Genomic DNA, 72,089 nt, shown 5'->3' with positions numbered 1-72,089 from the left:
TATGAAAATATGCAATGCAAAAATATCCAATACAACCACCACAACCTCAAATTTCATCAGACATTTAAAAACCACAAGGAAAGGTAAGTAAATAATTTCATATCATTTCATTACCAGAAAGATTAATATGTAAAATTACTGTTCAAATGTTTGAGGGTTGCCAGTAAATTTAAATGATTCACGATAAATCTCATGTTTTGTAGCGGAAAGTTTGAAATGACCCGACAATTACCCTCTAAATATCTGTACCTTTTCTAAACTTTCTCAACAGTCAACAATATACCATAACCATTTGTTGGCATTATAAAAACATAACTGGCATATTTGCAGTCACAACACTTTATTAAAAACGTGACAAGTAGTATAAAATATACAGAATGACTCGTGACGAAATCCAAGTGCTCTCATAGTGATTATGACTTCTGAAGACTTTAACTAAAGCTCCTGAATGCAATACTTTTATGACTATTTTATATAAATGTATCTCTGAAGGGAACTTACTGTCTTCAGAAAAGTTTCAATGCCATTTTCTTTTCATCTTACCTCTTTATAATGCTTAATAAAGTAGTGTTTATAAGCGCAGGGCTGCTTTGTGGTTGCAATATAAGTACAAATAAGGAGCATAGCAAGCAATTTCTCATACAAAAGCCAACAATATCTGTAGTATTGCATTGCCAAGTTCTCAGTGTAGCTGGAGTAGTATTGAAAGAGACAAACTAGATTTTTTTTTCTTAAACTACATATTGTCATATCAACAGTCATCCAGTAAGTTAAGTCTCATGAGCCTTATGTACACATAACTCAGTAACAGTTCTTGGTTCATTTCGAGTCTTAATTGATGAAATGAATAAGATTAATTTGTTCTGAAGTTATTGCTGAATATTTTGCTCTCTCGATTTTAAAGAAGCAATGTACTGTAGGGATGTTAATTGGGCACAGAAACTAAATTTGAATTTTTACCTCAAATATTTTCTAAATTCAAATATTAGAAAAAAAAAAGGTGGCTCGTCTCGGTGGCAGCGCGATTACCTGCTTCTGCATCCTTTACATGCAGGGACATGGGACAGTGATGGGTCTCTTGAGGAGAAGCAAGAGTAGAGTGTAATTTCGGCATTTAACGAGAGCGGTTACAAGCAACAGGTTATCGTTATTGCTCCACTCGTTTCAATCGGCAGCATGGACTTTTCATTTCTGGCCACAACGAAAGAAGGCGGTCGATCCAAGACCCGTGTGGTACTTTTTTCTTAAATTATGATGCCATATTTTAAAGTTTGTGACATTGTACATGACATGAATGTTGCAACATTTTCTTATCCTCCTTGATCAGCCCTGTGTACTAATGATCTATAGCTAAATTCAGAATCCATCATGGTGGACAACATTAATCACAGGTGACCGTTTTAATCACTGGTTAAATTTGTTCAAATTTGTGGATTTGTTCAACCGTATTTAAAATTAAATGGTGCAACAAACTCATATTAAAATTAAACAAACCCTGGACTATCTCTAATCTCTGTTTAATTTAATCCCAACCCAACCCACCCTTGCTTTCTGTTGAACTGTATTTGTTGCTCTGTTTCTTTTTAGTGCAAGAATGCGATCGATCTGAAGTCATTGTCAGTGCTTGGCACACATCCAAAATTCAAATGCACATTTTTAGCATTCGAATGTGTTTTTTTCTTAAATTCGACGAATTTTAGAATTTTGAATTTTCATTTGGCAGACCTACTGTACTGTATGTTTTGTGCTGCTGAATTAATAGCATTGATGTAGTGCCATTGAATGGTTTAACAGGAAACACTGTCAGAGAATTTTAGTACTGTGTCCCTTCCACATATTTGAAAGAATGTGCATTCAAAAACCTTTAATGGAATTGAATGTCAAGAAAATAATTTGATTGCGGTATTGTTTTTATTAGTTTTTTTAATGGAACTGGACCAGTATAAGAACCAGTTCTCAGTTCCCAAAACCCCAAAAAGTGTTCTGAAGAAACAATATTCAAAAATAGAAAGTCTCTATTTACAGTATGTTTAAATTAGTGATAGAACGATATATCAGCCAGGCCAATTAATCAGCCAATATTTTGCCATTTTGCGATTATCATATTTGCGAATACTATGTTTGCTTGGCTTATTAACAGAATTGTAACTTTCACTTGTGCCAGTTCCAAAAATCTACCAATAGTTTTGACAATGGATAGTCAACACTTTCTGTTTTCAAGGTTTTATGTTTTTGCAAATTTGAATAAATATTGCATAAAATAATTATTTGTCTTGCTTTAGAAGCTTTGTGTACATCTGAATTGCTGTTGTTGGCATTTATATCTGCAGGGTTCTGAGTGCTGAAACTACCACTTGTAGATTTGAGTCCCACCTGCATTCTCTGTCTACTGCTCTGTGAGGAGTGTTCACACACCCAAACTCTTAACTCAACTAATAAAGCTCAGTCAATGCATGGGCCATGTGCTTGGATACAGATGTTTAATTCAAAACTTGTTGTGTATCCAGATGTGGAAACGTATCTTCTCCTGTTTTTTTACTATGGTCATTATGTCTTCAGTGGAATGAATCAAAGGTTTTAGAAGAGCTTGAGACCTTAGTGTTTCTTTCAGTGTAGTGGAGGCCCCGGTAGTGATTTGCTAGCTTAAAGTCTGTGTCTCAAGGGCATTTACATGATCAATTAATGGAATATTTAAAGGCTTAGTTTATGGAAATGTGCCTGAGTGAAATGGCCATCCATACCACTCAGCAGGGGCTGTAATTACATTTTCAGAGGGTTTCAGTGAGAGGAGGCGAGATCTCAGTGAGTCACCTGACCTACCCCAGGAAGTTACACTGGAGCTCACAGCTGTATAATACAGTAGACACCGGCTCTTTAAGTTGTAGAGGCATGGAGCATATAAAGTCTGTTTATAAATAAGGGTTGCACCTATCAGAGGCATCCTGTGGCCATTCCTAGATTGATTTGTGTGCAAATCATTTAGATCGTTATACACAGATGAGTATTGTTGAAGGTGATGGTTTTGCCAAGTAGGAAATGTTCTTGGATCAACGTAAGACTTTTGATTTAGGTTTAGGGTTAGGTTTAAGCTGAGGAATGGGGTTTGAGCTTCAACAACATTCTCCAGACTATTATATCCATCTGGTTTTTTGGCATAGTAAGTGGTCTGGGTTGGGGTTAGGGATAGGATTAGGACCATGTTTCTTTGACAATTGTTGCTCCATTACCAACAAAAGATGTTAATCCAGGAATATGTCCTACTTGGCAAAGTCATGGTAACCCGTTGCTGAAAGATCTTGACAAAGCCAGATATTAAAATACTTCAATGTATCCATGTTTTTTTGTTGTTGTTGTTTTTTGGCAAATACTTTTTTGTAATTAATTTTAATTAAAAATAATTTTATATGGCACAACAGTTCCCATCCACTTTTTCAGTCATCTTGATTCTGCAGGTATTTTTCTTCTTAATTTTTTTTCCATAGGGATTTCATACAATCCTTCATATGAGTTCTTATTCATGAACCAAATAAACCAGCTCCAAGGTGAGTGTTTATCTGCCTTCGGGCACGAGACTGCTGGGATAGGCTCCAGCACTACCTGTGAACCTACATAGGACAAGCGGCTATAAAAATAGATGATAGATGATTTAAAGTTGTTGATAATAAGTATACAATCAGTATATTTGAAGTTTATTGCAAAATATTAATATATATATATACAAATGTATATGTGGTTTGAGAGTATAGGGAGACCGACTTGCTTTGGTCATTTGCAGAGGGTCAAGGAAGCTCCTTTGCCTTTATTCTCTGATTGGTTTATATTTTCCCTTCAGGCATGGCTAGTGCAGCCTCTTTACTAGAAATTCTGCTATTAAACACAATAAAAAAAAATACTTCCAATAACAAAGATTAACAGAAACACATACCATCGATTAACAACCTCTGAGCTTTTAAAGGTTTTTATGGTATTGTTAATAATCAATTCCCCTACATTTTTACTTCCTGAACCAGACTTTGTCCAGGCATTGTCAAATTGTCAAATTAGCTATCTTTTTAGAATGCAATATAATGCAACACATTATTCCAAACATACAGTATTTGGGATTGGGTCATTGCATTGATGGTGAAAATAGAATGATGTCAAGAAATGAGAAGAAAATGGAATGGAACTGGGATGCAAGCCAGATTCGAACCTGCATCTCCTACATTTGCACCAAAGTACAACGTGTCTGGAGCTCACTAAGCCACAGCTCAGACAAGTGAGTACAATTCTAATGTGACCTAAAGTGATTAAATATAAGGAGAATATACATACACCTCATTTAAGCCCTGTGCTGTCTGGGATTCTGACAGCGAGTCTCAGCGGAAGTCTACAGATTTAATTTGCCTTGTCTAGTGAGGAAAATCCTGAAAATTAGTTTTTTTTTTACCCCCTCTCCAAATGGTCTGCACTGAGACAAAGACATTGTATTGCTCATGCACAGTTAACCTTTTCATTAAACTACATTGCACAATTATCACAAGAGGTGCCGGCATCCTCCATTGTTGTTTAATTAGCCAGTTAATGTTGTTAGTCTGTGCTGCAAACCATTCATTTGTCTTGCTTAAGGAGCCTCTCTTGCCATAACGGGAGGAAATTGAGTTTGTTATTTATTGTGAACAGAGACAAAGTGACAGTTATTAAATTTTAATAAGCTACAGTTTACACTGCTGAGTTGTTGATGATACGAAAGCTTTATTCCGGGACACCGTTAACCATCAACTAGCAATGAAACTGCAGTTTGCCACATGATGCATATGTTTATTAGGAAGAGCTTCTTCCTTCCTTTTTCAGCGTAATGGAATTTCCTGCAGAAGTTTGTGCGTCAGGTTATCGGATGAGTAGGTGAGAAGGCACATGGCTATATGTGAAGTTGCAGTCGCATATTGATCCTAGTAATATGCCTTAGCACTTAACCTTTACACTAGCTGGATGGGATATGAAGTCCCTTATTGAATGTGTACTTTGATGTTCTCCTCTTGTGACGGGCCTAATCGATAGCCTCTCCTTCATTAGTTAGCAGAGCTCTCAGTTTCCCCCCTTTCAAAGCTGAAATTTATCTACGTATTCCAAAAAGAGAAACCAGATGCTTGTTAGACCAGGTACTGTATGTCAGTTCTGTTAGCAATGTACAATACTAAATCAATGCTGGTCTTGTTGGGTGCCATAATTAAGTTTTTTGTTTGAATAATAATAGGGTGTTTTGATGGGCACTTTTTGCTCTGTTGACTTTTAGAAAATAAACTCTCTTATCGCATACTTTACGGATACTCACTATTTTATTTTATTTTTCCGTGAAGTTTGAAACATCTTAACATTTTCACCACAGTTACACATCCTTCTTCAATTATAATTTATTCTGAGTTGGATATTACATTTTAAAAGGAATAGTTCACCTGAAAATGAAAATTCTGTATGACTTTCTTTCTTAAGTGGAACACAAAAGAGGAAAAAAAAAAAATGAATATCCCACTCCATCTTTTCAATAAATTGGTAGCTGATAGTGACTCACTTTAAAGCTTTAAAAAGGACCTGAAAGTATCATTAAAGTAGTCCATTCATCTCATGGATCATATTCCAAGTCTTCTGAATACATATGATAGGTTTTGGTGAGAGACAACCAAAAAAATTCATTATTCAGGGAAAATGTAATACTTTTATTAAACATGTTGGTCCTTTTTAAGCTTATAAAGTGAATGTTTATCAATGGTTGTTGTATTGAAAAGACAGACCGGGATATTTATAAAAAAAGATATATATATATATATATATATATATATATATATATATATATATATAAAATTTGGTGCTCTGCATAAGAAAGAAATGAATACGGTTTGGAACCATATGAGGCTGAGTAAATTCTAACAGAATAATTTTTTTTTGTAAAGGATCCCTTTAGCTTTTTTGGAATAAAATGCCTTTGTCTTGCTAAGGCTAAATGCATAGCTAGCATTTTATGTATCCTAATTACACACAATGAAATATTTAAAATATTATTCTGTTCAGAAGTAATATTTAAGTAGATGTTTCATTTTCTTCACACATCACATGCTTTATATTTTCTTATAAAAATGTTAAAAAGTTTTCAAGACAGTTTTAATGTGACATTCATGTAAAAAAAAAAAAAAAACGTATTATATTAATAAATAAATATAACAATAATAGTAATTATAAAAAGAATAAAATCAGCCTCTTTGACATAAAAGTGCCCATAGTTTAGGAAACATCTAATAATGCTTGATATTTTCTATTTTAACGTTCCAAAACATCATGACAACTTTCTGATGAAGAGTTTTCCAATGCCAAAGGGTTAATGTTCTGTACAATGCTGTTTTATTTTCCATTTCCCTTATGTAGGCAAGATGTTTTTTATTTTTATGGATACCCACGATTAATCACCCTCAAACCCACATCTGTTCCTTTGCACACCTCAACCTGAAATTCTGCGTTCTGAGTCGGCTCCCGCCACCCGAATTACATCCATCTTCCCCATGCAATCGGCTGACACATTATCTCATTAAAATGTACAAAGAAAACTCCTTCTTTTTATCTGCAATAATCTAATTAGCATGAGGCAGATGGTTTAATAAGCGATATCTGCGCCGCTTAGCCTCCCAAACGCCCAGGTGGAGATCCAGGGAGCCTCCTCTGCTAGACTCCTCTCTCCCTGCTTGTGAATCACTCTCTTGGGCTCATATTATTACTTCCTCTGCCTGAGGGTAGCGGCACTATACTTGCTTTCCAGATATGAGAAGCTAAGGCAATCAAACAAGATGGAGCCCTAATTATTTTGCTTATTACCTAAGCCTAACTAGTTAACAGATGTTCAGAGGCTTGCATGGTGAATTAATATATCCCTTTCCCTTAATTTTAGCTTGTTTGTGGTTATCAGAGATAATGGCACTCGGTGAAAAAATTGCCCGCGGGTGCAGATCAATATCATATTATGCAATCAGCTTGTTCTCCTCGCTGTTTGAGTCTATCAGACATGACTGGGAAGAGCAGTAGGGCAAAGCCAGAGAGGGGAAGGCCATCATTAAGAATAGGAAAAAGTCCAGTGACCAGATTACATTAAAACCCTGTTTTTCCCCCACTTCTGACAGTTCTGCCAGCTGATAATGAGGCGGCGAACCCACTGCCCAGACATGAATGCTCAGATGAAGTCCGGCAGACAGCACGGGCATGGCCACTACATCCTGAATCTAGGCAAATAGGAGCTGCGCAGGCAACCTTCTCATTGGAAGATCCGCTCAATTACCTCCCCAACTTTTAGTTGAGGTCTTCTCACTGACCGACTGAGAGCAACCCTAATGAGAGTGGGTTTAGAATAAAAAGATGTGCCCATCTACGAAGGAGAAAGGCAGTCCGGGCTCCAGATTGATGGCTGGAAATGGTGGTGAGGTCAAGGCAAACCCGTGAAGCGTCACCCCGGTGAAGGATATGGCAGAACGGAAAGAAAGGTGGTTCGCTTCTCAAAGCCTCAGATGTGCTTTTAAGCAACATAAATGGAGCTTTACTCCAAGCTTCTACACTTTGGAAAGACCTTAACGGCACCCATTAACACTAACCACAGGGAGGTCTTATGGAAGGCAGCCGTAGAGTTACTCATAAGTTAGGTGCCTAGAGAATTGAAAGAACCATATTTTCTTAAAGGGATAGTTCACCCAAAAATGAAAGTGCTGTCATTTACTCACCATCATGTTCTTGATCACTTGCTTGATTACTTTTGTCCTCTTATGATCTGCACAACATGCCGATTAAATGTCCTGTGAACTAATCAGCCTCTGAAACACTTTCAAAGAAAACTGATTATTTCAAAAGAACACAGCAGTAAACACATGAAATGAGTTCTCCTTGCTTAAGGTATGAAATTAGAAATCATCCTTACACTTTCTAATCTAAAGCACTGAGAGCACCACAGAAGTTAATTACACTCAGCTGTGAATTGAAACAATATCTAATTGCATGGTGGATTAATTACCAGCATCTGTGGTGTGCATGCCTAAACAAGAGCCCTCATAAATAACCGCAGGTACATCTACACAGATGGGAATTATTAAGCCAAGCAATCTGTTTAGTGGCGATGCAACAAATGATAAACAGAAAACATGGAAATACCTCCGATCTTGTGTTACCTATTGTTATTGACTAATTTATGTGTGCTATCGTTTTTTATCTTTTTATCAATCTGTTTTGGCGATTCACGATTCTTTGTGCATTCTTTGTGCATACCGCCACCTACTTGGCCAGGAGGAGAATTTACAGTAAAAAAAGAACTGAAAGATATATCTGATTCTCATATCGCTTCTGAAGATATAGATACATTTGAGAAATACATATATTGAAATATTTGATACCAATCCACTTGCATTGTATGGACCTACAGAGTTTAAATATTCTTCTAAAAATCTTTGTTTGTGTTCAGCAGAAAAAAGAAAGTCATACACATCTGGGATGGAATGAGGGTGAGTAAATGATGGGAGAATTTTCATGTTTGGATGAACTATCCTGTTAAAAGGATAGTTCACCCAAAAAGGAAATTTCTGTCAACACTGTATTTATTCACCATCATGCTGTTCCAAGCCCATTATACTTCCTTTCTTTCCATGGAGCGCAATAGAAGTTGCTAGGCAGAATTTTAGTCTTAGTCACCATTCACTCTCCTTGGATCTCCATGCAATCAAAACAAATGGTGACTGAGATTAACATTCTATTTAGCTCTCCAATTAGTGCTCCAGAGAAGATAAAAATGAATACTGTTTTGGAACAACATGAGGGCAAATTTGTATTTTTGGGTTTAATGTATCATTAATAAGATGGCACTTTTTGGTTATTTACATGTACTAGTATGTGTTATGGCCTAGTATTGACAGTGATGTGGTCACATGTTAATGTTTGAATTAGTTTAGTCTAAATTAATTATAGTTAGATTAATTTACAAGCAATAGGCATCAATGGGTGGTCCCTCCCTAAATAAAGTTATGAAAAACAAACTTATACATGTTTTCTAGTATTTAAGCATTGGCATTTCTGTATGGTCTCGATTTCATTACTGATCTTCTTCTTGCTACCTTCCCGTGTGCTGATCAACTCGCATGTTTACATACAACTCTCTTCAGTTTAAAGGAATTTGCATAGTCAAATCCCTCCTCATATTATAAATGTAATTAAATCTCTTAACACGGAGGCAACCTCCAAATGTTTTCACTGCTGAAGCACATTTTCCCCGCAGTTTTACAATCAATTAAAATGAAGGCGATTCATAGTCATCTCCGAAGTGCTCTGATCAGCATCAGCTGTGAGCTTATGATGCGCACAAGAGTCTTGTGTGACAAGACAGTCGCAATTAACGCGCGTCCCGCGTTCACAGGTGTTCAGCGCCCTGGGGCCGCCTCGGTAGAGTCATATCTAACTTTGTGCGGACCTCAGTCAAAACTAAGACTTTGCGCACTGGGTTTGCATTAAGAATATTAATGCCCATATTAATTTTGTATTGACCTTTCTTGGCCGGCTTCATCCGGCAGTCCAAACAGAGAGAGAGGCAGTTTTAATTCCCCGGTTTGAAGACACAGCACAGGCAGAGAGCCGTTGGCTAATGAAAAAAGGCAGTCAAACAGTGCTGCTCACACAACATATTAAAATAGCAAGATCAATAGTCCACTCTGTGATTATAGCCAAACATTCCCATATTCCCAAACAGCAGGCAGGGGAAAGTATACCCCTATCTATTGGATGCCAGCAAATGAAATCAATAATATGACTTTAAGCACAGGTGCTGAAAATAATAGGTTTTAAATATTTGTGATGTCTCCGGTAAGTGTTTTCTTTTTCTATTTTAGGATACTCCTTACTGCAGATACTGTACGTGCACATCTCACAAATCAATGTATTTATGGATTTAACATGACTCTCAACAACATTGAAAACTCTTGTGTACGTGTGATGGGTTATGATGTTGCAATGAAGTGTGTTCCTCAACTTTATGGTCAAATAGTTTGGCCCAGATGTAATCTGCAGGTTTTTTTGTTTTGCATTTTCTATGCTAATTTGATGGAACAATTGTCAGATTCTGGATTTAAACATGGTAAAATATTTTAAATGAGACTAAAAGTACTCTTATTTGCTGAAAGCACACTCAGATTAGCCAAAGTCAAATCAAATTATGAAAATGTTAATAAATGAACACGCAAGGGGTGGGGGATATGGTAGAACTTGGACTATAGTGTTTCTACAGAATTACTGTAGGAATAGTTTCTGTATGGGCCTGCTAATGGATAACTTTACTGTGGAACTGGACAGATACAGGAACCCCATTAGCATTTAGGCATTTAAGCCACACTTATAGCCACGCATATTAAAATGATTGCAAAAAAAGTCAAGTTCTGAGAAAAGCACTGGTGTATCATTTGTTTGCAGTATTTTGCATACAGTGCAATGACATTCAGACACTTAAAAAGTGTCCAAATGCTTTTTGGGGTCTCTATGCATCTACAAGGTGGCATTCACAGGCATTGTGCAGTTTGCAGTCTGAAACCAGCACAAATTGTTGACATTTATAATTGCTGCCACTTCAGAAAGTTCATTAATTCATGAATTTGCAAGATTTATGTCAAAGTGTTTGGTGGCAAAGTAAACTTAGCTGTGACAAAGGCTACAAAGGGAGATGCATTACGACTTGTGTTGTGTTTTCTAAAGTCGACTCTCTGTACAAAGATCACTCCGGAGAAATTACATTTCTGCTTTGATTTAATTAAAGCTAAATATTGGCCAATCGTCAACGGCTGGCCTTGCGGATGCTTGACACTATAATTATCTACTGAGGAACTTTGTCTTAAAGGCAGCGCTCGAGCGTGAAACCAATTCCAGCGTTCACTCATCAGGGGCCGCTGCACTCGATTCTGTTTGCTTACTGCTTCTTTTAGTCATTTTAGAAATGCGCCACTGGATCAAGCAGGACTGCTTTGTGACTCACATTGGCTGGGGAATAAGAACCACGCTGCTGTTAATGAAGAAAATAATTCAGTCTGTTTGGTGGTCTAGTAAGTAGTTGAAGACAAATGTGCTGTGTTTCAGCATGAGGGTTTAAACGGCCTAATCTGTACACCATAATTCAACATAAAAGAATTTCGCAACCTATGTGTTTCTTGAGTAAAAAAGTTTGGGGCAGGACTTGGCTTTTTCCATTGGGACTTTGTTGGATTGTAAAAAGTGGGGTGTTCCAGAATGGAGTTACTGTAGGTGGTTAGAGGGTATGCATTGAAAAATAAGAGGGCTTGGTGACGTCAGCCAACAAGCAAAAAGGTTTGGGACACCCTATTAAATGTAATTAATTGTGCAATTTAGTTTGTTGACACTAGTGGCACAAAAATGACACCCATCACCTTTAAAGGGATAGTTCACCCTAATATGGAAATTCTGATATGTCTTTCCAAACCTGTGTAACTTTTTATTTTCTTCTGTGGATTTAAAATATTTTTTGCCATATTTTAAAAGTAAACAGTGACTCCAGGCTGTTAGGCTCCATTAACGACAAACAAAAAAGAAGATACAAAAATAAACCATAAACCACAGTAAAAGTAGTTGATTTGACTTGTGCACTGTTTTCCAAGTCTTCTGAAGCCATAGGAAAGTAAACAGGGTACATTTTGATTTTAGTCGACTTTCACTGCAAAACTGGCATTAAGGATAGGTTGATTTCAGCTCAGATGGCTAGATGGATGCAAATTATAGCACATGTGCCCTCCCAAACCAGAAGAATTGTATTGTATTGTGGTGATGGAACTTGTAGACACTGCAATATGTTGCTTTTGATGGCACAGCAGAGTGTTACGACAAGCCGAGAGTATCCACCCATACATGTTCTATACTTTTTGTCATTGACTCATCTACTCCCTCTCTCTTTCCCCCTCTTTCCTGCTTTCTTTTCTTGAATAATTCAACAATGTCACAGCTGTGACCTGTCTCTTGTCAGCATTGTGCAGTACCTGCAACTCTGAGGTCTGTCTTTCTCTCTCTTCTTTGCTTTCTCTTTCTCTCCTGGCTGTAATTTGTGTCAGTGACAGCAGGTTGACGACTGAGTGGCAGCGTATATTTGTGTGTGTGTGCCTGTGTGTGTGTGTGAGGCCTCCTAACACACGTCCCATCCCTCTCTCACTGCCGTGTCATTGTGAGTAGTCTGGAGGAGACAGGCCACGGGTTTTTTAACCCGGCACTCTGCCGTTCACAGCTGCGACTTGTCACATTAGTCAACTCGAATTTTATGAAAATCAATTCCAAAGTTTAATTCGCTCGACTCCCGTGCCTGTTCTCCATCCGCACCTTGGCCACCCGTGTCCCTCCCAGCACCTTATGAAACAGACTCCCAAGGGGCACAAGTCATCAATCTTAAATCGTGTCCTCAAAACTAATGGCGGGGCTCTGTGCCGGGCCTGCTAAATTAAATTATTAGTAGATTTACAAAAAACTGCTGCGATTATTTTAAGGACAGGCAGTGAGAGGCTTAATGACAGGAAGTGGAGGGGGGAGGGATGTGGCCAGAGTGAAGTAGAAAGGGAAATTAATTGCAATGGTCTTCGCTTCCTCCCACAAATCATCAACTTCAGCCAAGACATGTTCACCTGTGCAAGCTGCCAGTTTTGGGCTTGAAACATACTCAATGGGGAAGTACGTGAATGCAAATGCTTTTAGCTACAAAAGCTCGATTTTATGTGCTTTTGATTTGAAAAATATGTCAGAGTGCATTCAAAATTTGTACTCATGAAACATACAGCACAACTAGTATAGTCCAGCTCGTAAACAAATGATCTCTCATGGATAAACTCAATCATGCTCTTCACTGACACGGTTGTCGACTTGGTTTACAATTACACTAACCTTTTTATATAATATTTCTGTTTTTTGTTTAGTATGTATTTGGGACCTATTATGAGAGGACCTATTTTCTGTACCTTCCAGGCTGCAATAACAGAATTCTGTAGGAAACACTCGTGAGATTTTATAAAGTTTATGGTGATATACCATCACAGTCTGTCAGTATTCAATGGTTTATGCATGATAACACAACAGTATCACTCAACTGATGTTTGAAATGCATTTACAGGGGTTTTCCTTCACTTGCCCCTGTGTGTGTGTGTTTACAGTCATAGCGGTGCTCCAGGCACATGATGGTGATGGATGAAAGTTGCTCTCTCTCTGAGCGTGGCACTGAATTAAATTGAAAGGCACTGTTGATTCCCCCCGTTACCGCCTCAGAATCAAGTTTGTTAGAAATTGATTTAAGCCAGGGGAATCTTTGTGGAAAGAATAAGGCAATGGGAAGGGATGATTAGATTTGTTTTGTCTCTCTTTTCCTTTGCTGGTGTCAGTAAATCAGATCAGTTCTCTCCCTTGTCAACACGCACTCCTTGTTGAGAAGTCAAAACCAATTTGTAGAAGTGCCACTTGTTATTTTTTTGTCGCTCCCCCCCACCCCCTTTTCCTATGTCAGTTGATATATTTTGGCACTAATGACAAGTTTTTTTTAACTTATTAATCACTTGTGTGCCACTATTAAAAGTTATCTCTTGAGTGATTAGTACAGGGGCCTAGTACACTTAGTCACTTCATGCATCTTTAACAAATGGGTTGCTATCTGATTTTGTTGCACTTGATGTGGATGACCAATATGAAATTTAAGTGGCACCTAAAATTGCTTTTACGGGTGTAAAAAAGAAGAAGAAGGAAACAGCAGTTACTGCATGTGCTGCGTTTTTTATGTTGTTTTTCATTTCCCCAAACTTCCGCATACTGGCTTTATTTTGTTTTTTAGAAGGAGCGAATTCTACGTATGTGGCCTGAACAACCAGATGCAGTTACACTTAACTACACTTAACTCACATCTTGTATGCATTTAAAACAACCTCCTTGGTGGTGATTTTATTGCTTTCCCTCTTGAATGCATCTTGGAGGGCTTTTACACTTGGTCTTTTCATGGTCGGATAGCTATCCAAACTGCACAAATGCACAAAGTGACTGAAGCTGCCCCTGTTTAGACTGGTTGAGGAGTTGGGAAACTACAGAGGTTGGTTGGATCTTTTCTGCCGTTGCACAGGATGGTTTCCTGTGGGGAAATGGAGCTTCCGAGTCATCATTCATCACATGCATTTTTGGTCTGTTTCGGCAGTCTCCAATGGCAGAAGTCTATCTGTGCATCATCCATCTTTGGTCCAATTTCTTGTCAAATGGGAGCGCGAGCTGTTCTTACCTCAGCACAGCAATTAAACCTCTAGATCAAATGTTGGTATAGTGAAGGTCAGGTGATTATTTCAATAAAAGGCGCCGTTACATTACCTCCACGAGGCTTACCTTTGGCCCAGTGTCCCTCGCAAGGTGTCAGTCAGCATGTCATGTGGCTTCCCCCAAGCCACGCTGGGACGTTGTCCTGTTTTGAAGACTTCCGTTTTTTCCAATCACTGCGAAAAGTACTAGAAGAGACTAGCGTTGTAAACTTCCATGTCTGCGCTGTCCACAAGAGATTTGTCAATACACTGAGCCATATAGGTTCTGGCAGGCTTTCTTCAGGGACAGCATTTGCCTTGAAGTACTGTCTTTTCTCATCTTCAATGTCAGCCTGCAGGCTGGAAGGCAACATATGTTCTCTTCATGTCCGCCGGTCTTGGCCCCACCAGTCACATGACACATTATTGAGCTTAAACACATCACATATCAACAGTACGAGAACAGATGGCGCAATTTACTGTCGCAGAGATACTTTGACAAACATGCAGCGGCCTACCACCGAAATGACAAAATCATTAATTGTTAACATGGAAGATGCATATTTTTCGCACAGCGTGACGGCCTGTTTAAAACTCACAGATGTAAAAGATTAATCTTTTGCCTTCAGGTAGGTGAGATGAAAATCAATGCCCGTGATTATGACTCCTCACTGTTTGGAAATGCTCTTCTCTTTAAACCGAGAAAGAATGCACTTCCTCTTCCTCCTGGGAAAATCGTTTTTTGTCCTTGAACGCACTCTGTGATGGTCATCCCTCTGGCTCTGGTAATTATGCCAATTTATGGAAGGGCCCACAACTATCAATGCTTTCCTCTCATTTACTCAAACCTTAGGATTTAATTGAGTTTACCACCCAAGAAGCCAACTAAATACAATCACATTATAAATCACATTATAAAAATTATAATTTTCTACAATAAGAATCTGCTGTTTATACTTTAAATTGTGCAACTCTGCTGTTAATATGTTATATATGAACTTGGTCCTTTTGTATACAGTATATATATATATATATATATATATATATATATATATTGTAATGTAATTTATAGCAATATGTGCAAAATGTACAATTAAATGTGATGATTTTTATATATAGTATAAAATATTATTGTATGCAAATTGCATTAATGACTGACTGACTGTCTGTGCATTATCCTGCTCATTCCGTGACTACTAAGAAAATACGTTAAATGAAATATTGATTTGAGCTCAAATAATTTTGAAATAATGTGAAAAGAAAACTGTAATTTGCAGAATGATATTAACACAGTATGCAGGAAATCAAATACTTGGGACTACCTTCTTTTTGCAAAAATTGTTGTTTATTCAACTTTGGGAAATTTGATGACCCAAACTCCCAGGATGTTTTATTTTATTTTATTAAAAATAACAGATTTAAATTTTTTGTTATATGAAGTTTGCATTAAAACTGACGTAGAAACTTTTTACCAGGCCTAAGAAAATCTTTGGTACTTTTAAATGCTTTTGATGTATAGATTTTATTGTTTTAGCCTAGTCCTTAACCTAGACTTTCAATATTAAACTATTAAAGAATCCATTACAAAAATACCAGTTATTACATGATTATCTAAACTATCATAATAAACATAAATTTGAACTATCATAATTAAAAATAAAAATTATATTAAAATTAAGGTTAACGACTTCTGAGCAGAATAGTTTTAATGGACATCACTTCCAATTAAGATGTCATTTTGCTAAGAATGCAAGAAGTGTGATAATATTATTTAACTGTATGTATTTAGGATACATAAAATGTTTATTAATAAATGAACATTAATGCATAAAATACACAAAATGCTATGAAATTAGCCTTAGATTTTTTAGTCATTTTGTTTAAAAATATCTAAAACATTTAATTTCCATGACTGTCATTTCCACCACAGATTTCTATTAAACACAATCTACAATTTTAAATGTGGTGGAAATGACACAATGGTTGGAATTTCCATGACTTTCAGAAAAAAAAAAAAAGAAAAAAAAATGGCACAAATCATTGTTAGTTATGCATTATTATTCTGTTTTTCATATATTTTAATTGTCAGTAAAGATGTAAGCAGTTCATTTTTTATTATTCTGTGAAGTTTTCATATGCTACCATAACCCAGAGTCCTACATTGAGAGCTATAATCTTGAGCTAGGTCTGACAGAGACTCCCTAGATGTGTGGAAGCCTTGTTAATGTTAAACAGAGATTAGTCCTTTCATTTGCCATACAGCTCAGTTCTCGCCCCCTCATCTCCTCTGCCTCCTCAAGTATTCAAAATTAATACTACCCTCAGCTCCGAGGCCACTGTCTGATATTAACAACGTAATAAAGTGAATGAATTTTTTAAAGCATATATTCTGAGAGGGTTAATATTAGACTGTTATCAATGAGAGGTCAAATGATGTGGGGAATTTTGCTGTCAGTTGTAGGTGCTATGCAATTTTGATAGCTTAGTCCTTATTTAACTTCATGTTATATTCTTGAATATGTGGCCATTAAATTAGAAACTTTTTTTTCTATTAAGTTCTTTGTGTTCTTTCAGTTTTTGTGTAAAATTGTTATATCACACATTCGATCTCTTTTTTTTTCCTCAATAGTTCATACTTTTGACTATGGATTAACATGGTTAATTATTTTTATTTTTTTTTGGCAAGATTTCCCTGTTGGGGGATTCCCACAATCATGGAAAGCCTGGAATTGTCTTGCAATTGTAATTTTGCTCCTCTGTAATATATTTCATTGGCTAGAATTTGCTCTTTGTGATCTCTATGAAATGTTTTTCAAAAATAATCCAATAATCACAAACAACATAAAATAAAAAAGGGAAAAAAAGAAAAGAAACGTATAGGCGGCCCCTAATCAGGCTAATCAAGCCTCAGAGAGGGATAAGGGCCGACTGGGAACTGCAGTGCGAGAGAGAGATTTACGGACAGCTGTCCGACACCTTTGCGTGTGTGTTTGTCTTTTTGGTTCAGTTTTATACGAAATTATTATTTATATTGTCAAGCCAGTTCTTGCCTCCTCCGATCGCCGTTACGGCGTGTAGGTGCAACATTTTTGGGGGGTTTCCCTCCCCTTGTCCCCTACCTCATCCAGGTAGGTGGGGATGACCTGCCGGCAGACGGGGCAGAAGGTATGCCCCTCCTCAGGGAAAGGTGGGTGGGGGTGGTGGGGGTGTAGAGAGAACGAGGGAGGAATGTGGCAGGGCGGAGTGCGGGGCCAGGTCATGATTGTGCACCCACGGCACCTTTTCAGGCTAATCAAGGAATAAAGGTCGACTGGAAACTGCAGTGCGACAGAGAGAGAGAGATTTACTGTATTGAAAGGAGGAGGTGAGAACCGGCTTGATTATATAAATCATATTTTAATTATAAACTGAACCAAAAGACAAACACACACACAGGTGTCATTCAGCTGTCCGTAAATCTCTCTCTCTGTCACACCTTTGTCCCTCTCTGAGGATTTATTAGCCTGAAAAGGTGCTGGGTGTGCAGAATCACGACCCGGCCCTGCCACACTTATAAATGCGAATATGCACGTTTGACTATAGGTTAACAGGATAGGAATGTAATTTTTTTGGACAAACTTTTTTATTCCATTATCCCAAGATGTGACACAATCTTTCCTTATCTTCCATCTACTTCTCCAACATCTCAGTTGATTTTACTTCTTCTTTTTTGTTGTCCTCTCTCTCCATTAATCTTTCTGAAAGGCCTGATATCATCCATTTCCCCAGTCGGCTATTCCCGAAGGGTAAATTACTCCAGAGGCCCACGTGGCCTTGCTCTGTATCAGGTTGACCCACGTCTTGTTTGCCATTTTGTGTACACTGCTGTTTATTTAACAAGGAGTAGAGTGAGAGGATCTTGCCTAGACGATCCTTTGATAGTAACTTTGACACCCGGGCTGAATAATAACCCTCATTATGGAGTGGCTGACAGCTTCTGAAAGAGCTGATTTATGAATATGCTGGGGGTTGAAGCCTGCTTGCTCTCTTCTCAGCTCTGCCAGCCTCTCGGGCAGCCACCGTCCCTGTGCATGCACCTTCCGATCCTCTACTGTCCCTCTTTCTGTTCTCCTTCTCTTTAGAGGAGATGTGCTGGTGATTACAGACATGTTATGTCAAGAGACTGCAGGCCTATCTGAAATGGATCTCTGATAGCCTGAGATCATACAATAAGCATCCATTGAGAGCAAAACTAAATGGTTTTCTGTATTGTTGTTTAGAGAAAATAACTGATATAGATTAGAAAGAGATAGATGGATGGATGGATGGGATGGATGTATGACTGACCGACCGACCGACCGACATCACCCAGCCCTCTAACTATTCAATTCGTTCCCTCCAGCCACCTCGAAACATTTCACATAATGGAAGTAAAACGGGTTGCGAAAGTCGTTTCAAGTTCAAGTTTTTTGCAATAGTTGATACTTTTTAAGTACTCTTCATTCATACTGTAACTTGTGGATTTCAAGTCATTCTCAAATGGTCGTCCATGAAATTTTAAGCCTACCCACGAGATTAAGCCTTATTTATATGAACTCTTTTTAAATTTCAGCCATATCAAAGACTGTCTAAATAAGTGATGAGATATGTATCTCTCTTGTTTGCCATTGCAGCAGAATCAATTAAGCAGAGGAGGGCAGGGATATCTTGCAAGGCTGTGGGTGTGGAGAGGCCTTGAGCCCAAGCTTGGGATGCTGTGGAGGTGGAATATCCAGCGGATATGCATAAACAGGGCCGAGGAGGATAAAAGCTGTTCGGCAGAAAAAGCCATAGCAGCCTGTCGGAATCCAGCCGTGCCGGCCCTGATTTATGACCACCTCAATCAGACACGATACCAAATCCACCAGTGCATTTTGTGCAGTGGATATACCCATGTTTGACCTGAGAGAACAAGTGGAACACACAAGGCAAAGATTAATTGTAAAAGTGGTACCATTTGACTGTCAGTTGTTGACAGAGGCAGAGTAAGGAAAGGCTTCTCTAATGCTGCTGCTAGTGACTGTGTAACTATTTGCAGTTTGTGCAGAATCAGTCATTGAGTTAGTAAATAACTTTGTATTCATTTATTGCCTTCAGGGTTTCCAAAATAAGGCAGTTTTGGGGTGAGCTAAGTCCACGTCCACACTTATACGTTTTCGGTTGAAAGCAAATTAATTTAGCTATTTTTATGTTTCTCATCCACACCAGAATGGTGTTTTTCTCCTCTGAAAATAGAGACTTAGGATCCAAAACCTAAAGAGCTTCCATCAGAGGCAGCATTTTAAGACATCATAAGTGCGCTCCTCACGCGAATGTTGTTCCAAAAGGTAGGTATCTTTATTATGCAGCCTGACCAAATTGTAATGTATCATCATATGTATCCTTCCCCGGGTAGGCGATCCCAGAATGTACCGTGATGAGCTCTGGGGCAAAATAAATCCATGATGGTGGATGTAGCGAGATACATTTTTATTATAAATATTCTTATAATCAGGTTTGGGAAGGTAACTTTTGAAATGTATTCCACTACAGATTACAGATTACATGCTGTAAAATTTAATTTGTAATGTATTCCGTTAGATTACTCAAGGTCAGTAATGTATTTTAAATACTTTGGATTACTTCTTCAGCTCTGGTTGATTTTATCACTTGTTTTGACTATAAAAACTCTGCCAGTACAGTAAGACGTGTTAAAAATACATTATATCTGAGGCAGTGTTGTTTCTAAAACAAGATAAATCAAAGTGATCTTGTGTTAAGAATTTATTTTAGATTTTTTTACAGGAAAACAATACAAAAATGATCAAAAATATTATTTTTGCACTAATATCAAAGGTCTTACTAGAAAAAAGATATTATGATCCAACGTGAATTTTTTTGATTAAAAAATATGATTGTGTCTAGTAACGTTTATGTAAAATGGCTAGAAATAGCATTTTAGCTTAGCGTAAAGCTGACAATTTACACAAGGTTTATTTCTATTTATTTTGCTCCAAACTTACTTCAAACTTACTTCTCTGTCTGCACGTATGAATGTGACACATCATAAGAAAGTGTTTCACCGCCGTTCAAATGCACTTTGGATCGCATCATTTATATGTATAAATGTTCTCCATCTGAAAGGACTAAATATTAAATGTAACAAATGACAATAAAATGTAAAGTAATCTCTTCAGTAATCAAAATACTTTCTGAATGTAAATGTATTATAATTACAATGATTGAAATTGTAACTGTAGTGGAATAGTTACTTATATTTTGTATTTTAAATACGTAATCCTGTTACATGTATTTCGTTATTCCCCAAACCTGCATATAATACATTCAATACTGAAAAGTATTACTAGAAATTTGTACTTAGAAATGTACTATTACAAATTTTGACTATTATTCCCAAAATGTGTGTGTACCATTATCACTAGAGTATCGCTCTGTTCCTCTCGCGTCACCTGTACTGAAATCAGTTGCGAGTCTGGTGTGCGCTATGTGCTAGGAGCGCTATTTCAATTTGAATGGCACATGAAGCTGCTGCCTATGTAGAGCACTCCAAATCTGAGTCATAATTTCAGTACGGATGATGCCCTAGAAGACAGCTGCCTATGTAAGCAGGAGACAGCAAGGCAGCTCACTAAGTTTTGGAACAGACCCTTAATAACTGCACACTTTGGAGAACAATTAGGTAACTAAAACTGAGCTTTCAAACATAATTGGATTAGTGTGGTTGATAAAGTGAAAACAAAATGTATAATATATTATATTTGATTAAATATAATATATTATAGGTCTGTCACAGCATCATTTACAAGATATATATCATATAGGTGATTTCTTTGTGAAACTGCACCGGCATGAATACATAGTGATTTTGTTTCTTATTTTCATTTTGGTGGCTTATTGCGATAAATATTCTATGCGCCCCATCATGGAGTTCTGCAGAAATAAAATAAATGTATGTTAATCAAATTTTTACTCACATTTGGCACTTGCTGAATGTTAATTTTGTAGACATTATTTGTACATTTAATACTGCCTTCACATGCTATTGGAATTATTGTAAATATGAGTTTCCTACTTGCAAAGTTGTACATGAACGGCCCCTCAAGTCGTAATTACAACTGGAAAACTCTGAGATAATTTTGATACTCTAGTATCCAAGTTGGGAGGAGACGTACACTTTCAACATGGCGGAGGCGAGTACAGTTCTGTAGTGATTGATAGGCTTTATTCATTGTCTAAATGCAGATACTTTGTTATCACTTGCCATTTTGGTAATATGCATTTACACCTATCAGTAAACATTTGACACAGATTGCAAGTTTTTTACACAGAAAATAGTATGTAATTGACCTCAATTATGTTAGGGTTAGCAAGTCGAGCTGACTAACTTGTATTATGGTGTCAAAATAAGAGTTCCCCAAGAAATGTGCAAGAATGACAACAAAGTACTCTGACATGAGGTTCTAAGAAGTTGAAAGAAGGATAATTCCAAAAGCACATGAAGGCAGCATCATATCCACATTGGCATAGAGCAAAGTCTTGTTTTATTAGCTTGAATACTTAATTAGACAGAGTTGTAAGAAATTACTGGGCAGAGAGAGAGCAGATGACATTGGGACATAACAGTCCTGACTCAAACCTTTGTGAACTACATGAGCACATCACAATGTGCCACAGCTCTGAGAATCTGTCCTTCTTCTTTTCCATAATTACTGTATGACAATCACAACTAACACCAAAATATTACACCTAATTGATAAAAAAAAACTAAATGTGTTGCCTAATAACGGCATGGTCCACTTTGAGCCAAAACGGATCTCTAGAGTACTGATGTGATGAATTATTTGGTGCTGTTTTCATGCCATTAATGTAATAAGGGTGTGTGTGTGTGTGTGTGTGTGTGTGTGTGTGTGTTTCCTCAGGGACATGGTCTGACCGTCACGTTGGAACTGAACCTGAGGACACAGTAGAGTAGCACTCTGATGTTCCGATTTCTTCCACTCTCTAGTACGCAACATTAAAAAGTCTGGATAAAATGTAAGGAATAGGCTTTATTAACTTTAAATATGCATGATATTTCTGAGAAAAGTGCAGTACGGCATCGAGAAACGTCCAAAAGCTTGACTACTTATTTCTTCTTATTTTTCCCCCTCTTCCTCTCTCCTTCTCAACAATTTTAAATAATTGAAAACAGAAAAGGGAAGGAAGGGGGAAAAGACATCAAGATTCTGACACAATCTGCATAAACATCTCCTTATTAGTGACCCTAGATACCCAGGGAGGTAGAACTGCTGCCACACACACACTAACAGCACTTCTCTGATGCCTTTGCAGCGACTTATCCAGTGTGACTGAAATGCTATGCTGAGAGCCAAGAGGTCAAATGTCATTCTTAACCTCCACCTAAAGTTTTCCGGTCTTTCACAGGTGAGCCAACCATAACCACGAGTAATAAAAATATCTACGCATTAAGTTACTCTACAAGAGACAGTGATAGGCAGGACACTCAACAAAATGCTTGTAATCCCTTTAGTCATGACTAAATTTATGGAATAGCACAACCTCAAGGACCTTACTGATTTTATAATACAGTTTCATCAATATAAATATGCTAAGGACAGAACTTTTAATACAAAAAGGATTTAATTAGACAAATTCATCAGCTGCCGTCCTCCCTCATGAAAATATCATTCCTGGCATGTAAACTAAGGTTCATATTTAGCCTCTACGGGTGCTGTGCAGTGATACACTGTACACAGTGGCTAGATGAACAGGTGGTCATAGCTGTTAATAATATTTTGTGTATTTTAGCATGGTTGGAACACAAAATCGACCAATCAGCATTCAGGACTGGAACTGTCCGTTTTCTAATAAGTATTGACACACACTGATCTGTGATTATATGGTTATTGATTTGTACTTAACCCGTAAAGCACAGGCTGTTCAAGAGTGGAAGGTCTCATTACGATTTTTTTTATGGCTAAAGACACCAACATGAAAAAAACATCATGTCTGTGGAACCTCATGCTCGGTCAATTCCAATTAACCAGTTGTAAAGGTTGTGTGAATAGCATAGTGTCATGCTAATCAAATATGGTGCCTCTTTATTTATTTATACTATGAATTTAAAGTGTTATATTCAACGTATAACACATGTCTCATAGAGTTTATTCTAGATAGACCGGTGAATCTCACAAACCATGTCTGAATCATATTTCACCCCAAAATTATACCTCAGGATTACAATGATAATGAGAATCTCCTTTAAGAATAATATGAATTTCAAAAATATTCAGATGTATAATTTGAGAGAAAATGTGCTTAATTTTCATGAAAATAATGTCACAAAGTAAACACTTAATTTTCATCATGCAATATATATATATATATATATATATATATATATATATATATATATATATATATATGTATATAAAAAAAATTGTGTCAACTGGAAATGTATTTTCCGTGTTTTATTAGCTGAACAGTCAACACCAAGTCACGAACAGTAATACTTATGTTCCTAATAGCCTCATTTAAATAAGGTGTCTGCTTTTACTGAGGCCTATACCTAGAGTAAATTAAGGAACTGAACTTAAACTGACCTTTAAAGTAATTCGCCATACAATAATTCACAAAATACATGCTTTCCTGTTCCAAACAATCTTACTAAAACAATAAACCATTTGTAACAACTCTTAAAGTAGTTATTATTCTTTACCTATAATGGCAGTTTTGCATCTTTTCTTCAGACACCAATCATACACACATCTTTCTTTTTTTTGTTTTTTTTCCAGCATCACAAGTATGTCAAACATGACCCTCTACTAGCGCACGCTGGGGTATTTATGGCTCTCATTAACTCTCTTCTATTTATTGTTACCTACGTTGCCTTTATTATCTCATAGCCACTGACTATCTGGTGATACATGAACCCTGTGCTGAATTTTTATTTCAGAAATGTGCAATTATTCCAGGCAGGCCTCTATAAGAGGACGTCCTTCATGCTTCTCTCTCTCAGTGATGGATTAATACTTGGCCGGCTAATGAATGGGCCTCATAAGTTCTTAATGCTGTTTTAAGGTGCAATTTCTATAAATTTTCATGCCAGTGAGACTCTCGTTTTCTCTTACTCGTCTCTTTGTTGAAAGTGTTTCATCTGCAGTTTATTTTGAAACCACTGCTGTGTGAAAGTTAAAAGAAAAAGTGTTTTAAATGTCTCTGTAGTCTATACATGGTACAAAATGAAAACATTTCATGTGCATAGAATCATGTTACTATACCTACATTTTTGCTAAAATATTTTTTTTGGCTCATTGTAAGTATAGTGCCAGTTTCCTGGTAAAATAAACACTAAAAGCACCACAACAACACTTTCAAACAAATTGCAAGTAAAACGACTTTTACTATAGAGCATGACTTACAGTATAAGGCCATTTATTTTAATGTTTGCTTTATAAAACCAACTACAGTTACAAGCTTATTCAATTGCTGGCAAGTTGTGCAGTAGCTCAACTGATCAACCGTTCCACTTGTAATGTGAAGTCCTGAAGAGCATGCAAGTCAATACGTGAATTGAAAGTGTCATTGAAGCACTTTAAAATGATGTGGTTTCTTTTCTCTCACATTTGCTTTTATGACACTATCAGTTAGGTTTAGGTTCAAGGTTTGGGGTTAACCTTAAAAAGGTCGATTAACCTTAAAAACCTAATCTATTTTGGGGGAAATTGTACTAGCTTTTAATGGCACACAGTGGACACATCACCTCGGAACTGCTGTGATATGTGTAATGAACCATGTGGTATCATTCTGCAAAAATGTCTACAGTTACATATTGAGGCTTTTTTTTTTTTTTTTGCCTATTTGCCCCTTTTATTTAAAGGGGAGGAAAATAAATGGATTAGTCGAACGCAATGAGCCAGACCTGAACTTTCAAGTATTCTAACTACTAAGCCAAGCCATAGCTCTGACTTTTATGTATTGTATAACCATTTGAACACCAATAATATCCAACCTTTTTTGTCATCTGAATTCTGAGCAATGTGAGGCGACATTTTTTATCGCATTGTATGTGAACACACCATAAGATGTTCTTACATTTCAGTAAATTTAATGAATAACTAATTTAGTGACTTATTTTTATGTCAAATATGATAGAAAAGTTATATTTTTATTAATTTGATAGTTTATTTCGACTCATTTCTATCACAATCTTCACAAACCTTCGTTTGGCAAACCCTGGCCTACACGAACATGTTGTGCTGACTAAAGTCTTCTAAATTTGCTTACAAATTGACGGATACACCAAAATGTCCACCCTCTGTAAAAGCCCTGTTACATGTGAAGGTGTTAACATGGATACTATGGTGGATTGCAGGGTTAGTTTCACAGCGCCTCTGCTAGCGCCTGCATCCGTACTCTTCGCTAGCTGCTCAGAACTCTTCCAAGCATTTTATTGGCAGGTGCTGTAATCTTCGGATCCCCACAACAGACTCGGCACATATGTAAGCTGTCAGCCTCTGAGCCCATTTACGTGCAGTCTAAATTACAGCATAGCAGGCTAAGCAACAAGCTCCAGTTAGAAATCGGCATGCTTCAAAAAGCCCACGCTGGATGGCTAAATTACTGAGCGCCTGCCACGTGCAGGGGGAAGCTGCGCGTTCCCGCTCCACTGAGTAAATTGTTCTCAGGTATCAGGAGCCAAGAAAGAGGATTATTTTGGTGCAAATAGAGTTGTCAGTTTGGAAACTCCAGATGCAATCATTTCATTCTCTGGATATTTATGGGATCAGGATTGAGGTTTGGGATGAAAAGCTGGCATAGGATGAGCTATCACTCTCTAATGAAGGATTTTACACACTGAGGATGAACAACGTGTCACCTAAAGTTCTCTCCTGATCCGCACTTTTTTCTAGCATTTTAATAGATATGGTACTGCCTGACCTGTTGGAGAGAAGTGATTATTGTATGCTTTGTCTGTCTCTGTCTTTTAAGGGGTTAAACGTGTTAGGTTTTCATGTGCCTTTTGTGGTGATGCCCAGGTGTTTTTTTCCCCTGTTAGTAGTTAAAGACCTTGCAAAATGGCTGGACAAGCACAGTTTTCATCCCTGTTTTGACACATTTAATGTTTCAACAAAGCTAATGCTACTCATAGGCAGGTGGTCTTTGGACAAAAACTCATGTAGTACAAAATGAGTCATGTATATTTTAGTTTGTTCTCCTGAAAGCGACACACCCTATCCTAGGCAAAGTCGGAGCCAGGATCATTTACCAGAGGGGGGCATTTGAAATTCGAAGGGGGCACAGATTTGTCACTTTACTATAAGATTTAATGTTTGTGCTGGTTTACCTCAGATTACATTAAAAAAACAAAATTTTTCCGTCTTGTTTAGCTAATGCACCTGTGCGTTCTCTGCATATTCTCAAGCGATGTCTGTATCTAAAAGGTGATTGGCTCTTTACCTGAAGGTGGGACTTCCTTTCTACATCTGTTGACCGTTGGTGACTGTTGGGCATTCCAGTTTCTCCAATTCATTTTAATAGAAGTGACCCGTCTCTGCTAAAGAGTCTCTGGGCTTGCAAACCACACAAACCTAAACATCTCCTAAAGTAGAGTGCATGATATATGTTCACTTCCTGGTATCTGTTGTGAAGCTAAGGGTACAGCCAGAAGACACTTCTTTATCCCTTATCTGTACATGTGTCGGAAATCGTGGCATGTCAACACTTTAAAATATGCCAAAAATATACCAAATTAACAAAAAGCTAAATCTAAAAGGTTTTGTTTAATAAATGTCTAATCAAATGATCCTCTGGGAGCACACTCCAAAAACTTTCTTATATTTCAGATTTGCACATTTCAGTTTCATAACAGAATTCCATGAAAATTAATTCAGTAATCTTAAATTAAAGGAATAAAACCTCAATATATTTACATTTTATTAATTACATATTGATAAAACTTACTCAATTCAATTTGATGAAATTTTGTTATGAATTTTGTTTGTTTGAGTGAATTAAGTTATATCCATTTATCAACCTACAAGTGTTTAAGATCAATTTTGGGGCAGGATATTAACAAAACAGCAAAAGGTAAAAAGTAAAAGTAAACCGCTGTACTCACAAGTAGAACAACTGAACGCACCGAGTGCTGGTGTTAAAACTCTGGTCTTGAGGACCACATATCTCCACTTATGCTTCACTTTTTAGTTACATCATTTACATCATTCATTCATCCTTATCCTAGGTAAAAATGGTTTCTTAAATCCATTTCCTTCTTTTAGCCATAAAACGTTTTTCTAATTAGGAAGAGAGCAGTCAATTGGCCAGACAGCATAACTCCTGTCCCCACATTCCACATGAAATGTTCAATTACTCACTACAAATATGATTAATTTGCTTTATTTCATTAATTGTACAATTTAGATGAATATTTAGAAAAAAGTAAAACACATTTAAAAGATAACTAAATTATTAAAATTGGTTCAAATACAAAATATTGACAGAGGGCAGTGCCCCTGGTACCCCCCCTTCCTTTAAGTGATTCCTTCGTGCTACAAAACAGTCAAATCATATTAACAGTACGACACAGATACAGTGACTTCAACATCATCTTGTTTTGGCTGCAAACAATTATGAATCAAAGTCTCTACTGTCTTATTTCAGCCATAGTTTCGATGCGAGTAACATTCCCACCGGTGTGCATGACACATGAGGGAGTTTCTGCCAAACGTGGCTGGATATGTCGCGCTGGGGTGTGCACACTGGAAAAGGTCACACATTTGAAGGGATGGCCATTATGTTGGTGTCACTGCATGATGATGTATCGTCGGCGCTGGGCTCTACCTGACACACCGCAAGCACGAATATGATTTCAGAGAGCATTAAAAATTCAACAGCCTGACCTAATTACGCTGTAATATTCAGATGAATGGCTGCACATCACACCGGGAGCTTTCTTTTGGAATCCATTCTAATTTTATTTAGTTTGATTTGTCAATACCAGGAATTGTAATATCTAATAAGATGTGGTGCCTTAATTGTGGAATTACATTGTTTGTATATATGTCCACCTATAGTATTTCTTCAAATTAATATGCAAATTAATTTTATGTGGATTACGACTTTTATGCAGAGATTATGATTTATTAGTGAAACTTTTTGTGGTTTTCTGATTTAGGGCCCAGACTGGTGTCCCAACATGGCACTACTATAAATGCTTATCATACAAAAGACAACATAGGTCCAACTATAAGCAAAATGAACATGACATTGGCTGATTGGGAAAAGGATCACGGTTGTTCAGGGTTTTCAAAGATGAGGTCATGTAACTTAACCTGTCTGTAAAGGGATAAGGGAATACAAGGGAAAGGAGGAGGCGAGAAATGGCTTGACAATATAAATAATAGATTAATGATAAACTTAAACAAGACACAAACACACATGACGGTCAGCTGACCGTAAGCGATCTCTCTCTCATCGCACCACCTTCCGCAGTCGGCCTTTATCCCTTTCGGAGGCTTCATTAGCCTGATAAGTGACCGGGTGTGTATAATCACGACCCGGCCCCGCCCTCCACCCTGTCACACTGTCCATGTTGGTATTTGCTCAATTTTGGCTAACTTTTACCAACTGCCAGCTGAATTTGTGGCAAAATACCATATCATTTGTTGGAACGCAGGGGCTTTGGCAATACAGTATATATATATATATATATATAAAGTATATATTTATAAAAAAAAATTTTTTGCTTCTTAATTATGCACAATAATATTGTTAGTTGCATTTTTTTATTTGCATTTAGCATTGCTTTTCCCTGCTATTCACAACCCTGTCAGAACAGACCTGCCGTCCACCAGTTGAGAACCACAGTAAAGATGGTTAAGTCCTTTAGTTAGCATGTCTGGTGTGTAAAACTTCAAGTGGAAATCCTTATTTACAGCGTCTGTCTTGCTTTAGGCCTATGTTCTCCACTAAATGCACAGAGAAGCTGGGATTACACTCAAGATAAACACTATCTCTGCACACAGGCACTCTTAGAGAAAAGCACCGCATTTCCTGCATTGTTCTAGAGTTAAATAAATTCCCAGCGGCATTCAGCTCGCTTTTCTTACCCCGCTGATCACGCCCGGTTACAAACAGCTATAATTTGCATGAGAAAAAAAGGAAGCTCAAATGGAGAAAGTGGCGTATTATCAATATTACAAAGTGTTGCAGGTAGCTCCACTGAAGTCAACGAGGAGCCTGGCTTTTCATGTCTCTGCGCATTGATTTAATGCTACTTAAAACGAATTGCAGATCAATTGGATTACCCAGAGGCTGATATAATGAGCCGCACATTGCAAAGGATGTTTGTAACACCCCATACCCCCCCCCATTTTCCGGAAACAGTTTCTAGAAAATGCCGTCTAGTGCCGCGGTCATAACAATAGCGCAAACTTTGTGAAATAACAAATATTTGTTTTTTGTTTGGTTCATGCCAGACTTAAAAGTATCCAGACCAAAAAATTATCACAGTATTACCGTGTTTTTTGGACATGGTACCATGGTTATTGCTGTGGTATTTTGTAAAATACCTTGAAGTACCATGAAATTGCTATTTGTTTTTTTGGACATGGTACTATGACTATTCCATGATTTAATTTTTTTTTAGATATGTACCCTGATACTACCATGATTTTTGGACATTTACCTTGGTTAACATGGTGTTTTTATACATGGTATTGTTAAACATTCCGTAGAGTACCATGGACATGGAGATGCCTTGACTTTATTTGTTTTTCTTGTTGTTGTTTTGCACATTTACTGTGTCAAGATAATACCATGACATTTTATCCATGTACCATGGTATTACCATGTTATTTTTTTAAATACCCTAAAGTACCATGGTAAAACAATGTTTTTTGGATGGACACAATAACACCATGGATATTTGGACATGTATCATATTATCATGGCATTTTTTAAAAATACTTTTTAGTACCATGGTAATACCTTGTCTTTTTGACATTTACCTTGGTGTACAATGGCAATACCTTGATTTTTTTTTTCTAACATATGATATAATAATACCATGGCTTTTTGGACATGTACCATGGTATATTTGGAAATACTTTATAGATTGTGGTTTATGAAAATGATAATGATTCAGTACCATTGTATTGCTTTCTGTTACCATCACTGTGCTTAGTTTCTGCTACAGTTTAATGTAGCTTATCTTTAGTCTCATCAGTCATAGGATGAACATCCCCGGTTCTTTGTTGGGTCCATAATTGTTAAATAAGTTCTTCGCCTAACCTTTCACGAGTTAGTTTGTAAGTGATGTAATGCCCAACCTCATACGGCATTATCTTCTTCATCCTTTCTCTCTTGCTGTTTTCCTGCCAGCTTTCCATTTAAGCTTATATCCCCCATCAGCGCTCTGCAAGACCAACCAAAAGCCCGGGTTCATCTTGATGCTGGCATAAACTCCCTCTGTTTGACAAGCATGTTTGTAGTGGCTCTATACCATCATACAGAGAGGCAGGATAAATATTTATCCTCAGCTGCTGATCTGCACCTGGGATCAATAAAGCTTTTTCTCTGTGCTAATCAGATTGCCTCAGGATCATGTAATTACTGTTTAATATCCTGTTACAGTGATCAGAGTGGGAACCGCCTGGCTGCCAGCTTCTGCTTTCCTGCGCTGTCACTGGAGCAGTGTTTATATCTGCGGGTGCTGACCGCAGGATGGCAGGCGCTCCCACGGGCTAACTGACGCAATGGGTTCACTCACCAGTCACTGTCTTTAGTTGGCCAGAGATTGGGTCTTAAATTTAGATCCGATTCCTGTTTAGATCGGATAGTGAAACATAGGAAGAAAAAGGAAAAAGTAGAGTGTGGTTAAAAGAGTCCACTTGTGAAAATGCTTTTATTACGTGTTTTGTTTGCATTGCAAACAATATTATTAGCATAACAATTTAAGTAAAAATTGACATTGAAAAATGTACATGAATTAAATACTTCTTTAGTATTTGCTATGTCCCCCTTTTGCTTTAATGAAAGCATGCACTCGAACTGGCATGGGCTCTGAAAGTTTGTGCAAAACCTGATGATACACATGATCCCAGTAAGATTTCAGAATGTACCAAAAAACATCATGTATGCTTCAATGGAAGCAAGACAATCTGTCATTATTTACATTGGAGTTAACATGGTCAATTCTCCAAAAAATTATATTAGTAATAGCCATATTACCAAGTAACAGATCATTTTGACGTCGGCAAAAAAGATAGGAAGGTCGTTAATAGTTGAATAGCCTTTTTATTTTGCTCAACTAAATATACACAGATACATATATCGTTAGTTACATTTAGCGTTGTGTTTTCCTGCTATCAGAACCGACCTGTGACCCATTTTAAGGTTGCAACCCTGCAGTTGAGAACCACCAGTTGGAGCTCCTATGTACACCCAGGTTGACTATTAGTTCCTCAGCTGTTTGTTAGCGATGCAAAACATTATTTCAACTCAAAGGGGCCTGTCCACGTCTGCGTGGACGCATGTGACATCCTGATGAAGTGCACAGAAGTCACGCTGTGTGGGCAACAGTTCAGTTCTGAGAAATCACGTCTCAACCACGAACATCAAAATTCAATCACACAAGAGCACCATCCACGCTCCTGCCTCCACCCCCTTGTTGACTTGATTAAGGTAAGTGAGATCGCTTCAAAACCTTAACACACACACACACACATACTGCTGAGCACCTGTCTTGCTCTCGCACACTTGCAAAGAAACACGGGGGGGCCATAAGTCTGATTTCAAAGCTGTGTAATTGGAAAAGGATGTTTTAGGCCTGGTGTGCAGCCCAGTCCTTATTGTTTCCTTGATTTGAATGTGCATGGCGCCCGATTATGGTATGAGGGTCCATTTAAAGAAAAACTCAGTGCTGAAGATGAAGAAACTGCGTCAACAGCCATGTCGTACCCTGCTATTACCATTTCGGCTCCCTACTCATATCCTGCTATTTGTTCCCATTAAAAAAGCCTACTAGAAAGACTGCAATTCATTCAGACATATTGTATGTGGTAATGTACACTATTAAGTATCAGTATATTGAAACAAACCTTTGATTAAATGTATTTGAATCACAAAGAAACAGCAAGAACCCTCCCTTGCCTTTGTTAATGAGGGCCTCATTGTGCTACCTGTGCTCACCGACTTTTGTGCCTGTGGTTTCAAGAGGCCTTTCTTTGCAGGTATACTCTAATATTAAATCAAATCAATTTGGGAGGGAAGAAAAGCTTTTGTTCGCATTTGAATAATTTGTACATATTGTTAGTTATACTGGCTGATCTTTTAACATTGCGAGGCAGGAAAAACAGTATCTTTTTCTTCTGTATGGATGCTGAATTGTCATTAAAATTATGCCTTTATTCAATAGTTATTTTTTGTTTACATTTTCTTTGTGACTAATTATTTGTTTGTTTATGAATTCCTGTTATTGAATATGCTAATTTATGTTTTCATGTAATTTGCAACGAGGCAACATAAACAAACTTGAACTCTCACAGCACAAAGGATTCAAGCACAAATTTTATTCATGACCTAAAGCAAAAACATTCTCAAATAAATCCCTCTTTGTTATATAAAACTAAATTAAGACAACAACGAATTTTAAACACTCAAGTCTCTAAAATACATAATACAAAGGCAGCGATCATCCATACCGAGGTGTGCAAATCTATGTAAGTATCATACTGTTTGCATAATAGATTAGAAATTAGCATATTTGTTCATTTTCCATGTATGCACAGTGCCCTGCAAGAAAAACGCTCCATGCATATCAGATCAGCCAGCCTTCCATTTTGCGCAGTATATTATTTGACAATCTAAAATGTGTAATTTGCATGAAATTGCTTAATTAAAACACAGTCACTTGGGGTATTAATTTCTTTGTCTGCCGACGGAGTGCAGTGAAGGCAGATGTAAAGGGCTTGTCAGAGAGGAATGTCAGGGAGCGAGAGGGGGGACACCGTCCCAGCACCGCGCATCTTGGCTGGGGAGGGCATGATACTTGTCTGCCCGCCTTCTTGGTTTGGGCATGCTTGGTAAACGGAGGGCCCTGAATTGGTTGGAAACAAAAGGGAGGATGGAGGGGTGATGATGGAGGAGGGTTGACAGCGTGCCATCTGCGTGTGAGCTCTTTACGATGTCAAGCACTACATGCCATATAGACACGCTTGCAGCGTGTTCAATCGGAAACACACTAAGCTGTAATATAGCCACATATTTTCTGATTTTCCACGTTTGTAAAAAAAATTAAAATAAAATACTATAGCTTTTATACCATATTTTGTGTATATACAGTGTATATATACACTCACCGAAAGGATTATTAGGAACACCATACTAATACTGTGTTTGACCCCCTTTTGCCTTCAGAACTGCCTTAATTCTACGTGGCATTGATTCAACAAGGTGCTGAAAGCATTCTTTAGAAATGTTGGCCCATATTGATAGGATAGCCTCTTGCAGTTGATGGAGATTTGTGGGAAGCACATCCAGGGCACGAAGCTCCCGTTCCACCACATCCCAAAGATGCTCTATTGGGTTGAGATCTGGTGACTGTGGGGGCCATTTTAGTACAGTGAACTCATTGTCATGTTCAAGAAACCAATTTGAAATGATTCAAGCTTTGTGACATGGTGCATTATCCTGCTGGAAGTAGCCATCAGAGGATAGATCCATGTTCTCATTCTGTTTATGCCAAATTCTGACTCTACCATCTGAATGTCTCAACAGAAATCGAGACTCATCAGACCAGGCAACATTTTTCCAGTCTTCAACTGTCCAATTTTGGTGAGCTCTTGCAAATTGTAGCCTCTTTTTCCTATTTGTAGTGGAGATGAGTGATACCCGGTGGGGTCTTCTGCTGTTGTAGCCCATCCGCCTCAAGGTTGTGCGTGTTGTGGCTTCACAAATGCTTTGCTGCATACCTCGGTTGTAACGAGTGGTTATTTCAGTCAAAGTTGCTCTTCTATCAGCTTGAATCAGTCGGCCCATTCTCCTCTGACCTCTAGCATCAACAAGGCATTTTCGCCCACAGGACTGCCGCATACTGGATGTTTTTCCCTTTTCACACCATTCTTTGTAAACACTAGAATGGTTGAATAGTATGGTTGTGCGTGAAAATCCCAGTAACTGAGCAGATTGTGAAATACTCAGACTGGCCCGTCTGGCACCAACGACCATGCCACGCTCAAAATTGCTTAAATCACCTTTCTTTCCCATTCTGACATTCAGTTTGGAGTTCAGGAGATTGTCTTGACCAGGACCACACCCCTAAATGCATTGAAGCAACTGCCATGTGATTGGTTGATTAGATAATTGCATTAATGAGAAATTGAACAGGTGTTCCTAATAATCCTTTAGGTGAGTGTGTATATATATATATACCTGCTTACAATATATACAGTTGAAGTCAGAAATTTACATGCACTTAGGTTGTCATTAAAAATAATTATTTTAACCACTCCAGAGATTTAATATTTAGCAAGCTATATAGTTTTGACATCTACTTTGGGTATGACACGAATACTTTTTCCAACAATTGTTTACAGACAGATTATTTCACTTTTAATTAACTATATCACTATTCTGGTGGGTCAGAAATGTAAGTTAACTGTGTTTTTAAGCAACTTAAGTTCTAGAAAATTATGTCAAGCCTTTAGACAATTAGCCACTTAGCTTCTGATAGGAGGTGTACTGAATTGGAGGTGTACCTCTGGATGTATTTTAAGGCCTACCTTCAAACTCAGTGCCTCTTTGCTTGACATCAAAAGAAAATCAAAAGAAATCAGCCAAGACCTCAGAAAAAAACAATTGTGGGCCTCCACAAGTCTGGTTCATCCTTGGGAGCAATTTTCAAATGCCTGAAGGTACCACGTTCATCTGCACAAACAATATTATGCAAGTATAAACACCATGGGACCATGCAGCCATCATACAGCTCAGGAAGGAGACGCATTCTGTCTCATAGAGATAAACATAGTTTGGTACGAAAAGTGCAAATCAATTCCAGAACAAGAGCAAAGGACCTTGTGAAGATGCAGGAGGAAACAGGTAGACAAGTATCTATATCCACAGTAAAAACAAGTCCTATATCAACATAACCTGAAAGGCTGCTCAGCAAGTAAGAAGTCACTGCTCCAAAACTGTCATAAAAAAACAGACTACAGTTTGCAAGTGCACATGGTGACAAAGATCTTACTTTTTGGAGAAATGTCCTCTGTTCTGTTGAAACGAAAATTTAACTGTTTGGCCATAATGTTTGTTATGTTTGAAGGAAAAAGGGTGAGGCTTGCAAACCAAAGAACACCATCCCAGCCATGAAGCATGGGGGTGGCAGCATCATCTTGTGGGGGTCCTTTTCTGCAGGTGCATTTCACGAAATAGATGGCATCATGAGGAAGGAAAATTATATGGATATATTGAAGCAACATCTCAAGACATCAGCCAGGAATTTAAAACTCAGATGCAAATTGGTCTTCCAAATGGACAATGACCCCAAGCATACCTCCAAAGTTGTGGCAAAATGGCTGAAGGTCAACAAAGTCAAGGTTTTGGAGTGGCCATCACAAAGACTTCAGTCCAATAGAAAATTTGTGGGGAGATCTGAAAAAGCGTATGTGAGCAAGGAGGCCTACAAACCTGACTCAGTTACATCAGTTCTGTCTGGAGGAATGGGACAACATTCCAGTAACTTATTGTGAGAAGCTTGTAGAGCTACCCAAAACATTTGACCCAAGTTATACAATTTAAAGGCAATGCTACCAAATACAAACAAAATGTATGTAAACTTCTGACCCACTGGGAATGTGATGAAATAAATAATTGAGAAAATAAGTAATCGTGAAAAACTGAATTTAAATGTATTTGGCTAAGGTCTATGTAAACTTCTTGTATATGTAATGCCATGAATAGTTTCATCAATTTAATTCATACAAAGTGCTGTAAACATAAAAAAATAAATAATTATTTTATGTATTGAAATACACTTTAATGTCCCCGAAGGGGAACAGTATGTCTTGTACTCATGGTGCATACACATACATTGACTTATTTCCCTTCCGATCATAAATAAAACAAAGAATAGTAAATAAAAACAATGATATCCCCAAAATGCTCAATAGCAATAGCAATAACTATAAAAATAAAGTATAAAGACTATAACACAAAAATGCATTGAAAACATTGCAGAACAATAAAGACATAAAAAAAATTAATAGAAATGCTATATACACTATAATCTATATGTAAAAAAACAATGTAAAACATTATACAGACCCATAGTAACTATGCACCCTTAACCATCATCAAATTGTTATGTCACTCATAATATATCTGTATTGCGTGCATATGTATTTAACATTTTAATTGAAAAATTATAGGTTGTTGGAAAAAAGTTAATTTTGTCAGCTTTTATGAGTGTGTATGGCCTCAAATCTAATAGGCATGAGTGTCAATTCACAAAGAGTACAATTTCATGGTGTCTTTAACTGCAAGTTTGTCATAAATCGTTTTTTTGTGAGGCAATAGTATCAGAAGCTACAGAAGTTATATATAAAATATTTTATATATATATATATATATATATATATATATATATATATATGACATATTTTTAAGCATAGAGATACATCAAGATAATTACTTTAATATACAGTAATATAATATAACAATAAAAAAATAAAAAACTGTTTTTGTAAAAGAATCAGACATATACAGACATACTAATGAAATCAGTTCCTTAAACACGTGCTCTTTTTTGCGTTTCCAGTTTGTGAAGTGTCACAGTAAGTTTCACTCTGTACCCTTTTGTCTTAAATATCAAAGGCAACATGGGTACGTTAACATTTGAATATTTTTCACTGCTTCATAAGGGGAGATTTTACAATAGGGTGGGGAAGGGCTCAGTGTAGTGAAGTAGCACAAATCAAAATGAAAGAGCCCTTTCTCTCTCTCCTCTCTCTCTCATTCTCTCACATCAGTGACTGGCTGTGAAGGGCTTCCAAATCACAGTCCTTGTACCATTCAGCACATACAAAAGGGCTGTGTGAGACTGAGCAGGCTAGGCCTAATTAAAATCCTTTAACAGAGAGAGGGGAAGAGAGCCGGGTTCGGATTGTAAAGGAGGCTGTCACTGAGTTGGGGCGTCGACAGCCACACACAGACTCTGTGACAGCTCTCCGGAGCAGCTACCACACACACCATTTGATCAGAGGGCCTTAATTGGGTCTTTGATGTCCCTTAGAAAGGTTGTAGAGAGATGGAAATGTTATCATCACCCACTTTCGTACTGCCTACCAGCTTGGATTGTTTATGATTTACAAAAGATGTGGTTTGCTGTCTTGCTGCCGTTTTTTCAACCTCCACTTTTTCTGTTTCAAATAGGGACAGGTCAGGGTGGTCAACTAGTTGTTCAACAAAAGGCTAGCTGATTATTGAGGTCGACTAGTGAGTTTATCCAAAGTCCCAGGTCAGTTTTGCCATATATGGCCGCAGGTAGCTAAACAACATAATTTTCTTAATCAGTATTTTTGTTTTTCCAGTAATATACTGAAACATTTTTTTAAACGGAAATGTAATCCGGCTCTCTGGAACACTCAATTCTGAAAGGTCAATAAATTGCGCCATCTGATATTTCTGAATAAGGCCGCACATCCCGGGATAAAGTGATATCTGACCGGTAATCTTTGTCATTCTTTCTATTTCTTGATTCAATCTTTGATCTCTACAAGTAACCTAATAAAATGATTTAATTTATGCATTTATTTGGCAAGTAGTCTTGTAATAAGCGCAATAATGAGCAGTCAGACTGTATTTTTTCCAAAATAAACACCCAACATGTTTATCAAAACTCTGATGCAAACCAGAGGTGGAATTCAGTGTTTCTAAAGACTCTGTGATATCTTTCTTCTTATATGATAACATCATTTCAAAGCAAATCAATACGTCTTGTCCATTTATTTATTTATTTGGTAGGTAGCCTTGTAATAAGTGGGATAGTATACAGTCAGCCAGTCGTTATCGCAAGATAAACCCCAACAAAATTGTATAAATTGTTTTCAGAGAAAATATATTACATTTTTAAATGTTTAAAGTTTAAATACTTTCTCAAAGTTAATATGCAGAAATGAGTAAGCCATACTGTGACAGGGCGGAGGGCCTTATCAGGCTTATCAAGACTCCGAGAGGGATAAAGGCCGACTGCGGATGGTGGTGCGAGAGAGAAAGAGCGTTTACGGGCAGCTGTCCATCATATGTGTATGTGTGTTTGTCTTTTGGGTTAAGCTTGTCATTAAATATTATTTATATTGTCAAGCCGGTTCTTGATGCCTCCTTTCCGAGTTTTGGCACCAGTGCAAAGGGATTATGGGATAGGAAGAGGCGAGAACCGGCTTGACGATATGAACAACATTTAATTAAATAAAAAGACACACAAACACACACACACACACACACACACACACACACACACGGGGCAGCTGCCCGTAAATGCTCTCTCTCTCTCTCTCCCACCGTCCGCAATCGGCCTTTATCCCTCTCGGAGGCTTGATTAGCCTGATAAGGGACCGGGTGTGTAGAATCACAACCCGGCCCTGCCCTCCACCCTTCACCCAAAAAGGGTAAACAATGTGGCTCTGGTAAACGTTGCTTTATTTGTTTTTTAGCATCCCGACCAGCCTGACAATGCCACTTTAGCTCACCTAATGGCGGCACTATGTTTGTCTAACCAATGTAAGGTGTGAGTGTTCAGGAAATGTTTTTGCAATCCCATTTGGTGACACTAGTGGCTCAGAAAGTACACACTTCACCTTTAAGACCAACTAGTTGTTCCAGGAACCCTCCGACTAGCTAATTTTGAAAAAATGAACAGTAGATTTGCACATCTTTGCTTTCCTTGTCATTACGCTGTTAGCTTACATTTTAACTTCCGTCAGGGTTGTAACATCCATAACTTCCACTATTGCCATATGCGCGTTCTCTCCCCATAAATTCACAGCCATTGAAAGGGGGCAATAGAGAAACCCAGTAAAGAGTGTATGTGTGTGTTTGTGTGAGGAAGGCGAGAGAAGGGCGAGTCCCTGCTGCCACTGCTGATCAAATGAACAACAAGGGCAACGGCAGCAAATGCGGGGAGCTGTTTAGTGCAGGGCTGCCTTTTGAAATGATGATGATAATGGATTCAGTCCGCTCATTAATGGAGTCCGAGTGCTCGTTAGAGTGAACAAACAAGCCAGGCTGTCAGCACTGGAAATGCCAAGTGCCGGCAACTGTCTCCGTTTTATCTGAGGACACCACGTTCTCGCCATTTACCCACCTACTCCACCCCCAACATCAAAGTCAGTGGCGGGGACCACCGCGATACACCACCACTGCCACCCTTGGAGGCGTCTCGGGTGAACAGGTTCGCTGGGTCAAGAGGATTGAAATCAATTCCCTCTGTTTTGCCGTCATCCCCACATATGCCCACAGTTCAAAGGTAGTTTAAAGCCCACGCAAGCAGTAAGTAACTAGTGGGAGTTACTGCACTTGTTATTTAAAAGTACAGGAGTGTCCTATTTCTCCAGTTTCTTCTATTTGTTTGAATAGCCTGGTGTAGTTCATTGACTCAACCAATGGGATTTTAAAAACATTCGTTTTAGATTGAATGGGAAACCTTTGAAACAGTCATTATACTGTCATTGATGCTACAAACATGAATTATACACCAAATGGTGTGGCTTGTTGAGGCGAGGTGTGCTATTCTTTTTCTAAAGAGTGAGTTTTGCCAGACTATAAATGTCTAAAGAATAATTTAGACTTAAATGTAGGAGGGACCCAAGCCATATCTAGGGATCAGCATATTATAGAGACATGGGGGTGGGCTCTTTTCACCTGGTCCAGTAAGTAACCACCTAGCAACAACTTATAACACCCTAACAACGTCCTACAAACCACTCCAATCATCTTAAAAAATAATGGGAATGTAGTTAGGCCAAGCCCAACATTGTGGTGGTGAGCATAACTCTATTCGGATTCCATTTGGTCAACATGATCACAGGGGAAATTGATATTTTTCTTAATGTTCCGGTAACCTGACATCAAAGTATGTAACCGAGTAACTGACATGCACCATCTCCCATTAGACAATTTTTGCATCAGTTCAAATGTGTTTACTGTTTCCTGTGTCACGGATCAGCCTCAGAGACGAGGGTTCTGACCCTGAGAAACCAGGAAATAATCCCGTTCACAAAATCAATGATGAGCATGATTTGGAGGTTGTGTTTTCCCTCTAACGTCACATTTTTACTCCACTAAAGGTTAGGTTTAGGGTTGGGATTGGAATAAGGGCATTTGGTTACTAAAACAAGCATTCCTGTTGACTGTATTACATCAATTTAAATTCAAAACAACTGGCTTTACAACTCTTGTATTTTACTTCTTATCTGTGATTTTAGTTCTATAGATGCACCAGTTGTGATCATATGCACAGCATTGTGTGTAGTTTCTCTCTTCTCGTATGTCCTTCTGTGAAAATCTGTCCTAATGAAATTCTTACATGTTCTTACATTCCTCTTTCTCTGAAAAGGAAGAAATTATTAACAGGCTTCACCCCCGTTAGAGCTGCTGTGCGCCGCACTTATAAAGCAGAGGAAATGGATTGATTCCTCAGATTTTTTTCATATATCCTTCAATTAAACATTGGCTGAGTTAAATTGAGTCATCTACTGTATAACAGACAATCCTCGATCTCCCTGCATCTTTGAACCCATCAAAAAATAAAATGACAATATCTTGTCAAGGAAGTTGAAAGATCAGAGGACTTTGGTTGCAGAGATAAAATCACTAGGGTCTGTCACCATTCCACAGAACTTCTACGTAATGACATGAACAGACGGTACGTTGGCTGCTTTATACGGTGTAGAACTCACCTTATCTTTCCATACCAGATCTTTGCTAATCAGAGCATAACTGCGTCTTTTTTTGTTGCATCTGCCTTGTATGTGTCACATTTTCCTCTTGTATACACAGTAATCATACCTTTGCATATCAGAAACAAACTAATAATTACGTTTAGCGATTAATTTTTTTGATCAAGTGCAACAAAGTGTGAAGTTTCAGATAACATTCTGTTCTGCAGGAAAGGAAAATTTGACCATATTATACTAGGTTTTTTGGAGAAAGAAAAAAAAATTAAAAGCTATAGAGCCCATTAAATTACCCGGGTTGCATTAAGAAGCTTTCGAAGAGAGATGTGTATCATGCATGTGGAGATACATAAACATGACGGGGCAGCTTAAGTAGAAAATGAGATCTGATGCCTTCCTGAAGAAGAGGCCTCATGCTCAGAATGCATTTACATTTAAATATTCATATCATTATAATCCAGAGGAATATGTAATGACTGTATGATATTTTATTGAGGAGGTTTTAAAAATGAATGCTGTCCCAACTCCTTAATAAAAATCCTGCCAAAGCTCTTAGTAGTCGCACTGAAGGCGTTCGTCTTTGGTGTCGTTCCAGTTGAGTCTGCTACAGGTCCTTGAGTGCTTTGCCCGGGCCCCACACACTCACAAAAACTGTTTCTTCTTAGTTGTATTTAGTTCTTCTTTGAATCTTCGCATTGTTCTTGTGCACGCATTTTTGCTGAAAAACATTGTCAGAAAGTGGATGTACAGCATAATCCCACTTGTGTTTACTCTCTTACACACACACACACACACACACACACACACAGATGTTGGTGCAGCTATCATTATGAGGACTCTCCATAGACATACTGATTTTTATACTGTACAAACTATATATTCTATCCCCTAAATCTACCCCTAAACCTAACCCTTACAAAAAACTTTCTGCATTTTTACATTTTCAATAAAACATTGTTTAGTATGTTTTTTAAGCGATTTGAATTAACACACACACACACACACACACACACACGTTAACATTCTATAGTATATAAATGAGGGCAAACCACATATTTGTTGTTGTTGTTGTTGTTGTTGTTGTTTTAAAGCAGATTTCTAACTGTACACTTAAAAAACTTGCTGCATTTTTAGAATTAAATATTGTTTATTTTATTTTTTACAATTGAGGACGTTCCTTGTATGTCCCCAAAGGGAGGTTTTGTCAGATTTAGTTCACAATTTTGGATCCCCAATTAAAATAAATAATGTAAAATCTAATATATATACAAAGCTAATTATTATATAATAATTTATTGTATATCAAAATCATAACCCTTAAAGCTTTAAAACCCCTAAATATTTTTTAGAAGATATTAATATATATTAAATGACATTCTAAACATTTATATTTTATTAAATGTATTATTGCACTTATTTATTATGCAAATATATTTTTATATAAATATTAGGGCTGTAAATCGCTGAAAATGTTTAATCGAATTAATTACATGGTGTCCCGATGAATTAATCGTATTTACAAATATTTGCTGAGAAAGCCACTCATACAACAATAATTCAATATATAATGATGAAATAATTATTCATAGTTATCTTTAAATGTTTAAAATTATATATATATATATATATATATATATATATATATATATATATATATATATATATATATATACATATATACATTCTTGTGGCAGAAGAGTTAATAATTGATAAGAAATACAAAAAGCGGCTTTAGAATACAATGTATTGTTTACTACCATATTGATCATAAGTCAGTCATTGGCACACAGTTCACAGCAATCCATTTCACAAGTGAATTTGTCAATGTACACCTGCGTCAGACATGCTTGTGTAGCGTCTCGGGTGCATTGCATCATAAACATAATTTTTTTTTAGGTCACTGTGTCATGTTAAATATAGTTTAATACTTAGAACACATCTTGAGATCCCTTAGTTCAAATTTGCACTCCATCAAGTGGTTTTGAACTCAAGAATGTAACCCATGTCTATGTTGTTCTGTCTGCTGATGGGTTGATTTCTTCACTGTATAAACTGCACATTACCATACAGATGAAGTTTCACTCACTGCCCTCTGCAGTAAACAGGCGGTACTACAAGCTTGCATTTCTCAGGAATCTTCATTATTACGGTCTGTGGGCATGCGTTTAATTGCTTTTATTTTTTAACGCGTTATTTTTAATAAAATTAAAAATAAAATCGACAGCCCTAATATACATATGGGATGAATAGCATTTTTTTTTTAATAATAAGAAAAAACAATTATTACTTTACCAAAAGGAGATTTTGTCATATTTAGTTCACTTCCTGGACATTTTTCAAAATGTTTTACCCCTAAGTATAGCTAGGTAAGAAATTCACATTCACATTATGCTTACCCCTCCTTGCTTGGAAACCTACAAAAATATACCTTTTCATGCATTATAACACATTGTACATTTGTGGTCCAGGTGTGAAGTTGAGTCAGTGCAGTGGTCTCCTGTGAGGAGTGAAAGACTTCTTGCACACTTCTTGAGGAGTTTGAGGACAGGTTGAGCTATGTACTGCTGCACAGCTGTTATTCTCTGCACGCTGTCAAACAACATTCCAGGATGGTTAGGGTTCTGTCAGCTGTACCGCCATCATAGCCATTTATTTATCTTAGGTAGAGTAAGAGAAGCTGAAATAACATTGAAAGTGGATGCTGATAATACATGTACAGTTAAAATGTATAAAGATAATGCCATTTCATGCTTAAAGGGACAGTATTCCCAAATGTTTAAGTCCTGTTATAATTTACTCACCTGCTTGTTGTTCCAAACCCATATGACTTTCTTTCATGGAATGCAGTTTATGAAATGATAACTGTAAATGATGACAGAATTTTCATTTTTTAGTGAACTTCCCCCTTAAGGCTTGTAGACATATTGCTGCTATATTACATCATTGTATTCACTGTCCATTGTCTAACTTCCTCTGTTGATCACTCTATTTATTCATGCACAGATTCTCACACCTCAAACTTATAGTGTTGATATCTACTCAGCGAGCGGCAGGGGGAATGAAAAAATGTAAGGAGGAGGTGCAAAGAAGAGGAGGAGGTAAAAATAAATTGCATTCCCCTCCTAACAGGGAGCCTTCTCTAATTATGCTGTTTGAGTCCTCGCAGAAGCAAGTCTTCTAAATAGACCTGTGCTCAGTGAACCCAGAGTCGAGGGGTTCCTGCCTGTGCCCAGCCGGGCTCGGCTGCTCCACTTCCTGTCGTTAATTATCTTTTGTTTGCCCTTGATAATCCGTGGCCCGCCGTGCCCGTAATGAAAGCTCTGAATCACGACTAAGTGTAAAAAACAATGGCATTGTCATTACCACATCATCAGCGCATTATAAATAATGAATGAAACGTGCATTAAGCAGACAGAGGGAGAGTTTATGAAAATGACTTGTGAGAATAGATTAAATTACAACTATTATTACTTTCCTTTTGATGTAGTGCATCAGAGTAATTACAAAATTGTATAAAAAGGGCTCCTATTCTTTGGCGAATTATATAAAATCTAATTTATGTTACGAGGGAATTGTGTCTCAAGTTGACAGTACTTAATGTATTATTTTAAATAACATTTTTACAAAAAAAAACATCCCTTTCACATTCAGAAGGACATCATTAGGATGGGAATAAAGCATTAATTTTCCACTTGGCCAAACGTGAATACGATCTGTGTGGGTGGGTGGGTGGGTATGTGTATACACACGCGTAGCAGCGAATAAAACCCTTCGTGTAATAGGCATCCATTAAACATAAGCCTGGTCGCTCCTTTTTGTCCCTGATTTTGCTTTACGATCTTCATAAATCTGTCGCCAAAACTTATCAAGTCACAACGGCCCATTAGTTTGCAGTAGCACCTTGTCCTTTTCGACAGGAAATATACACAGCCCGGCATTAGGTATTGGATTAATGCTTCATAAATCTGATTTTGATGTGATAGGTCTTGTTACAGATGCCCCTTACAACAGTATCCAACTTTGAAACTGCAGTTTCCCAAGTGACAAGCTACAGTTCATCAGAATCAGCTTTATTGCCAGGTACACATACAAGGAATTTGTCTTGGTGACAGGAGCTTCTAGTGCACAACAATACATTACAGCAACAAGACAGAGGTAAAAATAAGAAAATAAAAATATTAAAAATAAATAAATAGAATACAAATAAAAATGAGATAGAAATTAAAGTATACATTAGAATACACGATAAGACAATACACACACACACACACATATATATGTATATAGAGCTCTGTATCATCGACCAGAAGTCAACAGTTCAAAAAGGTAGTGGGCTGGGTGGGTGGGGTCCAAAATAATGTTTCCAACACTTTTCCTCACTCTGGAAGTGTACAGGTTTTGAAGGGAGGGCAGGGGGCAACCAATAGTCCTCTCAGCAGTCCAAGCTGTCTTTTGTAGTCTTCTGATATCCGATTTAGTAGCTGCACCAAACCAGACAGTTACTGAAGTGTAGAGGACAGACTCAATGACTGCTGAGTAAAACTGTATCAGCAGCACCTGTGGCAGGTTGAACTTCCTCAACTGGCAAAGGAAGTTCAACCTCTGCTGGGCCTTTTTTTTACAATGGAGTCAATTTGTGTCTCCCACATCAGGTCCTGTGAGATGGTAGTGCCCAGGAACCTGAATGACTCCACTGCTGCCACAGGGCTGTTTAGAATGGTGAGGGGGGTCAGTGTTGGGGTGTTCCTTCTGAAGTCCACAATCATCTCCACTGTGTTGAGCGTGTTCAGCTCAAAGTTGTTTTGACTGCACCAGACAGACAGCTGTTCAACCTCCCTTCTGTTGTACCTCCAGTTCATGTTGTACTAATGAGGGTAGGTAAACGATGACAGAAATTTGCATTACTGGGTGAACTATCCTTTTAAAGTATATCAAATACAATCAAGCTATTATTTTGAAAAGGTTATCTACACTACAAATTACTGACAAAAAGTAACTAACTACATTGGAGCTTCTCAGGGGACATATAACATAGTAATAAAAGGCAGAATTTAATTAAATATTTCAGTATAAATTATAAGGTATTAAAGGATTATATTATATTCGATTCTGGGTTCAATAAAAGTTGTACTCGGAAAAGGTTAGTAATTTTATTTTATATTTATAATATTATGGCCCTGCGATGGACTGGCGACCTGTCCAGGGTGTCCCCCGCCTTTCGCCCACTGTTAGCTGGGATAGGCTCCAGCCCCCCGCGACCCTGTACACAGGATAAGCGGTTGACGATGGATGGATGGATGGATTTATAATATTATAATATTTTATCACACTAAAATCATGCTAAAACACATATAGTTTACGTATTGTGGCTATATTTTTGAAAAAGTGAGTATTTTAACGTTTACGGATTGGCCCCATTCACTTCCATTGTAAGTGCCACCCTGAAATCCAGATTTGTGCTTTTTGTTATATACGTATATACACCACTTAGGTACACCTGTACATCTACATATCCGTGTGATTATCTAATCGGCCAATCATATGGCAGCAGTGGAATGTATAAGATCATGCAGATATGAGTTTCAGTTAATGTTCACATCAACCATCAGAAAGGTGAAAAAATGTGACCTCAGTGATTTGGACCGTGGCATGATTGTTGGTGTCAGGCGGGCTGGTTTGAGTGTTTCTGTAACTGCTGATCTCTTGGGATTTTCACACACAACAGTCTCTAGAGTGTAAGCAGAATGGTGTGAAAAATAACAAGCATCCAGCGAGCAGCAGTTCTGTGGGTGAAAAGGGCTTGTTAATGACAGAGGTCAGAGGAGAATGGCCAGACTGGTCCAAGTTTACAGGAAGGTGGCAGTAACTCAAATAACCACACGTTATATGTTCTATACAGTTCTATACAGAAAAACATTTCTGAACACACAACACATCGAACATTGAGGCGGATGGGCTACAGCAGCAGAAGAAGACCCCTCCGGGTACCTCTACTGTCAGCTTAGAACAGGAAACTGAGGCTGCAGTGGGCATAGGCGCACCAAAACTGGACAGTAGACGATTAGAAAAACATCGCCTGGTCTGACAAATCTGGATTTCTGCTGAGGTACACAAATGGTAGGCCCACTGCAGCCTCAGTTTTCTGTTCTTGGCTGATAGTAGTGGAACCCGACATGGTCTTCTTCTGTTGTACCCCGACCTCCTTAAAGTTCAACATGTTGTGCATTCTGAGATGATATTCTGCTCACTACAATTGTACAGAGGGATTATCTGAGTTACCGTAGCCTTTCTGTCAGCTCGAACCAATCTGGTCATTCTCCGTTTGTCCACAGAACTTCCTCACTCACTGGTTGTTGTTTGTTTTTTGCACCATTCTCCATACACTCTCGAGACTGTTGCATGTGAAAATCCCAGGAGATCAGCAGTCACTGAGATCACATTTTTCTCCATTCTGATGGTTGATGTGCACATTAATTGAAGCTCCTAATAATATTTTTTATGTAAAAATGTCCTGATCCATATATGCATGATTTTATACATTACACAGCTGCCACACGAATGGCTGATTAGATGTATAAGTAGATGCACATGTGTACCTAATAAAGTGTCCAGTGAGTGTGTACATTACTTTTGCAAATAGAAAAGATTAGAATAGAAGAACAGGGAGCCCTGCAACAGATGTCATGGCCCCCACAGAGCCCCCCACTGAACATCGTGTCAGTCTGAGATTACGTAAAGAGACAGAACCAATTGAAACTGAATATCTAGAAGAACTGTGGTGAATTCTGCAAGAAGCTTGGAACATCCTATCTACCAACAACCAAGAAAAACTGTGTCCAGGTTTACCTTGGACAATTGGGGCTGTTTTATAGGCAAAGGTGGTCACACCAAATATTGATTTAGCTTTTTATGTTTACTGGACTTTGTATGACATTAAGTGATAAATGAAAAGTGCCTAAAAATGTTGCACTGTACTGTATATATATGTATAGAAAAGGAGGCAGAAATCTAAATCTTTTTGTGGTAATCAACATTGTTCCACAAATGCTGTCATTTTAGCTTAACTTGTAATGAACCAGGAAAATTACTTTAAATGCTGCACAGGGACTTCAATCTTTAAATCACTTTGAAGGTTATTATCGGTCTCTTATTGAAAATATCTCTACAATATATGGCTTTTTTTTTTACATTATTTCATGGCACCATGTGTATGTACATTTGCTTTCTTTATATCTAGGAAAGAGATGAATGAGATGACATATATTCCAATAATTCCTCATTTGTCCGTGGAAGTTTTCAAACGGTGGAAATTATGTTATTACTGGTCGGCAGCATCGTGTGGGTGTAATGTGCTATTTGCCATGCCAAGTCTGGGTTTTGCAGATGGAAATTAAAGGTAGAAAATTGCTACTAACTACTCAATTACAGCGCTTGATGGTTACGTTGACCTCGGTTGGCAGCAATGGCAACATCGGGCCAATCATGTGGCCCAGATGGCATTAAATTAGAATAGGAAAAGTGGACGATTGCACATATTCATCGCACAAAAGACATTTGAATTACCTTGGACGCTTTGGCTTCATATCGAACAATTAAATGCATTGATAGGATTTTATCAGACAGTTTAGAGGCAACGTGCATACAGGAATCACAGCGCAATGGAGAATTTGCCTTAGATTTAAAATCTGTCAATTAAAGGGATTCTCATTATTCCTCAGTAGGCAACTCGATATGGTGTTTACCGTTTATTTCTATGTACTCATGTTACTTTGAAGTCTGTAGGCAATGTGGGGGAAAAGGGATGAAGTATATAAGAAGGTGTCTCTTATGAAACCAGCAGCAACCATAATGCATAACAAATTTCCCAGGAGATGGTCAAACCAAACTTATTTTCATATAAATCAATGATAGATCTCAGTATATAATTGCTTCTTCTTGAGGCAGACTGTTGTTTGTATTCCACTTTTAGTGTTGATTACATCATGATATGTGTACATAGAATATATTATTTATATCAAAATTCTGCATGGAAGAAATTACAATTACCAAAGGCACTGGACTGATTAATTCCATTGAGTTTTGCACTCTTCCATGGTGTGAAAGCCATCATTTGAAGGCATCTCTCGGCTTTAGTTGATGAAGTGACTTTTTGATAAGTGTTTTGAATTTGATATTGTTCTTTCCCAGCCTGTGTCACTCTTTATCTTCCTATACAAGCACACACACACACACACACACACACACATATATATATATATATATATATATATATATATATATATATATATATCCATCAATCCAATTTGAACATGCTCAATTGTCTTTTGATATATATGAGAAAATAATAATAGAAATAGTACAGGCAAACAGATTAGTAAAATGTTTCAAGCTGGATTTGAACTTTCAATACCTGCATGAGCACCATGGCTTATTGTGTTTGTATACATACGGTATGCTGACCGCTAGGATACTGCACCAACAAACATTCTCAATTTGCTGGAATACAGCAAATTGATTTGCAAAAGCATAACTGAACCTGCCTGTCTGAAATTCTCATTGGTCAAATGAAGCTCATTAGTAGTTTTTCTTCTACCATCTCCATTGCATTCACTGTACTTGCAATGTATTTGTGTTTTTTGATGCAGCACCACCTCTAGTGTGAAGTAGGGTGGGGTCATTTAAGCAAACATTTATATTGCAATATTCTTGAAATTGTTGGTTAATAATTATACCCCAATTATACACCTATAAACCTTTCACACAGTTTATAACCTTTAAGCTGTTTTGCATGCATTAATGACAGATACAAATAAACCATATCAGAAATTGTAGTACAACCTCTCGCACGTGCATTCTGTACAATGGTGCAGCGCTTTGCATAACATTGTTATAGATGATACTAGAAAATTTGGGGCCAGTTGACACATTTCAACCAGTAAATCAGTTTAACTGGTATATCTTCCACCCCTAATGTGCCCTTTCTCTACCTACTACTCCTTCTACATCAACTATGTTAGCTTTACTTATTTAGCATGGAGGTTTATGACTGATAGCTCCTGGAGGATAGATCACACCAATAATAAATCCTGACTGATGTAACAGGGCTTTGTCCACACTTCTCTTTAAACCTCTTTACAATGCTGGGGTCATTATAGGCCTCTGGCATCCCTGAAAAGCCTCCACTCTTTGTTTGTCCTGTGGTTTCACCGTGATGTTCTATGGATTGTATTCAGCTGTAATTCCAGGCAGCTACAAAACCCGACTGGAGTCAATAGCCCATAAGTCTCCTGTTTATCACCAGATCAGTTGCTTCACTTGAAAGGGAAGGAGAAGACTAATTGTTTTAAGAATAATCTCTCTTTCTGTGTGCGGATATGGCATTGATTTGTAGAAATGGAAAACGATTTTCGCCACTAGAGTTGGCATAGTCTGCTGAAGAGAAGGTGCCATTCTGTTTGTGTGTGTACGAGTGTGTTTAAGTCGCAAAAATCCTGGCATGGTTTGTTAGTGTGCATCATACACACTGATATGCATCTGGACATGCCACACGGAGATGATTGCAGCTGATGGTTCAACTGTCACACGTTTATAGTACCCCAATATAAACTCTGATGCAAGCTTTCTTCATTAAGTCCCATCTCATGTTTCATTTAGTGCCTCTCCTTGACTGAATCCTGCACTTTCTTGACCTCAGATCTCCTAAAACACAGATTCCAGAGCCCACCAGGCTCAGTTTCAACACTTTAGTCATTAAACTCTGTTTTGGTGTAGCCTGCAGTGTCTTTGGGATTTTTAATTCATTCACTCCTTAAAAAGACCAGTGTGATTGAACTGAAGGGTTGTCACAGAGGGTTGTCCCCTTGGTCTGTGGGTGAAAACCCTTCCTTTTGGGATCAATTACTGGGCAATAGGATATTTTAAAGAAAAGCCTACCTGATTAAGAGTCCACACAGTTCTGCAAGTTCCCATGTATGGGGTTCTGGCCTCACCACGGCTATTTATTAGCATATCATATTTAAAGGTCAGTTACTGTTTTACATAAGCACTTTATTAGACTGAGGCCGGTCAAGCAGTGTGTATCTTTTCATTGCTAGCATAAAATTTCGAATTTGAGCTCTTCGCTTTCAAAACATTAAGATTGCATGGCCATTATCTCAGGGGAAAGTCCAAGGATCACTTTTGGTTTCCACTCTGAATGTTGCCTTAGATAGAATATGCCCATATTGTAATGCATTTAGTACATCATCATGGCTGAGGGAGTCGATTTTTTTGAAGCACTGCATGGAGAATACCCTCAACTCCTTGGGAAGGCGTCTCTATCGGCAAATCATTGGAGAACGCTCACAAAGAGAAGGTACCTTGTTCAACACAGCCGCTGATCAAAGAGGCTGGAGGCTTTTGGAGATGGAACGGCTCTCCTCCATGGATAAAACCGTATTATAGTGTATTAAACAAAACCAGTGAAGGAGCAGAGGAATCCCGCCAGTGCTTTCAGAAGTGCTAAATGCTGGGTCCCAGTAGAGTCTATTAGACCCCCATCCTACACTGGTACTGAATTGTAGAGAGAGAAAGAAAAAGATATCTCACTTTGTTTCTTCCTAAAACAATATTTAAGATGGAAACTCAATATAGTAGGTCTAATGTGTTTTTTCCAGGAAAACACAGAAGCAGCATTGCTAGTGGAAATGAAAAGCTTACTATAGGGTACACTGAAAAGTTGAGTTTCAGCCTGTGCATTGCCATCTGGTTTTAGAAAGTTTATGAGGAACAACTGATTTAGTTGTTACAATTGTTGAGTTTCAGTTTTGTCCACATTATCTGCCGTTGTGTCCAACAACTTGATTGTTGGTCAAGTTGTAAATCTGGGTAGTCATATGTTAATGTAACCTTGGTGTTTCATTATGACATCATAATCCTGACATTTCTGAATGATCCAGTTTTTTTTACTTCGTTTTTATAAATATTCTGGGTGAACTTGGAATGTAGCTTTGCGTTGTGAATGTTAGAGGATGCTTAGTACATAGTTTACGACTCTTTTACTTCGATAGAGTGAGAAAAATCCTGTTTCCTCTGATGTGTTTGATAATCAGTGAATAGCTACACAATATGCTGCATTTATTTATAGCCTTGCATTTTTAAGTAGAAAGCGCAGTTTGAATCAGGGTAATTGTAGCTCTTGGTCAAGCTGTAAGAAAATACAGTACCGTGTTATTAGATTTGACAGCAGAGGGGCTTGATTAGATAGTTGCAGCATAAGATAATCAAGAGTCAAATCACATACATTTAAAAAAAAAAAAAAAATGTGGTTTGTGATCTCTCTCCCTCTCACTCACTCTCTCCCTCTCTGTACTTGTTTCTGTGACATGTTCGCTCTCAAAAGCATGTAATTACGGCTTGCCCCAGCAGATAAACAGCTCCTGAGCAGCACTCCACCTCGTCGAACAACACACGCAACATACTCCAGATCATACATGTAATCATGTTGTTGAGTCTGATGGATGCAAGTGTAATTACAAGAGAGGCGGTCAGGTGGGCAGAATTCGAGCTGCCATACTGCTGTTTGGATGTAGGAGCAGTAATGACTACTTAAAGCTGTTTCTGACCATGGCTGTTTACTCAGAAAAAAATAAAGCTGATTAGAGCATTCAGGGCCAATAAATGTTTCCTCTCTCTCTCACTCCCAGGCTCCCTTGTTTTCCTGTATACAAAAAAAAGTGAGGCTGCGTGGTGCTATTTTAACCCCCCTTCTCAGAGGAGCTGTGAAAAACTGGTGTGATTAAACTAGGTAGTAAGCTTCCGTTTTTCTTCCTGAATGTCATTCCGAGTTTGCTTTATCGATCTCTCTCTAATTGGCAAACCGTTTCCTTGTTGAGTTCAGAAAATAATGAATTGATTTGGGCCCCTCTCTTTGTTAGTAATAGTTTGGTCTTTCAACATTTGTTTATATATATGCCTATGTTCGTATTTAATGAGCAAATCCAATAGTGATTCGTTCAATTCTGTGGGTGTATTTGTATGTTTGTGTGTGTGTCTGTGTGTGCGTATGGCGGAGGATGTAATCTTTAAATCGAAGCTTTCACTTAAGACACTGAGCTCTCACTTGAGTGACCCTCCTAGCAAATGAGTGTGTAAATAAGAGAACGTCTTCACGCCAAGCATACGGCCTAGCTACAGCATTTCAGATTAGTCTCAGCTTCAGATGACATGCCAACGGAATGCCTAAAGTTCATTCACTGACTGGCTGATGAATATTGCACAGAAAACTGACACGCACTAGCAGAAAACTGATTAGCTCAAAACAGCACCAATTCTCCTAGGTGCACCTGAACACAGTTTTTCTTGGTTGTTGGCAGATAGGATGTTCAAAGCTTCTTGGAGAATTTGCCACAGTTCTTCTATCTATTTATTCTGTCTCAATTGCTTCTGTCTCTTCATGAAATTCCAGACTGACTCAATGTTCAATGGGGGACTCTGTGGGAGCCATGCCATCTGTTGCAGGGCTACCTGTTCTTCTATTCTGTTCTATTTGCAAAAGGAATATTTGGGAGTTTAAAATGTATATTTCCTATTGAGCGACAACTATCCATCTTAAGACAAATGGTTTTGTGAAATATTTTGTGTGCCTAAGACTTTTGCTCATTACTGTATATTGGTTGGCTTTTGCTCTTGTATGGATAAAAAAATAGCTTGAATTGAATTAGTCAAACAAATTTATGAATCGGTTTAAATGAATAATTTGCAAACCGTTCTGAATCAAAATGATTTCAGAAATCTGAGAAACACCTGAGAAAGTCATGGAAATGAACACTTAGTATCACGTAAACAAGCATATATGTATATTCCTCTTTATTTTCTAAATGATATCTGTGAAATGATTATAGCTTATTACTTTTGGACGGTCATAAATTCTCATCTCAATGTTTATACACATTTCCTATCATTTCTTCAGTGTTTTCTGTGCAACCTGTTGCGTATCTTTTATTGTGGAATCAACCATTTCAGATAAACCTGCCCCTAAGAGGCCAAGGAATGTGGAACAGACTTTATGCCACTAGTCAAAAGACTGGCTACTGGGACTAGTTTCAGAAATAAACAGAGAGAAAGTGATCCACTGCATCGCCAGGCATTCAGCCACATCTGACTTTGATTAATTACAACCTCTCCATCCCCCTCATCCCAGCACCTGACAGAGAGTATCCAGCCTTTTACTAGGAAGCTCAGCCACTTCACTTTCTCGCAATGCACTTGTATTCCCCCTCAGGATGTGCGTTTCAGTAGACACTCGTAGAGATACAGGGCTATGGTCTTTGTCCGTGAGGATGTGGAACTCTGCCCAAAACAGATCATGCTGCATTAATCAGAGCTGGAAAGTACACAGTTGCCTGGCGGCCCTTACATCGGATTAGTCGTGCAAGGCTTTAAGCATTTGTGTTGGAGGCCTTTTATCAGCCATAAGCGTCTAATTTATGAAGCGCTTCGGCCTTTGCCTTCAGTCAGCGTGAAAGCACTAAAAGTGAGAAAAGACAGACCGCAAGCCACATCGTTTTATTTAATGCTGATCATCGTGTGGCATTAAATCCCGAAGAGCTTTTTGCAGCCTCTGTGTGGGAGAAAAGCAGTACTAATGCAAGAACTTAAAGGATGCTAATATCTTTTCCATGAGATCTGTAATTAGCAAAAAATAGCTGGTTTTGTGATTCTCTCTTGAATGAAGATTTTAACTGTGGCAATGTTACTGCAATAGGCTTTTCTTTTGTTAAACGCATACTCTAGTTCTTTGTCCATATTTAGTGTGGATAATATGCAGGATTTTAGTGGTGTGTGGGTGAAATTAGCCAGACGTGAAAGCATATCATTAATCAGAGGCATCCATGTCACTTTGATTTCCTGTCGCAAGGTCGTATACGTTGTTTAAGGAAGACGGTCAAGTGTTAAGAGGAAGACGTGTCTAAATTCACCCAGAGTGATGACTTCTAATAAACAAATGCAAGAACAAGAGGAAGGGGTTTATGGATGCTCTTGGGGTGGCTGTATGAGTTCACGGGATTATTAATTAATAATGCGGCCCTTAGTCGAAAGGTTAAGACTCATAATCCAAATATCAGGCAGATTAAAGCACCATCAAGATTGTTGATTGTTGTCAATAAGACCTTAAACTACAGCAGAACTAAGTGCCGAGCACTTTCCATTGAACAATTTGTTCAAATATAAAATAACTTTCCGTTAAGCTGTATGTGCATTATTGTACTTTAATTTCAAGGCTTGACGAACAAACGTCACACAGCATTTTCATAATTCCGAACTCTAATTCTTAAAATTGCCTGGTTTTCTGGGTGGGTAGAAATGAAAAAGCAACATGGAACAGGGTTGCAGTTTCCTCTATGTGTGTTTAACCAAGCACAATTTGCAGCTTCAATGAGACAAAGCTTATGATCAATGCATAATAGCTCCTTATTAACCTCAATTACCACAATTAAGCCAGACTGCCACTGGGCTGCTTTGATGACTTAATTAATCTGATTCAGTAAAGAAGCTTTAAAGAAGCCCCATAGTAGCAAGCCTTGACCGACTATGTGGCCCCTTTTTAAAAACAACATCTGTTGGAACAAAACATCTCCTTGCTGGCAGACAAATGCCTCCACTCTGTGAATGAAAGGCAACCCCTATGCTTTGTGATGTTTGTAATGAATGGTACAAGCCCCTTGGCACAGTGCCTTATTGGGTGGCTTGGATAGCTGCCCAGTTTGTTCGGGGCTAATTGCTTAATTGATGCATTGTTTTTAGCAGCGATATGAATTGCTCTCAATTCAAAAACAAAAGGAATTACACACTATTAGCAAGACACGGCACTCTTAGTGTGCTTGTTTTTAAGATTTAAGGCCTTTAGATTTTGCGCATCAATGCGATTAGTAAACATGCTCTCTCAAACGTTACGCACTGTGAATAATTCACAGCATATTAGCACGCTCTGTTCCGCAAACTAAGTAAATACGCCTGCAGCGACTTGCTGGCAACAGTTCTGTCTGTGATTATTGACAGTCTTGGAGAAGCTACTTTGAAACTGTAGTTTCCCAAGCTACAAGCTACTTGTAACTAAAAGCAGTTGCATTCAAGTTGCATTTTTTTAAACTTAAGTTAGCTACTAACAAAGTAGCGAACTGCATTGAAGCAATTTAAGGAAGATTATATTTTTACATGTACAGTATAACAATTGGATGATATTATATAATTATGCAACTTCTGATTGCAGAATTCAATCACCTGATAGAAGACAAAGTAACCACAAAATTAACCATTGTTACTACAACCATGGTTACCACATTATTACTATTGTAAAACCATGGTTAATTTAAACAAATAGGGTGGCACCATTAAATTGAAGGTCAATTTATTCTTAATATACACTAATATAACTAGAAAGCACCCTCTTTTATATAACCAAATCGAAATAGGCTGATAAACAGCAGCAATTAACTATATATTTCACTTTAAAAAAAACTGGTTGAGCAAGGCACAAGTGAATCAGTGAATCATTTATATGGACTAATTCATTTTCATGAACTGTCTGAAATGATTGACTCACTAAAATGTTCTCAACGCAAAAAAAAAGTAATCATTCATTTTAACCGGTTCATTTATATGAATTGTCTTAAAGAACCGATCCAGCGGTACATATGAGATAGGAAGAATGGTTTAGGTGAGCGTGTTTGATTACTCTCTCGGCTCCATTGTCACGTTCACAATACGGTGTGACAAGTGCTACTCATTGGAAAATTTTAAATAAGTGTTTTTTAGGTGAACATTGTAGTATAGTTGGTGCCGGCACTACTTTTTAGTAAACTACTCCCCAAACTGATCATTGTAGTTTATGTAATGAAAATAACCTGTCTGCTTAAGAATTTAGTCTGTTAGTTGAAGATGCGTTACTTCCCCCATGCTAACAAAAACACTGTTAGTATTTACAGTTCCTTCTTCGCAGTTAAAGGAAATAAAATTGCATTTGACTCAGTGTTGGAGCTGTTTAATTAGCAGGTTAAGGGTTAATTAGTTCCTCCTCAGGCACTCGAGTATCTCCTCAGGAGAGTTGACACTTCCATAATGCATTCCCTTTTCCTCATAGAGTGTAGTTCCACCCCCTCCTCCATCTCTACATATTCCCACTGAAGTCTGGAATAAAGAGCTGTTTTTCCCTATCTCTCTGCTGCATGTTTGTCCCAGACCCTCAGAGAGCATTCCGGAAAATCGGCAGCCTCTGTGGAGTGTCTTCTGCCAGGGGAGCTTGGGGAACTCGCAGGGATATGAAGAGCAATGCCGGCCACATAGAGACACACTGTTACTTATTCATCAGCTCACAGTGCTCTGAAGGAAACAAGGCCTGTGTGCTGTAAACACACTGCCGCACAACACAAAGACTGAAATAACAAGAGCTCAGCCCAGCGCCGAGCTGACAGAGATGGGTGCCAGGCAGGTTGCCGAGTCTACGCTGTCTCTATATACTGTATGTTTGGGAATGAATGACTGTGCAGCTAGCCGCCTTGATCATATGAAGCTTTGGGTACACAAGCCTGTTGTGTTGATGTTTATGCACATATACAACACAACATAAAACTTGTGCTTTGCATCCCGAAAGCCATCTCTCTTGCAACTGTGCAAATGCTGGTTTTGAACATTTTAATATGAACTGATTAGGGCCAAAGATCTACACATCCAATGAGAATGTGCACAAGGGCCCCGGGTTTTCTGGGATTCGGGATTTCACAGGCTATAAAAATAGAATCCCCCCCTGTCTAAACTTGCCGGCTATTATCTCAACAAGACAGTGCCATATGTGTCTTTTTTCCCTGTGGTGCGATACACAGGCATTTACATCAGCCTTGCACAGCAGATAGGAAATTACCTGCTTTGTGATTTGCTTGTCTGCTGCGATTACAGCATTATCATAATGTTACGGTGGGAGAAACGTACCTACAAGGGTGTCTGGCCTTCTCTGCACCGCCTCTCCACCCCCTACCCCCCTCTCCAGGCCCCCTCCGGAGAAGAACCGGGGCCATGCGCATGTCGTGCTGGGCAGGTGGAGGATGCGGTCTGAGGTGTTCCCCAGGGGAGTTAGCTGGTGCAGATGCTTGACAAAGCCCCCGTGTAGGCATTCTGATTCAATCAGTGCATTCTGCTGCTGCTGCACACAGCGACTCATCCTACTGTTACCAACGCAGATGCTATGGAGTCATTCATAACACTATAGAGCAGAGTGGAAGAGTAGGTGTATCTCTATTGCATTACATTAGACATTTCATGATACAATTGTTTTCTCTTCTGTAAAGAAATGAAGTGAATAAAGTTCATTGTATCGAATTTGTAAATTATCCTTCAGGCAATTAGAATGCTCATTTTCTTCATACTTTTTACCAGATGAGATACTGTATCATAGCCTGAAAAACTGAGAGACAGACTCCATTGGACAGACTCTCAAGATGAAAGTATTGCATTTATAAAGGATCAAAGGCTGTGATTTGTTTAATGATATTTACAGGGTTCACTTGGGCGCTCTGCGGGAATCGGCACTTGAGTGATGCATCTTAGAGTCTGTGAGGCCCTCTCACTGAAGTTTCTCACACAATACTATCATTGAGTTCTTGTGCCACTTATTGCAAAGCCTTGTTCTCATCACCGTCTCCTTGCCTTTTTTAATGTGCCTTGTAAATTTACCAAAGGTCTTGCATAGTAACCATACTTTACTATTATATTAGTAGTAAAACCATGAGTACTACTGGTAAAACCATAGATTGCTCCTCAATGACTATGTTTACATGGACATTAGAAAGTGGCATATTGCGAGAAAGTAGTGTTTCTGTTTAAATGCACTGTATAAGCAGCGTACTCTTTACTCCCTTATACATGCGGCGTGGTCAGTAAGCAGCTTTGTCCACAGCATCATAAATTTAACGCGATGCTTGTGTAAATAACAAACATGGTATCCAAATAAGACTTCACTAATTTCATTCCCTGTTGCTATGCTTTATTTCCAGATATTCCAGAGTTGTTGATGTGTTTGTTTTATTAACTTTCTATAGTGATCTGCAGCAGAATCGTGCTGCAATAGTGGGGTTTCCCTCTCACATAAAACTTTGGGATTCCCCCAATGTACAAGCGCGAACATGAGGGGCCATCGATATCTTACACTGGTGTGCATAAATGGGTATAATTTATAGCGTATGTGCTTTTCCCACTGTACTCCAAGAAATGTAGAATTATTTCTGCTCGGTTGACTTGTTGTTGGGCTCTATCCTATGACATTTGTTAACCAGTCTGTTCACACACATGCGCACACTTCAAAAACTTGTTAGAACACCGATTATGCGTTTAGATGGCCACATAAGCCATGTTTTCCGTGAGAAACCTGGGTGTGTTAAACTGCTTTCCCCTGAACCCTTTAACAGCTTTTGGAAAGAGAAGTTCTTGTTTACATTACATTTCAGAATGTCGCTTTCTGCAAAGAATATTTAAGTGAATGTAAACAAGATCAGTATTATTATGTGTAGAACAATGTAATGACCGTTTCTAGAAAACAAGCTATGGTATTTATAATAAATAGTGCCATAATTTATTTAGAAACTATAACAACAAAAATGTCAGGGTTAAGTGTTACTATAATAAAACCATGGTCAAGTTTTGCAAGGAAGGGAATAGGTTGCTACTCTAACCTGCAAAGTCAAAATGCAGTAACTACACCAACACTGAAACTGAGAAACTTTTTATTGCTTCAACATAACGTTTGCCATGTTTTAGTGTAGATTTTGTAGTTACTGCATTTTTTACATTCCGTTATCTCGGAATTTGAGGATAGTTGCGCTAAGCCTGTCTGTCACAGGACAGATTGTAGACTAAGAGAACCGATTGTCATACATCTGTATTTACAAAACAGGGAGTTCCATTTTGCCTTTGCATGGTAGTACTGGTCTGGTAGCAAGATCAGGTGGGATTGCAGACTATTGAAATTGATGAATTTGTCATGTGAATCTAGAGAGCTTTTATGTTTAGAGTATGCAGACAGAAGAGAGTCAACTATCTCTGCTTTCGTTTTGTGGTGCACACTGCATTTGCATGTGTTTAGCAAGCCGTCACAATCAATTCACTAACAAGATGTTACAGGTTACATTTAGTTGTGGATTCAGCATTTAGAGCCTCAGAGGGAAGATCTTATGAATAGTGAAATATTCATGATGTTTGTTTAAATGCTTGCCGGATGGCGTTAAACTGTTTATAAATTCTAATATGCTGCTTTGGAGTCCTCGCACTCTCGTTTTTTGGCATTTAGCAGTGATAGGAAATGTAAGCAAAGGCCTGCCAAGCCTGTTACATTACACCTCTAAAGTGCAAATGAGCGTTTCTTTTCCCTCAACCAACTCTAGATTATGTTTTTATGAAACGGGAACATGAGCATATGCATGTTTATTTCACTTCATATTAGTATAGCACTAAGAGAAGGCATAACATAAACAAGATAATTTTAGCACTATCCTACTATATTTTCTCAAATATCTGATCTCTTTTTATTCTCCAAAATGCTATTTTATTTATCGGTCAATGAGATCTAAAACTGCAGAGAACATTTAGTCTGTACAAAAGTGCAGGTAACTGATGCACGTTTATGAAGCAAGCTCAAAAACAGAGAACATAGTTTTCGCACCAAAGAAGACCCTGGAAGTGTAATGGGAGTGTATTTCTGGGCGAATGTTGGTTTTTGGGGTTGTTATTTTTCACATGTTTCAATCTCTTTCTCCCCAGAAGACTCAGTGTGGCGTACTTTTGCCACATCTTGTTGAAATGGCTTTGGAATCTTGAATCAGACTTTGATTAAAGGAAGGAGAACTCACTATCTTTCTTTCTGGGTGGTTGAAGCTGCAGCCTGGGGAAATTTGATTTGGATCTGGCTGATGTGACTAGATTAAGATCATAATTAGCGGCGTGCGGGATGGCGCTGATAGCAGCTCGGTCCGGCACTAGAAAAGGATTCAAATGTTTCTAGGGTGGCGTGTGTGTTTGAGGGCACTGTCAGCTGACAGGGTGGGCAGTCCGTGTGTCATTTAGGCACAAGTGTGACTGCTAAACATTTCACATCATGTCAGAATGAATACTGAGCACCAGGAGTAATGGGCGGGTTAGATTAGGAACCTGCGCCTGATCTGCAGGCCTTGGCTGATTAGTGCACAGGGCTCAATTCTGCTTGTAAGACTTAATTTAGAAGAAATAAAATGAAGATCTGTCCCAAACTGTCACTGTAATGGAATATCAGCGTTAGCGAGTCAACTCTGCTTCCAGTGCTATTTTTTATTATTATTATTATTGTTAAAGTTGCTCTCAGTAATTCTTTCCTCATTAGCTCCTAAAGAAATTAATATTAATTTTGCAATATATGTAGCAAATCATGACCACTCCAGTGAATGAAGACTCCAGTTATATCAGTAATCTTTTAAAAGCTGTTTTAATCTACATGGAGAGGGTTCACACATGGGGGCTCCCATGTTAGAATCACATGACCAGCCGAACTTAATCAACGAACATTTTAGTCAGTAATTTCAAAGTTATATTCAGTGCTTGAAAGTGGTTCCTTGTCTTCACACAGGCTTATCTCTCAAATCAATGTGGCTCTTTTTACTCTTGAGTGCATTATTAAAAACATTGTGATGGTGGGACGTGGGTGATGTGGTAATATCATGTGACAAAAGCTAATCCGATGGGGGGGCTTGTTAGGACTCTGTTTTTCCCAGGCTGTGTTTTAGGAGAAAATAATTTCTCACCATGACATTTTTGACTGGAGCCCTCAGGGCGCATGAAAGAATCAGACAGGGTTATTGCACTAGGGTTTCCCCTTACTAAATTAACCTTTGCAACAGGTCAGAAATATACTGGCTTGTTGTTTTTTACAATTATTTACAATTATTTAAACTTTAAACTTGAACTTCTTTCCGATTCAAAGCTGTCTCTTTTTTTTCAGTTAGATAGTTAGTTTTTCTCTCTCTCTATAGAGGGCTGATTATACCAGAGGGGATGTTTGGGAGATGTTTAGGAGAGGAGGTCTGGATAATTAATTCTGGACAGGACTTGGCATAGCAACGTATTTAACGTGTTCACCGGTGGAAATATACAGAGACTTTGGTAGCCATGACGACAGGGTTAAGTCAATATGTTTTTAAGGGTCATTGGCAGCACAGCCACTACACTGCATTAGAGTGATTCATGTTGTATGGGACATTGTCCAGAAAGACTATGCCTTTTTTTTTTTTTTAAGTAGTGAGATTACATAATTTGGGTACAATTGAGGAATTAGATCAGGATACAACATTGGCCTGACTTGAACCTGTGTCTCCAGAATGAGCACCAGGGCTCAATATGTCTGGAGCATGTGTTCCAACCAGGGTCCAAAATGTCCTTTTTGCCACACCTGACAATGGCGAGTGAATAAAAAAAAAAATTATTTGATTATATTACCAGCCAAAATGATTACTTGGCCAGTCATAAAGATTTTTTTATTTCATATTTAAATTATATATAAAATTATTATATTTGTATTATATTTTGTTCCTCGTAATTTTATTGTGACAATTAAATATTACACATTTGGAGTTTGAAATTTTTTTTTTTTTTTACTCTAAAATTTAAAACTCCATTGAGGAAAGATGCAAGACCAATGTAGAAATCATAACAGCTGTTTTCTTAAGTAGATGGTTTGTATGCCTTTGATTTGAATAACGCATAATACTACATGCACAGTGAGGGTCAAATTACCATTAAATTATCATGAAGCCATGTGTTATGCTGCAGTTCCTAATAAAGTTCCCTGCCAACTGCCGATAAACTCATTTACTTGCCAAAGGCATTTTTTTACTTGCTCTTGGCACTTGGCGAGTGTTAACTATGGACAGTTGCTGTAATTTGATTTTATTTGCATATGTTAAGTGTCAAGTTGAAGTGTGTTTCTTAGACCAACCCATATCCCTTTCTTCAGCTGATGTCACTGTCATAATTATCTTCACTTAAAATGCCTCACTGTTGATGCTTCACTTCCGGCCTCATACGGTCTGAGCGATTGCTTTTTATGGCGCATTAAAAACGATCATGCGAAAATCCAATGTGGTAAATGCTAACGCTTAAAAAGGATATTAACATCCTGAGCCATTAGTTCCCTGAACCCAACCTCACTAAACTTCCCTGACACCCCTTTAAATACAGGTTATATAAATGATACAATCACTCAACCTCTTCTGTTCCTACCTCCTCGAGCATTTTAAATATACTGTACACCCAGAATAGGTGAACTAATGGTGAAGTGTCCGTTTTGATGGTTCTGTGGCTAAAATATTTTGGCTGGCTGTTGAAGCGAGGCACTTTGAATAAACATCAATCTCAAACTCTCGCTAAGTCCAAGACAATTGTTCAAGTCCTGCAGCATTGACGGCCGACAGGACACTGACAAGTAGCTAAGAGAAACTGAGGAAACGGTCAGCCGATCATGATTTACATGCTATCTGGCCGGCTGACGAAGACAACTATCAGTCAACTATATTTGACTTTTTCCCTCTGACAGGCTCTGAAGTTATCCTTGTGTGTCGGTATGTAAAGCGCTCTTTTCCTTTCCACTTCTATTCTTCCTGCTCTTGTTTCTACAGTCGTTTTCTTCAGGACTGACCATCTCAGTGTAGCTCTGCCAATTTAGCTCATAGTCCATGACGAGAAGAGAGATGTAGCATGTTGTCTTGTTCCACATGATGAGCTACGGTGGTTGTTGTCTGCGCCCCTGATACCCCCTAACCAAAAAATAACTGGCACATTCGGGAACAAACTAGGGCTGGGAATCAGCAAGGAACTGGTGGTATGATATTGCATTGATATCAAGGTCACACAACAACAACATTGTGATGCTTTATGTTTAGTGTAGTCAAAACTGTTATATATTGCAATTCTTGCATTATATAACAGTTATTCTGTTATATATCTAAATTCAGGCATCTCATCTAATCACAATACAGCCTCCGCTGTATAAGCCCATTTTGCTGTCTCTCATTGTTGGCATAAATCCGTTGTTTCAACCCCCCTCCACCCAATCGCCACCAGTTTTGGTCCCGTCCTGGAAGAGTGTAAGCTCCACTCAATGATAGTAAAAATGACTTCCTGGAATCAACCCCTGGAACATGAAAGTGTCCAAAATCAAAGAAGCATCCAACGATTTGGAGTGTGCACCATTAATTGTGCTCAATCTCCTTTTTTCCTAAAAATATTCATGCAAAAACAAAAAAAAACTCGTCAAGTCAAGTGGTTTTTATTGTCCTTTCAACCATATACAGTTAGTCCAGTACACAGCGAAACGAGACAACGTTCCTCCAGGACCGTGGTGCTACGTAAAAACAACATAGGACAAACACAGAACCAGATGAGACTACACAACTAAATAAAATACCTATATATACCTATATACCTATATAAAGTGCACGTGCAAACATGTGCAAAAAGTAAGGGACAGTACAAGAAATGTCTAACAATGAACAGGACAATAGGCACAGTGAGAGACCAGTACATAAAAACGTAAACATAACATACAAACCAGTCTCTGAGTATTGAGGAGTCTGATGGCATGGGGGAAGAAGCTGTTACACAGTCTTAGAGTATTAATTCCTGACTTGAGCATATCAGTACAGTTTTGTTTATACTATAAAAAAGACCATATCTTATCCCACCGTTGGTGGTGATTTGTTAATAAGCTAACAATGCTGGCAGCTTCAAAATGAAGGGCTGATATTAAAAAGAGAAGCTTGTAGTACCACACTGACCTTTCAGCGGGAGAGTAACGGCTCCTCATAATAAGCTCTGTTGAGTAAGCAACCTATAAGGCAAGGTTATAGTCTAGGAAAAATAAAAGGCTGTCCTGAATGCGATTTCACAAGTCAATAAACTTTCCGGTGTGCGCGCCTGTGGCCACGGCTGTTATGCTGATGTGGAGGTTTTTAAAGAGTGCGGACAGCGGTATCCCTCCAGACATTTGTAACGCATCAGATAGGAAAGCATCAATCTCTCCCTCCAAAGTGCCCTGAATTTAACACGGCCAGAGGCAACGCGGAAAAGGATAGTCGTTAAATGTTCTTTATTTATCTCCCTCGGAATTCTCTCGCTAGGTTGGAGGGGTGAAATTGATATGGATGCATTCCAGGGTTTTATTTCACATCGTGCTGTGACTTTGCAGTGTCTTGTTTTGTATCCACTTATTTATTTATCATCTGTTTTCCTTTCCAGTTTCATTCACAGCAGTTTTACCAGGTTTGTATCACTATAAAATGAATTCCCATGCATTCCCATGAACACAAACCCAATATCCGGAATGATATTTCACGGAAGTGTGGCGCAATGACACTATAAATGAAATGTTAATATGAAGGGAAATACAGTGCAGGCACTGGTAGAGGAGGAAAATCCTTGTCTGACAGACCGTGTCTGTATATGTGTGTGAGAGAGAAAGTGAGTTTCCTGTTGAAGCGTAACAAGCTTCTCCAAACAGTGCCACTTGTCTTTCCATGACTGCATAGGCAAGTGCATCTTCCTCTGCCTCTCTGCCTTCTTTCACGCACTGCAAACTTCTGCTGACACCAGCAGAGAAACATCTTCTTCCACCTTGTAACATTTTTAGCTACTGAAATGTCACTGGTCCATCACTCTCGTCAAGCCTTGTGTTTTGGATTTTACCCCACTGCATTTGATGATTGACCTCTGCATATGACTTCAGTCATATGCACAGTCCAGCTCAGATAGTTCCGGAAATTTCAGCACCTGGGACTTGATGACTTTTTGCTCTTTTTTTTTTATGTCAATATGTCCTTATTGAGCTATGATCCTATTTTACTTTGCATGACCTTATTGAGGATTTTTAGTTAATATAATGTTCCGGGTTCAATACAAATTAAGCACTATTGACAGCATTTGTGGCAAAAATTTCGATTTCCAAAAAAAAAAAAAAAGGGATAGTTTACCTAAAAATGTCTTTCTTTCATCACCCTCACGTCATGTTGTTCCAAACCCAAGTTCTATTTCTATTGGAACACAAAAGGATATGTTTTGCAAAATAATACTGACATCCTCAGTCACCATTCACTTGAAATGTATGCAACAAAGATGCAATGAAAGTGAATGGTGACTGAGGCTTTTATTCTGCAAAACATCTCCTTTTGTGCTCCAGGGAAGAATGGAAGTCAAGTGTTTGGAACAACATGAGGCTGAGTAAATGATTTTCATTTTTGGGTCAACACTTCTGTTGACTTGAACTTATTATACTTTTTTTTGCATCACTCTTCAGTTTTCTCTTACTATGTGCATTACTTTGTGCAAACACAGAGGAAACAGACAAGGGATTATCAATCTTCATTTTGTAATTCATGAAGGCCCGCTTGTCAGGTATCCAGCGGTGACTGCAACAACTCATTCTAGCATGCTGGGGAATAAACCCGAGGGAACGAACGCCTCCTGTCTCTCCTCCACCTTACTGCTGTCAGCTCGACGCTCACCGGGCGGGATTAACCCCTCTGTTCCCCGCACAGGTGCGCAGGCACCCGCGCGTCCACACTCATTAAGAGGGAGGGCAGACCGGTGCTGCCTCAACAAACGGGAAAACAAGTGCCACCAGAGGAATCGTGTCTCATCTGACGAAAGTCTTGCAACGGGCCTTTCTGCTATCCCGGGACACTTCAACAAGCTTAATTATTCAAGCACTGATGCAAACCAAAGACAGGGGATGAGATGACCCACTTGTATACATTTAAATTGGAGAAATTGTAATGATTAATATGTATATTACAGTTAAAAGATCCAATCACCCTATTCATAGCGGCATTGTGACACTTAATGTGGCAGATGGAGGAATTGAAGTCCAACTTTACAGTTAAAAGTTGGCTGATTGTTTACTTGAGAATGTTCATATGCTTTAGCAGGACCAGCCTAGAAAAGTATTTTTTTTTTTTGGTGAAATTTCAAATCAAATCAAATCCCTTTATTGTCACTCAACCATGTACACAAGTGCAACAGTGGGTGAAAGTCTTGGGTGCAGTTCTGAGCAACATAGCAGTCATGACAGTGATAATTTGTGTATGACGTGAACAATTATATCATTTTTGTAATATTTTATTTCTGATGTTATTGAAGCATATAATCTTTTCAGCTTTTGAAATTTCAGTCTTCCCCAGTTCAAGTCGATAGGAGCTGTACTTGCATGACTAAAAGTATCTACAGTATTACCAATATGGCCACTGAGTGACCTGACTTTCAAGGGACTTTGCACAAACTCACCCAAGACGTGACTAAAAATTAAGAACAACAACAGTTAGCCTTAGTTTTGAGAGGCTTATACTTGTTGAACACTTCTTAAAACTATATTTTGGAAATTTGGGCCTATGTGGTGAACGTCTTGCTGCATAGTTGACATGGAAGTACATTTATATGTATATATTTGGCAGACAAAGTCCATCCAAAGTTATCCAAAGTGACTTTGTGCCTTCAAGGTACACATTTGATCAGTATGTGCTTCTTGGGAATCGAACTGATGACCTGGTGCAGTGTTCTACCAGTCGACTTACAGAAACATGTTATTACATTTAAATTTATAATTGAACAAAATTATAATTGTGTCTGCAGAGTTTAAAGTAGTTTTATCAATACCCTCTTTCAAAGTTTAGTTTGGACCATTTAATACATTTAAATGAACACATTAGGTTTCTGTTTTTTATTTTTTATTTTATGTGGGTGATCAGAGACCATTTTAAACTAATTTGCAAATAATAGTAAAAAGTTAATTTACTGTGGATTTCACCATCAAGGTGGCGAGCAAACTTAATTACCCGGTTAGCGATAGTGTAGCCGAAGTCTGCTCTTAATAAAACTATCATTAATATTTCGAAATGCATAAATCTGCAAATTTGAAAATCGCTTTGATTGCATCTCGCTGTTACTCTCTCCATTTGCTGTTTTAACTTTTTCTCTCTCTTTCCTCTTCTCTCAGTCCATTAAAGATTGAAATGTACTTTTTGAGAAGCAGGCTGCAGAAAGAGTGAGTTCGGTTCATTTCGGAAGAGTTAGTTTGTGGCGACCTTTTTCTTGTGAATAATTCACTCTTTTAAGGAGCTCAGTGGGTCTACTCTTTGGGCTTTGATTGGGGGAAATGTGCTGATTTGCAAGCAATAGCCCCAGGCACCCACCCTAGAGCTGCCTTTAGGGGTGGGGGTAAGGGGGGGGGGCTTCAGTCCTACCCCCCACTTCCAATCCCCTTCCTGATCAACCAGTTGGCAGCCCAAAAGTCCAGCTGTAGATCACTCACTACCATCATTTAAGGATTAGCATGGAGCAGTAAAACTGTGAGAACATTTGCTTTTGAATAGGCAACCCCCCCTTCATCAGGACCGTGGGCTGATCTTGGAGTTGGTCCTTGGAGAGACGGCCACTGATAGCTCTCCTGCACTGGCCGAGATATCTCTCCATCACCTCAGGCTGCAATTTGTTGCTTGACCTGCCAGGGGCCTTAAGAAAATCCTCACCGGAGGAAAGGAACATGTTCATGGGCCTGCTGGCTCTAAACTGTGAAACTGGAGTCATCCTGCTCTATTTTTATCCCTTCTTGTATTTATGCATGTGGAAAACTTGACCCCCATAGTAGTTTAAAAATACACTGTATAAAAACTTTAGTATGTTCAGGTGGAGTGTGTGATAGGGATGTGCAAGACTACATATTTTCAAAATGGACTTGTTGGTGGGTTGCCAAGATGACTAATTGGTCTTAAGGAAGCCCTGTTTAATTACGCTGGTTCGAGGTGTTTCTAGATCTCAATTAGAGCCATTTCATGGAGTGCATTTACCTAAACCCCTGTTTACAGCAGCAGTTGCAGGTGAATGGGCGGTGCTTTGCTGCTGTTTGAATGCATTCGAAAGGGGTGAGGATTTACACTATGAATGCTAAGCGGTCACAGTAAACATATCGCAAAACGTTTTGGACCCTTCTTTAGCATTGTTCCGTTCAACAACAAGTGCAAACGTGGCCTAAGATGCGTTCTTGCATTTAAAAAACAACTCAAGATATATTCGTAAAAGTTTATGTATGATTTTAACCTGATGCAGGGGCTTTAAAACACTACACTTTTGACGGGACACGCTAAAAGAATCTGCAAGATGCGATGCAACAGCCAAAGTCTTAATATGTATGGCTGCAGTGGCAGTACATTTAAGAGAATGAATTTGAAGATGCAGCTTTGAGGGCTTCTTCTACAGTGCTCGCCATCCACTTGCAACAATTTATAGACTGGCATAAAACCACTTCTAATCACTGTTGCAGTTGCCGCAACACAATGGCATAACAAACTAGAACAACATGCCATTAAAGAAATAGAAACTTTTTTCTTTCCAGAAAAGTCAGATCATACACCCAATAACCATTCGCCCAAGCCACCATTAGTAACAGGATGTCCAGCCAAAGCTTGTGCATTTTCCTTGACACTAGATTCAGCAGTAGAAAAAGAAACTATTTCAAGTTGCTCGAATATGAATGGTGTGCAGATCAGACGTCTCGCATTGTAAACTTTGGGTGGAAAGTGAAGGGGGGAGTTCCAAGGACAAACGCATACACAAGTCGAGACAAAAGGCAGCCTCAGTGAAAGAGTCAGGCCTGTTCAAATCTCAACGCTCATATCTAAATACCACCTGTCCGTCTTTCTTTTAAACGTCAGCACATTTTACATCAAAATTAATTTTGCTCGGACGTGGCTCCCCGCTCTGCTTTGTTTGCCTGCAGTCTTTGCATCTTCAGAAAGATGGGAACAGGAGGATAAAAGGCACTTTTATAATCAACATTTTGTCCTTAAGCAGTCTTTTTCTTTTAAAACGAGTTTTCATTATTTATAAGTGCTCTGGAGGTGTTACTGAGCAGGGTTTTCATGCAAAGGTTTGATAGGAGTTAGATGAAGCTTACAGAATTGATTTGAGAAGCATGAAAATTATGATCTGCTTCATGCATTGCACCATTAACACACTTCGGCTTGTATCCCTTGAAAAGTTGAAATCTCAGTGTAAGAATATGAGCGTTGAAGTGTGCCTTTGTGTGTAAGTGAGAATCGGGCAGAAGTGTCCACTTGAACACTGTGTGACTATTAATTCAAAGATGAAAAAAGATATAATTAAGTGTTCTGAAACTGTGGATGTGATTGTGATTGAATAAAATTGTTAGAATTGAGAAATCAAAGAAATGTGAATTAGCTAATTTGACTTTTCCATGCAGCTGTCCACATTCACTCATTTTCTGTATGAGGTTTAATGGACAATGAGAAAATATAACAAATTCAGGCATAGTTTCAAAAATGAAACAATGAAACCATTATGCATACACAGGCACACAGACATTTAAGGCACATATTTTGCATTTTCAATATGATGAATATTTAATTACTATGAAAAGCAAACCGATTCCAGAGCAAAGAACTGAGGGTCAGTGAATTTAGTTTTAAAGAAACTTCTTCTTCTCTCTCTCTCTCGCTCGCTCTCTCTCTCTCTCTCTCTCTCTCTTCCCTCTTCCCTCTCTCTCTCTCTCTCTCTCTCTCTCTCTCTGTCAGCCCAATCCACCTCTTTCATTTTCTTCCAGGAATGGAAATGGAAAAGAAAAAAAAATGACAAGAATGACTTAGACATACGTGTCAGAAAAGAGGTCATCTCATGGCACTGGGATGTTAATTCACTGCTATTAATGAAATTTATCCTCTTCACTGTCTGCTCGCCTCAAAAGCAAAGACCCTTAAAGTAACAGACACGTAAGAGGGAGAAATAAAGGGAGAGGGGCTAAAAGACAGACATAAGGGATGAAATCGGAAAGGGGCTTTTTTTAAGGTCAGAGGGGGCAGGGTAAAAGGAAGATACTGACAATCGTCAGGTGATTTAAAGGACTTGGAGGCTAGGTAGACCTACAAAATGAATAACCGTGGACCCAAAACCACGCCATAAGGCTCAATGGTTTGTGATTTGCAAGTTGATAAGACAAGAAGATTAATAATGCTGCATGATAATGGTTGCTGGCGACTCAGCTGGGGAGATGGTAATGATGTGATCTTGCTGTAGGAGCAGTTCAGCACAGCACAGCGGTGAAGAGATGGCAAAAAAAGAGAGAAAAAAAACACTCATCCCAATTGGCCCTCAGGATATGGAGAGTTTGAAAAATTAGAATACAGTTATCATTTTAATTAGATATAAAGTTTTTTTTTAAATATAATTTTGCTGAAATGAGGACTTCACAGAATGCATTTTGCAGCATTCAGCCCGCCATAATTCCTGAGTGACAGTTTTCTTAATTTGTTACGTGTTTTTATTCTGCTTGAATCTAACTTTTTCTTTGGGCGTTTTGGAGAGGGCACTATAAATTAAAATCTGCCTGAATCAGGCACATGTATTGTGGTAATGGTGAGGATAGGAAGATTTGATTTTGGCTATGTACACATCAGATCTGACAAGAGTATCGTAAAACATGGAGAAAATATTTTTCTTGTGAACTAACTGGGAATAAATATTTATGATTGTGCATCTTTGCTCGTAGTGATTTAGATTAGATATTTAACAGCCTAATCATTAAACCAATTTAGTTTATTTATTTATTGTATTTAAAAAATATATATTATTATTATTGTTTTGCAATAATGGCCAACTGACTGTGAATTATACCACATATTACATGGCTAATTACAATAAATAAATAAATATACATGAAATATTGATTTAAGTTGGAAGACAAAAAAAAACATTCTTTAAGAGACATGAAACT

This window comes from Xyrauchen texanus, chromosome 45 (assembly GCF_025860055.1).
Source record: "Xyrauchen texanus isolate HMW12.3.18 chromosome 45, RBS_HiC_50CHRs, whole genome shotgun sequence".
Lineage (NCBI taxonomy): Eukaryota > Metazoa > Chordata > Actinopteri > Cypriniformes > Catostomidae > Xyrauchen > Xyrauchen texanus.
The sequence above is the reverse complement of the archived record's forward strand: the minus strand, read 5'-3'. Positions refer to the sequence as shown.